General features: G+C 59.9%; 3 protein-coding genes across 3 annotated transcripts; all 3 read right to left on the bottom strand.

The window, feature by feature from the left end:
* Window positions 1–406: 406 nt before the first annotated feature.
* GNG8 (G protein subunit gamma 8) lies at window positions 407–6573 on the bottom strand. Its single transcript, XM_075915430.1, has 3 exons — window positions 6298–6573; window positions 2074–2180; window positions 407–1069 (listed from the first exon to the last, which is right to left on the bottom strand). The coding sequence occupies exons 2-3, from the start codon at window positions 2155–2157 to the stop codon at window positions 941–943; spliced, it is 213 nt and encodes a 70-aa protein (XP_075771545.1). The 5' UTR covers window positions 2158–2180; window positions 6298–6573; the 3' UTR covers window positions 407–940.
* An 11078-nt stretch (window positions 6574–17651) lies between these two features.
* Window positions 17652–50642, bottom strand: DACT3 (dishevelled binding antagonist of beta catenin 3). Its single transcript, XM_075915137.1, is given in 6 exon segments — window positions 17652–20001; window positions 20003–20266; window positions 20268–21043; window positions 21591–21746; window positions 22049–22160; window positions 50360–50642. Coding segments are annotated over 6 exon segments (2145 nt in total). The 5' UTR covers window positions 50579–50642; the 3' UTR covers window positions 17652–19383.
* A 4083-nt stretch (window positions 50643–54725) lies between these two features.
* Window positions 54726–63549, bottom strand: LOC142823835 (putative G-protein coupled receptor 132). The gene is made up of 2 exons (XM_075915435.1): window positions 63340–63549; window positions 54726–57941 (listed from the first exon to the last, which is right to left on the bottom strand). Exon 2 carries the CDS (start codon window positions 57925–57927, stop codon window positions 56959–56961), a length of 969 nt encoding a protein of 322 aa, XP_075771550.1. The 5' UTR covers window positions 57928–57941; window positions 63340–63549; the 3' UTR covers window positions 54726–56958.
* Window positions 63550–70170: the final 6621 nt, after the last annotated feature.

Here is a 70170-nt window from a genome sequence, read left to right as displayed (position 1 = left end):
ACATCGCCTGGGATTCAGGAGGGAACAGGGCCTTGGGGGCTCAGTGATTGAGTGGGGGCGATGGGTCCTGGGAGCTTGGGGGGGCATAGGGCCTGGGGGACAAGGGACTGGGTGGGGCCGTATGGGGAGATGGGACCAGGAGGCTTGGCGGAGGGATGAGGCCGGGGAGGGTGTCAGGGAGCAGATAGGAGCAGCAGGGTGTGGGGAGCTAGAACGAGGGGTCCCATGAGGGGAGGGGGGCTGTGGCCGAGTGACCAGGTGGGGGCAGTAGCAGGAGAGGGGCCCTGGGGGCTTGTGGGGGGGCAAGGGCTGGGGACGCAAAGAACAGACGGGGCAGAGGGAGAATCACTCAGCATGTTTGTGTTTACGGACGTTGGCAACAGCAGCCAAGGGGCGAATCCACAGAGCTAATCGGCACTGTAGTGAGGGGCAGAGCAGCGGGGGGGGGGGGAGGGGTATGGGTATGGGGGGGTTGGAAGAAGGGCAGGTGAAGACACCATGGTTATGCTCAGAGAGAGAGAGAGAGAGAGAGAGAGAGAGAGAGAGATTCATTCCATAGGGCAACAGATTGGTACCATGGATGGACGGGAGGGTAGCTGGATACACATACTACAAAAGGACAGATGGATGGATGGACAGACGGCTTCTATTGCTTGATTCCATGGACGGGAGTCTGGACCGGTGGATGAGGCGGACGGAAGGGCGGATAAGTCAGATCGACAGGCTGCCGGGATGGGTAGAGGAGGCAGATTCGGTGGTGGATGGATACTGTGAGTGGGAGGGAGATGGGCAGACTCCCCAGGTCAGGCAAGGTGTGCAGCTCCCCACCCTGTGCCCCATCCCCTGGTGTCCCCCCCCGCCAGCCTGGCCCCGCTCCTTGCTCATCCATGCTAAAGCTAGCAGTGCGGCTCTGGGGGTGCTGAGTTGCCGGCCCCGGGGCTCACAGCACGATGCAGAAGAGCCGCTTTTCACGAAAGGGGTTCTCCGAGGAGGGCACCGGGGTCACCAACGGGTCCTCCTTGGCGTGAGCCTCGCAGTAGGCCAGCAAATCCGCCGCTGCCTTCGACACCTGCCACAGGGAGGAAAGGGTTAAACACGCCAGCCAGAGCCCAGGGAGAGCACCCTCTGCTGTTAGTCCGTGAGCGATCTCCCAGCCAGGGCTCCCCCCACCAGTGCCCCACAGCGCCCCCTGCTGGGACAGGCCAGCGCTGGCATAGCCAGAGTCTCCCTCACCAGCCAGCTCCTGCCCCATTCTCCACAGCGCCCCCTGCTGGGACAGGCAGGGCTGACCTAGCCAGGGTCTCCCCCACCAGCCAGCTCATGCCCCATTCTCCACAGCGCCCCCTGCTGGGACAGGCCAGGGCTTGCATAGCCAGGGTCTCCCCCACCAGCCAGCTCCTGCCCCATTCTCCACAGCACCCCCTGCTGGGACAGGCCAGGGCTTGCATAGCCAGGGTTTCCTCCACCAACCAGCTCCTGCCCCATTCTCCACAGCGCCCCCTGCTGGGACAGGCCAGGGCTTGCATAGCCAGGGTCTCCCCTACCAGCCAGCTTCTGCCCCATTCTCCACAGCACCCCCTGCTGGGACAGGCCAGGGCTTGCATAGCCAGGGTCTCCCCCACCAGCCAGCTCCTGCCCCATTCTCCACAGCACCCCCTGCTGGGACAGGCCAGGGCTTGCATAGCCAGGGTTTCCTCCACCAACCAGCTCCTGCCCCATTCTCCACAGCGCCCCCTGCTGGGACAGGCCAGGGCTTGCATAGCCAGGGTCTCCCCTACCAGCCAGCTTCTGCCCCATTCTCCACAGCACCCCCTGCTGGGACAGGCCAGGGCTTGCATAGCCAGGGTCTCCCCCACCAGCCAGCTCCTGCCCCATTCTCCACAGCGCCCCCTGCTGAGACAGGCCAGGGTTGGCGTAGCCAGGGGCTCCCCCCACAATGGCTAGCGTGCCTGCCCAGAGGTCAAGGGGGTGGCACTGAGAGTGGGGCTTGCACAGCAACAGAGAGTGGCACGGGGGCGGGCCTTGCACAGCCACGTGCGGCGGAGGAGGTGGGGGAGGGGGAGAGTGTCACACCTTCATGCGGTCGATGTTCACCTCCAGCTTGAGCTGCTCCACCGTCTTGCGGGCCTCAGCGATCTTGGCCATGTTGTTGGACATGGTTCCCCAGGCAGACGCTTGCCCTGCAAGACCGGGGGGGGGGGGGGAGCAGGGAGAAGGAGAAAGATTTGATCCACCCCCAGGGCAGTCGGGACTGGTGTCTCAGGGAGCAAGCAATGGGGTTGGGGCTCTTCCCCTCCCTGTCAGTAGTAACAGAGTCATCCCTGTGGAGTGGGCACACGCGAGGAGTTGGTGGGGACACGGTTTCCTGGAGGCGCTGTACAGACCGTGCCCAAGCGGGCTGTGAGTCACCTGTCCTGCTTGGGTCTAGGGACTGTCCCTCTATGCCAGGATGGGGCCATATGGGCAGGAGGTGAGCATATGTGTGCATGCATGGATAGATGTATGGATGATTGCATGCTTGAATAGATATATGGATGCATGGATAGGTGTGTGAGTGCATGTACATGTGCGGATGCATGCATAGGTGTGCGTGCATGAACAGAGGTGTGGACGCATGATAGGTGTGTGAGTGCATGTACAGGTGGGAATGCATGAATAGGTGGGTGTGCATGAACAGATCTATGGTTGCATGGATAGGCGTGAGTGCATGTACATGTATGGATGCATGCACACCTGTGCATGAACAGAGGTGTGGAAGCACAGCTAGATGTGTGTGAGTGCATGTACATGTGTGGATGCATGCATACGTGTGCATGCATGAACAGCTCTGTGGACGCATGGATAGGTGTGTGCATTGGTGAACATGCATGGATAGCTGTGTGTGCATGGGTGAACATGAATGGATGCACGGATAGGTGTGTGCATGGGTGAACATGCATGGATATATGGATAGGTGTGTGCATGGGTGAACATGCATGGATATATGGATAGGTGTGTGCATGGTGAACATGTATGGATACACGGTTGGGGCGCATACATGAAGTGCTGTATGAATGCCTGGACAGGAGTGTGCCTATGAGCTCACCCTGCCCCCCCACGCTGGCTCCCTGCTCCATCCATGGCCCCCCCATCCCGGAGCTACCCTTTAAAGGCAGCTCCGTGGCACAGCTGGGCAGGGCAGGGGGCTGCAGATGAAGGGGGCTCGCTGTGCTGGGGACAGTGGGGAACCCGCCACCTCAGACTTGATCCAAGCAAGAGAAATTAGCCACCCTCCAGGAAGAGGGGGAGCCGTGTTGGGGGGCCTGGCTAATTAGGGCCTCTCTGTCGCTGCCCCCTCCCGCCCCAGCCCTGCTGGCAGGAGGCCGCTGATCAGCTATGCTCAAAGCAGCCGGCTAATTGCTCAGCCAGGGCCAGGGAAATGTCACCTGGGCCGGACTGGCACAGGGAAGAGGAGCCCTTAAGTGGCACGGCAGGGGGCTGTGCCTGGCTAGGTGCCCGGGCAGGCCTTTAAAGGGACGGTGCCTGCCCCCGTCTTTACCCGACCCACCTTAGCTGTGCTGGGACCCGGGGTGCCGGGGGGGCTGCAACGCTGCCGGCCTCGGCGGGCTCTGAGTTCCCATCCCGCCTGTACAACCCCAAGAAGGTGGCTCCGGCGGGGCACGTCCCGCCGATCCAGGTCGGGTAGTGGGACGGCAGAGCCCCACCTTGGGGCAGAGGCAGGTTTTAAAATATGGGGGATAGGGCGAGTGAAATTCAGCTAAGTCGGGGAGGGGCGGTGAGAGATTGGGGGTGATGATTCATGTCAAAGCTGCTTGCTCTGGGGTGCCACCATCTGCACCCCGAGCCAGTTCTTCCAGGCTGGGGGAGCTGTCTGGTCAGCTCATGTGCATGGCTCTAGGAGCCGGTCGGGGAGGGGGATGTTTGTAAAAGAGACTCTAGGAGCCGGTCGGGAGGGGGCCTGTTTGTAAAAGAGGAAGCTCACCTGCACGAGAAACAGTAGAGGTAAAGGTACACGTGTAACTGGTGCACGTTGACATGCCCCCACGTGCAAGCTTGTGTCAGGGCATGTGTTAGTGCGGGCATGATGCAGGCTTATGTCTGATGGGGGGTGCGTGCCGGGCCCAGGTACTCATGGCCTTTTTATGGTAATGCAAGAAGGTGCTCATGAGTGTGCGAGGACTTGCACACACGGGTGTGCATGCAAGGGCATGTGAGTACACGGGCTCAGGGGCTTGTGCTTGCATGGGTAAGGCCATGGGGAGGGAAGGGATGCGTGTGCTGAAGTGTGCACATGAGAGTGCAAAGATTTGCACATCTTCGTGGACATGCACGAGTGTGTGTGCGCATGCACAGTGAGTGCGTGCAGGGAAGTGTGCACAGATGGGCGCGTGCAGACACGTTCCCCTGCTGGGGAAATGTCCCAAGCACCCTAAAGTGCCACCTGCATCCTTACTGCCCCAGGCCCTCCCCTCCCCTCACAGCTGCTGCTGAGGGAGACGCAGGTCCCCGACCTCACGGGGCTGAGCCTCCGCAGCTTTGCTTTTCGGTTCCAGCTGATCCCTCCCTGCAAGCAGGGATCTGGGGTCTGACCCCTATCGGCTGCTGGAGTCACAAACGCCTGCCTACCTACCTACCTACCTACCTTCCTGATCTGCAGATCCAGCTGCCCTCAGACCCTTTCTGGTCATGGGCCTCGGCGCTCTTGCCAGAGAAGCCAAGCAGACGCATGGCACAGCTGGCTCTGCTCTGCCACCTGCAGGGCTCTGGCATGGATTGGGAGGCAGATGGGGCAGCGGCCTGGGACACCCCCCACATCACAGACTGGGGATCCCACAGCCCCCACGCTGGGGGATGGACACAGGAGCGGTGGCCGGCAGAGGTTCAAATCCCCGGACCACTCCGCCCGGTGAGCTGAGGTCCCCGAGCCAGGTGGAACACAACCTCCCTGCCACAGGACAGTCTGGGCTTGGGGCTGGTTCTGGTGCTGACCTGAATGGCTCAGAACCTGTTGAGCTTGCAAATCCACTGGGGAGTCTTGCTCCGTATGGACCCGTGCCTGCCTGGAACTCACTTTCGACAGGGATTTGGTTTATTTGGCAGCAGCATTTACAAACAAACAGTGGTCAGAACTTCTGGGGGTATCTTTCTATCTATCTGTCCCCATACACACCTGTATCTATCTATCTGTCCGCCTGTCTTAGCTCTCTCTCTGTCCCCATACACACCTGTATCTATCTATCCATCCGCCTGTCTTAGCTCTCTCTCTGTCCCCATACACACCTGTATCTATCTATCCGTCTGCCTGTCTTAGCTCTCTCTCTGTCCCCATACACACCTGTATCTATCTATCCGTCCGCCTGTCTTAGCTCTCTCTCTGTCCCCATACACACCAGTATCTATCTATCCGTCCGCCTGTCTTAGCTCTCTCTCTGTCCCCATACACACCTGTATCTATCTATCCGTCTGCCTGTCTTAGCTCTCTCTCTGTCCCCATACACACCTGTATCTATCTATCCATCCGCCTGTCTTAGCTCTCTCTCTGTCCCCATACACACCTGTATCTATCTATCCATCCGCCTGTCTTAGCTCTCTCTCTGTCCCCATACACACCTTTGGGGGATGCAGGAAAACATAGACTCATAGACTTTAAGGTCAGAAGGGACCATTCTGATCATCTAGTCTGACCCCCTGCACAACGCAGGCCACAGGATCTCACCCACCCCTCCCAGAATAATCCTCTCAAGCAGGTGTCAGCGGAGGGAAAGAAGTGGAGGGAAGTGGGGGGTCTAGAGATCAGACATGGGACCTAGGTGACAGGACTCCTGGCTCTAGTCCCAGCCTGGTTCGAGTCCTGGTCCCACCACTGCCTCACTTTGGGACCCGGGGCAGAGTCCTTCCCCCTGGGTGAAACAGGGGTACGGAGCCCAGCCTACGTGCTGGGGAGAAAGCAGGTAACTGCTTGGCAAAGGCGCCGAGACGCTGGGAGAAGGACCAGACCCCTGCAGACCAGTCTGCCGCGGGCAGGGAGACTAGCACTGCACGGCACAGTCCGTGGGGCTCCAGCGGTCCTTGCCCGAGGGGGACTGCGGCTGTCGGATGCGCGGGAGCAGCTGAGGATTCATGCCAGCTGGGTCCTGGGGACCACAGGGGCCCCTACGCTAACAGGCAGCCCTACCCCCTCGGCCACTGCCCCAGCTGCCCACAAGGGAGTTCCTGGCACCACATGCCAGATCCCCAGCCCGGGGTGGGGGGGAAGGGGAGGTTCACACTGAAAGGGGGGGGCTGACCAGCTCCTACCTGTTGCCAAAGTGCCCGGGTCTCTCGCTGGCTCTGGCTGGCGTGAGCAGCGTCCGCTCCCCTGACCGAGCAGCCTCCAGTGTGGAGTGCGGCTGAGCGTCGCCTCCCCCTACCCTCCTGGGGGGTGCCGGCTCACTGCAGCTGGCAGAGCGGGGGAAGGCAGGGCCAGGATCAGAGCCACACACGGAAGGACGGACAGACACAGGCGTGAGCACGCTCCTGGCTGGACTAGACATGCTGGCATTGAGGGACGGACACAGGGCACACGGATAGGCAGACACGTGGGTGCACACGCCTGGCCCTGCGGACGCACGGACCCAAGCGCAAAGACGCACACGCCTCCTGGCCCCTTGAGAGCCACCGTGTCGGGCAGCTGCAGGGACAGACAGACGGACCGGCACCACCGTGCACACACAGGCACACACGACACCCACACCGGACAGATGGACACACACTAGTGCAACGGGACAGCCGTGCACGGGAGCCTTCGTGCACGTGTGCACACACGACACCCACACTGGACAGATGGACACACACTAGTGCAACGGGACAGCCGTGCACGGGAGCCTTCGTGCACGTGTGCACACACGACACCCACACTGGACAGATGGACACACACTAGTGCAACGGGACAGCCGTGCACGGGAGCCTTCGTGCACGTGTGCACACACGACACCCACACCGGACAGATCGACACACACTAGTGCAACAGGACAGCCATACACGGGAGCCTTCGTGCACGTGTGCACACACGCACACCCCCAGAGCCTTCCCCACTGACGCACACAGAATGAGGATTCTGGGGGTGGCCTCTCTATCGCTGGGGAGTGGCCTGTGCCCGACTCCCCCGGGGTCTCGCCAGCCCCAGGGCCGGGGGAATGGCTGCCCGGCTGCAGCCCAGGCTGGCTGGAAGTGGGTGTCTCATGGCTCGTGTCCCCTTTGCCCTCAGCAGCCCAAAAGGCTCCAGGCCTTATGACTCCACATGGCACTAGGAAGGCTCCTGCCCATGGGTCAGAAGGGGTCCCGAGACGGGAAGGGGGCAGCTGCACTTGGACAGGATGGTGGGGGAGCAACCAGACCTTTCCAGTCTCATGCCATTACCCAGACCCCCCCGGGACCCTGCCCCCCGATTCTCTGTTGGCCCGGGCCCCCGATTCTCTGTGCCGTGCCGTGACTTTGCTTTGACTGGCCCAGGCCCGGGCAGGGCGCCCCAGTCTCCCCTCTGCTTTCTGCGCCGGGGTCCCCAAGTGCGGCACTGGCCTTGCCCACAGGAGGGCACCAAAGGACAGGGGATGGGGACGCGCCCCAGAGCCAGAGCTGCCAGACACCGGGTGGGGGGGCGGCTTGGCGGGAGGAGGGGGGACGCTAGGTGTCCTCCTGTTGCAGACCCGCTCCATGGCAGCCGTGTGCGTGGGGCCGTGGCCTGCGGGAGGGCTCCGGGCCCAATGGCTGTGACTGCAGGCACATGGCCTGGCCACGGCGTGCCCACGTGTACCACGGCAAGCGTGACCGTGGCACACGCAGCGTGGGGAGGTGGGGGCAAGAGATCCGCCCTCCCCCCGGGCTGTGCCGGGCAGTTGGGACCTCACAGAGGGCTCTGATCTGATTGGGACACATGTGCCCCCCGCCCCTGTGTAACGGGGGAGGCGGGGGCTCTCGGGGCTCTGAGTTCCAGCAGGAAGGCCCTGGGGGGGTTACAATTAGCCCCAGCAAATCCCAGCTCCGCATGTGGAAGGGTTCTAGCCTGGGAAGGGGGGTGGGGGATGGGGGAGGGGAAAAGAACAAGCATGAACACTGGAATCGGCAGGCCCCACGTTCAGGGCTTCCAGGCCAGCTGGTGGGGGGGGGGGGGGGGAATCAAGGCCATTAAAAGACCCACATGGCAGGGAGGAGGGATGGGAGGTCGGGGGGGGGGGGCAACAGGGCTAAATGGCTAGAATGAGGGCGAATGGGCACGGTGGGACCAGCGCTGTCAGGGGACCAGCTCCCACATGCACCCCCCATATCCATGGGACTGTTCGCTGATAGCATGTCCTCCGGGGGCCGGAGGGGCGGGAATTCAGTACTCAGCAAGGGCTATGCCTGCTGCGTGCCACCCCAGAGGTGGCTGCATCTCAGCACCTGGCGAGGGTTATACGTGCAGATAGTAATTCAATGCAGGGTGAGCGGTTCTGTATAAACGGCTGCCAGGCCCCACCCCAGAGGCAGCTGCACCTCCACGCTATGTAAAGCGATTCCTCACTCATCGTTTCGTTGAATAGCCATCTTCTCCTAACCCTGCCCAGCAGCCGCAGAGATAAACCCAAATCCTCCACCTCCATCAGCCCAGATCACTCGAAGCTGAGAAACTCCACCCCAGCAGTGAAAGGTCTAGGACACACACAGCATCCGCTTCCTCCCTGCAGAAGGCTGGTCCCAATATTGAACCTTGCGAGCAAGCAGCATTTTTCCGAGATTGGCTGCAAACATTTCTCCAGGGCTGAGGCCGGGCCAGCTACGTCCCCCAAGGATGGGTGTTTTTTCTTACCTGGAAGAGACGCAGCTCTGCCGATGTAAGTTCCCAGGGTGGCTCAGCCTGAGAAAGGGAAGGTGTGGGGGAGGTCAGCCATGACGGCTGCACAGAGTGATTTCAGCCTCATGGTGCCCTGCACCCTGCTGCATTCTGGGACAGCCCATCTCCCCAGCATTTGAACCCGGGACCATCAGGGCTGTATCTCTCATTGGCGTGAGAGGACCACGCCTCGTGCACTCCCGGAGCAGTTGCTAGAAGGTGGTGCAAATCCAGGCTTTCCTGGTGTGAGCAGTGCCAGGTGGCCCCCTGGTTTTTTTTTGCTCAACAACTCTGGTCCTTTTTTTTTTTGCTCAACCAATTTTTTCCCCATCATGTTTGGTATCTGCCAATCCCACTGCCGGAAGCAAGGCATGATGGGTAATTCTCAGGTGCAGCGCAGTGCACTGAAGAGTTGGACCAGCTGCCGCACACGTTGCTTCCTACCCCTGCTGCTGCTGCATCCAGGGCTGGGCTTAACTGGAGCAGAGGCCCCATCCTTGCAGGGTGGACCCAATACTGCCGCCCCGCATGACGCACTGTTGCAACCTAGCTTGGCTTAGTGTAGACGGGCCCCGCAGGGAGGCGGCTTTGCTTTCCCGGGACTTCTTTGCCAGGAGGGCTGGCGAGGCAGGAGCCGGCGGAAGGGTTAACCTAATCCCCACTTCCCCGGCGGCAGGTCGCCATGGCAACGGCACCAGCCAGTTCTGATCCCGGAAAAAGCGAGGGGTGGGAATGCCGGGGTGTGGGATCGCTTCATTAAGATCCGGGCCCGATAGTGGGAGAGGGGAGGGAGGAGAAGGAACCGGGCACGAGACAGAGGAAGGTTTCGACAGGGCCTCTCCCTGGTGTGCTTTTCGAGAACAATGCACCCAGTGCTGAGATGCAGCCACCTCTGGGGTGGGGCGCAGCAGCTCTTTAGACAAAAATCCCTTGCTGGCATAGGCTGCAGGGGTACTTTATACAGGAATAGTCGCCCAGCACTGAGATGCCGTTGTCTCTACGGTGGTGTGTGGCTGCTGTTTCCACAGAGACCTTCTGCCCAGTGATGTGGGATGCGGGGGATTTTCATACCGGGATTTTTTTTTACCCACCACTGAGATGCGGCCACCTCTGAGGAGGGCTGTTCAGACAGGGCTTTCCACCACCCCTGCCCAGGCCCCCAGATTTTCTCAGCATCGCTGATTTCTAGTCTGGTCCTAGTCACTGCACGGACGGGGGCGGGGGCTGAGTGGGTTCGGCCAGGTGGGATCTAGAGAGACACTCCTCCCGGCCCCCGGATTAGCTCACCTCAGGGTCCTACCATAACCTCCCTCTCCCTGCACCCATGGGTGAGTCTGAACCAACCTGGGACTCACGGGATGCTTCTGGGGCACTGGCAGGAGGAACCAGCAAATGCACCCCACTTGAGCTACTCAGCCCCATCCTGGGCACCAGTGCATTGTGGGAAAGCAGTGTCCACTTGCATCTCCTCTGGCCAGGTGGGGGGGTTGGGGGGGGGGCTTTCCCCGGAGCTCTTTGGGGGAAAGAGGCAGGACGAGCCAGCTCGGAGGCGGCAGGATGGCGTGAGGGACGGAACCACACGTCCTCCCTAGAGATCCTCCCTTAGATTCCAGCCAGCCCTGCCCTGGCTGCAGAAGACCAGTGGGGATGGGAAGAGAGTGGGGGTGGAATGTCAGTGGATAGTCCTACAGCCCCCCCCCCCACCCGCCACCTTCAGACACCCCAGCAGCAGCCCCCGTGATGGCCAGGCACTGGGGAGGGGAACCTCACAGCACTGGGGTTCCTGGGGAGGTGTTGACAGGGCACTGCTCTGGGGAAGTTCACAACATTGGACTCTCCCACCAGGGGCTCCTGCTAGGTGTCCCTCTTTTGTGGCACTGCCCCAGAATCCACAACCCCTTAGATTGGGTTGCTTTTACCCCGTTTCCCCAGCCTGGCTCACCCAGCCCCCAGGCCAAGCTGTTCTACCGCTCGGGTCCATCAGTGCAGTGTGCAGCTCCCATCTAATTACTCCCCGTGGCCCGGACTAATTAATTGGCCCCATGATGCTGCTAATTAATTCTCTCTCCTCCCTCTCCTTCTGCTGCCACACTGGCCAGTTTTTTCCCAGGGTGACTCATTATCCAAACGGATCGATTACTTCCTGCCCTCCACCCCATGGTGCCAGGGGAAGGAGGCAGATCATCCCCCATCCCCCGTCCCCCGCAGGGCACCAAGTGCCCGTCCCCCCTGCTGGTCCCTGCCTCCATCCCAACTTAACCCTCCACTCGCAGGTCCCTGCGTGCTCAGGCCCAGCGCAATGGGCATGCGTCAAGGAGTCCGGATGGGACCTTGGCTCCTTGCTGGGGGGGGGGTCCGTCTGTAGGGTGGCCCCTGCGGTGGGGGAGGCAGGGTGCCTGAAGGCAGGAGCACAGCACCTTAGGGCACCGCCCTGGAGGAGTGCGCAGCACAGCCGTGGTGGGCGATGCAAGCGGGTGGATGGGAAGGCGCCTGGGGGGGGGGTCAGGCCTGATTTTCAGGCCCCTCTGTGCTGGAAACAGCCCCTTGAGGCTCTCCCCCCACTCCTGATGCCCCATCCCCCCCCCCATACACAGGGGGCCTCTAGTCACGCTAGAGCTGACTCCCAAAGCATGGCAAAGGGGGCGGCTCGGGGACTAGCGGGAGCACATTGCCCCGAGGTTGTTCTCTGCCCCCCGGGTCATAGGGGGCAGATCGGGGACGTGGCCAGGGGGCACTGTGCAATGGCTATTCCCTGCCCCCCAGGTCCATGGAGGGTGCACCCCAAGGCTGTTCTGACGCAGGGGACTGGGCCGAGCTCGAGTGAGACGCACACGTGGAGTTAACTGTCGCGCGCCCTCCAAGTGCAGGGAGCAGGGCCTGGGGCCAGCAGCCTGCCCCAGAGGGGTAGGAGCAAAGCGGGGGGGGGGGGGAGTGGCTGCTGCCTCTGAGCAGGACCCAAGGCAGTTGCCCCTTTGCCGGCGGGGGGAGGGGGTGCCCAGCCGGCTCCGGCAGCAATCTGGGGTGGGGGTGTCTGGCAGAGCCGCCTGCGAGGTATTTTTAGCGGCTCCGTGGGAAGGTGCTGCCTGACTCAGGCTTCATGTTCCCTGCAGTTTAGCAACTCGCGGGGAGCTGGGCCCGGCTCCTGCTGGCAGCCGAGGGCGGGGGGGGGGGGGGGAGTCAGTGCAGGGGAATTGCTGGAACGAGAGCTGTAGGGGCTGGCCTTGGGCCTGCTAACACCTCTCAAGCCCAGCGTGGCTCGCCCTCTGCTTTGCCCCCTGCCCCGCGTTGGCAAAAGCCCCGCCTCGCTCTCTTCTGCCTGCATCCAGTGCTGCGGCACTGCTGTAAAGAAGCTCGCAGCACCACAGTCTCCAGCCGGCACTGCCCGAAGGAAGCTCACAGCACCAGTCACAGCACCTCCCCGAGGAGGCTTGCAGCACGGCACTCCCCAGCCGGCACCTCCCAGGGGAAGCTCACAACACCCTGTGCCCCAGCTGGCACTCTCCTGAGGAAGCTCGCAGCACCATGCTCCCCAGCCGGCACCTCCCAGGGGAAGCTCACAGCACCCTGTTCCCCAGCTGGCACTCTCCTGAGGAAGCTCGCAGCACCATGCTCCCCAGATGGCACCTCCCAGAGGAAGCTCGCAGCACTGCAGCCTCACCAGCTCCAAGCTCTGCTGTCCGGACACTGCCCTCCTGTCTCCCCCCAAGGACTCCCACCCCTGCGGCATGGAGAACCCTGCAATGGCCCGGCGGCCCCCGCAGACCCTCTCGCGAGGGCTGGGGCCCGGCTGGGCCATAGATCTGGTGTGGCTGTTTTACAGGGTTTCGGCACCGATCTGTGCTGCACGGGGGCTCAGGCGAGCCGGCCGCCCTCTGGCCTTGGGATTGAGGCATCTGGTGCCTATGAATGGGGCAGCCTGCTCCCCATGCACAGCCCCTCCCTGCTGGGCGAAGGGGGGGGTGATCGTGGGTCACACAGGCCCGTGGTGCCTCCCCCCTCAGCACAAAGCAAACAGCCCCAGCGGCCGGTGGGTTTGGCTCGGGGCAGGCCATGAAAGAGCCACTGTCTCCCATCTGGCAGGCGTTAGAGCCCAGCGCAGCGCAGCGCAGGCCGGCCCCTCGGCAGCCAGAGCAGCCATCCCCTCCCCACCGCCCCTCCGCCCCTCCGCCACAGCCCGGCCCCCCAACATTGCCAACCTCCGCCCCCCCACATCGCCCCCCCAGCACAGCCAACCCCCGCCCCCCAACATCGCCCCCACAGCACAGCCAACCCCGCCCCCCCACATCGCCCCCACAGCAGAGCCAACCCCCACCCCCCCACATTGCCCCCACAGCACAGCCAACCCCGCCCCCCCACATCGCCCCCACAGCACAGCCAACCCCGCCCCCCCACATCGCCCCCACATCGCCCCCACAGCACAGCCAACCCCGCCCCCCCACATCGCCCCCACAGCAGAGCCAACCCCCGCCCCCCACCACATCACCCCACAGCAGAGCCAACCCCCAGCCCGGCCACCCCCCCACATCACCCCCACAGCACAGCCAACCTCCGCCCCCCCCACATCGCCCCCACAGCACAGCCAACCCCCGCCCCCCGCCACATCACCCCACAGCAGAGCCAACCCCCAGCCCGGCCCCCCCCACATCGCCCCCACATCACCCCCACAGCACAGCCAACCCCCCCCCACATCGCCCCCACATCGACCCCACAGCACAGCCAACCCCCGCCCCCCGCCACATCACCCCCACAGCAGAGCCAACCCCCAGCCCAGCCCCCCCCACATCGCCCCCACAGCAGAGCCAACCCCCAGCCCGGCCCCCCCCCACATCGCCCCCACAGCAGAGCCAACCCCCAGTCCAGCCCCCCAACACAGCTGGGGGTCCCCGACCCCCTCTGCCAGATCTTAGCACCTCTCCCCACAGCCCATCCCCTGCAACACCCCCCCACAGCAGAGCCCAGCCCCCCACTACAACCCAACTGACCTCTCCACCGCAGCCCAGCCCCCCAACACCTCCCACAGCAGAACCCAGCCCCCCACTACAGCCCAACTAACCCCTCCACCACAGCCCAGCCCCCCAACACCTCCCACAGCAGAACCCAGCCCCCCACTACAGCCCAACTAACCCCTCCACCACAGCCCAGCCCCCCAACACCCCCCACAGCAGAACCCAGCCCCCCACTACAGCCCAACTAACCCCTCCACCACAGCCCAGCCCCCCAACACCTCCCACAGCAGAACCCAGCCCCCCACTACAGCCCAACTAACCCCTCCACCACAGCCCAGCCCCCCAACACCTCTGACACAGCCGAGCCCAGCCCCCCCCCCCCCAACAACCCCCACCACATAGCAGAGCACTCCGTCCAGGACCCCCAAACCCGTCAGAGCCCAGCCCGCCACAGCCGCCATGACACAGCAGAGCCCAGCCCCCCCGGCCTCTCCCAGAGCCCAACCCACCCCCTTCCACAGTCCAGCCCCCGCCTCAACGTCCCAACAGCCCCCACCCTCCTACACCCCCGCCCCCACAAACACCCACCCCACCCTTTGGGGGAGCCCAACCTAGTCACATCCCGCCCCACCATAGCCCATGACCCACCTCACAGCCTCCAGCCCCCCCCCTTTCAGTGCGATTTGCAGAGGGTACAAAGGAAAGGGTGTGATCCCATCCTCCCCCCATTGCCTGGCTACCCCCGGCCCCCTCCCCCCCGCTTCCCCTTGCCCATGCGAGGAGATGGGCCACCCCGAGAGGGGGTCGGCTCCTTCCACCTCAGAATGTGGGGGTGTCCCCTACCCACCAGGCAGAGCGGGAGAGGGAAGAGATCCGGCCGCTCAGGGCTGGAAGGGGGAGGGGCGCAGTGGGGCAGGTTTTGGGGTGCAGCGAACACAGCCTTGGGGTACCCAGGGAGAGGACTCAGCCCCACAAGTGTGGGGGGGACCAGGAGCAGGAGAGAAAGTGCATCGCTGTAGGGGGGCGCAGAGAGCTCCAAAGCCCAGGTTTTGGGGGGGAGGAGACAGCCGCCCAGGCCGGGGTGGGGGAGCCGAGACCATCTGCACGGCTGGGGCGGAGGGGGGCAGGGAGCCAAAGCGGCTCGGCGCGGCGGCTTCCAAGCGCGGCTGGAGGAGGAGACTGTGTTGTCCGCAGCTCGTCATAATTCAGCTGAGAAAGGGCCGGGGGGAGGGGGCCCTGGCCCGCCGCGTTCCTGGGGCCGAGGGAAAGAATTTGGAAGGCAGGAACCTTTTCCTGACGGCTTCGAGCATCTGGTTTTCATAAAGGGCTCTGGGCCGGGCCTTTCTAACAGCAGCCATGGACATGCCTGCAGACGGGAGTCAACCTCCAAAGGCACTCGTGGGGTGAGCGGTGGGATGAGGCCAGGCACGGAAGCGATTAAAGTGCCAGGGATTGATCCACTAGGTCTGCAGCCACAGTCAGGCTTAGGGCATGGGGGAGTGGAGGTGCTACAGCTGACCCAGCCTAAGGTTTGGGGGTCTGCTTCCCCCGGACAGACCAGGGCGTGTAGCACCACACATCCCATGCCGCACCAAAAGCCACGTTTGCCGCGCATTGCAATGGGAGGGGTCTTAATCTCAGTTATTGGATCTGCGCAGCGCCCAGCCGAACGGGCCCCGATCTCGGTCACTGTGTGTCTGGGCGGCGCCCGGCCCGACGGGACCTGATCTCGGTCACTGTGTGTCTGGGCGGCGCCCGGCCCGACGGGGCCCTGATCTCGGTCACTGTGTGTCTGGGCGGCGCCCGGCCCGACGGGCCCTGATCTCGGTCACTGTGTGTCTGGGCGGCGCCCGGCCCGATGGGGCCCTGATCTCGGTCACTGTGTGTCTGGGCGCCCGGCCCGACGGGGCCCTGATCTCGGTCACTGTGTGTCTGGGCGGCGCCCGGCCCGACGGGCCCTGATCTCGGTCACTGTGTGTCTGGGCGGCGCCCGGCCCGACGGGGCCCTGATCTCGGTCACTGTGTGTCTGGGCGGCGCCCGGCCCGACGGGCCCTGATCTCGGTCACTGTGTGTCTGGGCGGCGCCCGGCCCGACGGGGCCCTGATCTCGGTCACTGTGTGTCTGGGCGCCCGGCCCGACGGGCCCTGATCTCGGTCACTGTGTGTCTGGGCGGCGCCCGGCCCGACGGGCCCTGATCTCGGTCACTGTGTGTCTGGGCGGCGCCCGGCCCGACGGGGCCCTGATCTCGGTCACTGTGTGTCTGGGCGGCGCCCGGCCCGATGGGCCCTGATCTCGGTCGCTGTGTGTCTGGGCGGCGCCCGGCCCGACGGGGCCCTGATCTCGGTCACTGTGTGTCTGGGCGGCGCCCGGCCCGATGGGCCCTGATCTCGGTCGCTGTGTGTCTGGGCGGCGCCCGGCCCGACGGGGCCCTGATCTCGGTCACTGTGTGTCTGGGCGGCGCCCGGCCCGATGGGCCCTGATCTCGGTCGCTGTGTGTCTGGGCGGCGCCCGGCCCGACGGGGCCCTGATCTCGGTCGCTGTGTGTCTGGGCGGCGCCCGGCCCGACGGGGCCCTGATCTCGGTCACTGTGTGTCTGGGCGGCGCCCGGCCCGACGGGCCCCGATCTCGGTCACTGTGTGTCTGGGCGGCGCCCGGCCCGACGGGGCCCTGATCTCGGTCACTGTGTGTCTGGGCGGCACCCGGCCCGACGGGGCCCTGATCTCGGTCACTGTGTGTCTGGGCGGCCCCCGGCTCAACGGGCCCCGATCTCGGTCACTGTGTGTCTGGGCGGCCCCCGGCTCAACGGGCCCCGATCTCGGTCACTGTGTGTCTGGGCGGCGCCCGGCCCGACGGGGCCCTGATCTCGGTCACTGTGTGTCTGGGCGGCCCCCGGCTCAACGGGCCCCGATCTCGGTCACTGTGTGTCTGGGCGCCCGGCCCGACGGGCCCTGATCTCGGTCACTGTGTGTCTGGGCGGCGCCCGGCCCGACGGGCCCTGATCTCGGTCACTGTGTGTCTGGGCGGCGCCCGGCCCGACGGGGCCCGATCTCGGTCACTGTGTGTCTGGGCGGCGCCCGGCCCGACGGGGCCCTGATCTCGGTCACTGTGTGTCTGGGCGGCGCCCGGCCCGACGGGCCCTGATCTCGGTCACTGTGTGTCTGGGCGGCACCCGGCCCGACGGGGCCCTGATCTCGGTCACTGTGTGTCTGGGCAGCGCCCGGCCCGACGGGGCCCTGATCTCGGTCACTGTGTGTCTGGGCGGCGCCCGGCCCGACGGGGCCCTGATCTCGGTCACTGTGTGTCTGGGCGGCGCCCGGCCCGATGGGCCCTGATCTCGGTCACTGTGTGTCTGGGCAGCGCCCGGCCCGATGGGCCCTGATCTCGGTCACTGTGTGTCTGGGCGGCGCCCAGCCCGACGGGGCCCTGATCTCGGTCGCTGTGTGTCTGGGCGGCGCCCGGCCCGATGGGCCCTGATCTCGGTCACTGTGTGTCTGGGCAGCGCCCGGCCCGATGGGCCCTGATCTCGGTCACTGTGTGTCTGGGCGGCGCCCGGCCCGACGGGCCCTGATCTCGGTCGCTGTGTGTCTGGGCGGCGCCCGGCCCGACGGGGCCCTGATCTCGGTCACTGTGTGTCTGGGCGGCGCCCGGCCCAACGGGCCCTGATCTCGGTCACTGTGTGTCTGGGCGGCGCCCGGCCCAACGGGCCCTGATCTCGGTCACTGTGTGTCTGGGCGGCGCCCGGCCCGACGGGGCCCTGATCCCCACTGGGGCTCTGTGTTACCATCATGAACATTGCTGCTCCGCCACCCACCCCCCTTAGCTTTGTGTGCGCTTTTATCCCTGCCCCCGCCTGTTAATCAGCACTTCCACAAATAACACTGATTTTTATTTACAAAAAGGGGGGGGGGATGCAGGGAGAATTATATATAGAAATACAAGACTGGCGGGCGGCTTTGCCACACATTCCAGGGAGCTCCCTATGTACAGCGCGGACTCCAGAGGAGAATAATAAATACGTCCATTTAAAAATGGAAGTGCGGACCCCTTGAGGCGGGGAGGTGCAGCCAGGGTGTGATACAAGCGGGGTCCTGCTGGTGAGTGAATTACGCTGTAGCAGGTCCAGGTGTCTATTTCAGAACAGGCTGGGTTGGTTTAGTAGCTGGCTCTGGGCTCCCACCCCTCCCTGGCACAGAGAGGAAACGTTACCTCTGCCGGGACAGGGCCCGATGGGGACCCTCCCGTCTAGCCCTCGAGCGGGTCCATGGGGCATGACCCACAGCCGCAGGGAGAGGCAGGTCCGGGTAACCCAGATGACAGGGACTGATCCCAGCAACACCTGCAAGGTGCTGAACACTGGTGGAGCACGGTTACTGTGGTCGTGCCCAATCCCTGGCTTGTGCCAGCTCCCTAGTTCCTACGGTGTCACCCTGGGTGTGTTCAGACATGCTGGCATCCGTGCCACGACCTCCCAGCACGGGGACATCCCTCTAGCACCCCCATTTCACTAGTGCCCTGGTTTCACCGAGGCGTTTCGCACGGGGGTTCTCCCCCTCGCGCCCCAGTTCCTCGGTGCCATGATTTCACCTGGCTCAGCCGTGGGAGTGGCACGGGGGCTCTCGCCCGCGGGGTCATGCACCAGGAAGGGGACACGTAGCGAAGGGAAACCAGAGCAGAATGCAGTGCCCCTCCCCTCCGATTCCCACCCCCGTTCATTTTAGCACCAGCTCCCTGCCACTGAAACCCCCTCGGCAGCCAGCGCCCCTTGACCCGTCAAGGGTTCCCCCTGCTCATGCAGCCTGCGGGAGAACGGGGGCATCTTGCTCCTGTGCTAAACTTAAATCTGGGGGCTTGGATGCACCAGCCTCATGTCATGGGACCTCAGCTGCAGCAGAGCTGGGGAGGGGGCGAGGGAGGTTGGGCCCAAGTACGGGAGCTTGAGAGGAGGGGGAGAAAGATCTGGGGCAGAGGGGGAGGAGACAGAGTTACCAGCCCTACAGGACTGGCCTTGAGCCTCCAGGCATCAAAGAGGAATCTTTAAATCAAAGATCACAGCCTGAGGTGAAACCTGCAGGCATCCAACCAAAACTGGCAGTGCTAGGAGGACTGGAACAGCAGGAAAAGAGGCCAGCGGAGACCCAAGGGAGGGCAGGTGAGGGGGTGACGTGTCCCTCACAAAACAGGAGGGGGAGTAAAGACCGAGACAGCCCCAGGCGAGGGGAGGAGAATGGGTCAGGGGATGCCGCCAGCCTGGGGGGTGCATAGATCTGGGGAGGGCCAGGTCAGTTTGGGGGGGGTGAAACAGGGATTATGGGGGACCCCAAGACTAGGGTTGGTTGGGGGTGGGCTGAAAGGTCCTGGAGGGATTGCAGCAGGTTTGGGGAGGGTCAAGCTGGAGGGAGGAAACGGGGGGAAGGGAGAAATCAGTGTCGTCCCCCCCCCAGGTCATGGGAGGTGGGGGGCACACCTTGAGCATAGGGTAGACTGGGGTATGGGGTGGAGGGGCTTTGCGGAGCGTGGGTCAGGGCACTCCCAGGCTGCATGGAGGCTTAAAGGGGGGGCAGCGTCGCCCCCCCCCCCACCCCAGGGTCTCACACCGTCGTCATCACTTTCAGGGAGCCGGAGCGAAAGCGCATGATCTTCTTCTTGAGGGCGTGGGAGGCCTTGATCTTGACGAAGACCTTGGGCCGCCCGGCGGCCTGGCCTGGCCCGGCGCTGGCCACCAGCTGGGGCGAGAGCTGCTGGGGCCACACCAGGCCGCTGCTCTCGTCCGTGTCGCTGGAGCCGGTGCTGAGGGTGGGCGAGCCGCCCTCGCTCAGGCTGGACTCGCTCTCGCCGTAGGCCAGCCCCTCCTCCAGCCGGCACACGGGCGCCCGCCGGGCCCCGCCGCCCGAGCACTCCGAGTCGCTGCCGGCGTAGCCGTAGAGCACGTGGCGGGGGGGCGAGGCGGCGCCCCGCCCGGCCCGCCGGCTCCGCCGCGGCTCCCCGCCGCCCGCCTCCTCCTGGGAGATCTCCGCCGTCGAGCGCCACTTGCGGTAGCCGGCGGCGCCGGCGGGAGGGCGGCGGGGCCGGGGCGGCTTGAGCGGCCCCTCGTCTCGCTCCACCGTGTGGTACTTGGGGCCGGAGGCGCCCGGCTTGTTCAGCAGGCTGTTCTCTGACTGCGAGCGCGCCGCCTTCTTGCCCCGGGGGGAGCCCTTCCGGGCGCCCCCCCCGGCGCCCCCCGGCCGCCTCCCCCCCTTCCTCCGTGAAGCGGCACTTCTTGGGCAGCGCCGCCGCCCGGGGCCTCTCCCGGGGGGTCACCGGGGCTCGCTCGGGCGACAGCTCCACCGAGCGCCCCTTGGTGAGGGGCGGGGGCTTCTTTCGGGCGCCGCGGTGGGCCTGCTGGGCGCGGGGGGGCTGCTGGGCCGGGATGTACTGGGCCTTCACCATCTGGCAGGCCCCGTCCTCGGCGCACGCTGCCAGGGCGCGGCCCCCCCCTCTCCTCGTAAGCAGGTTCCTGGCCGTTCCTGGGGGGGGCCCCCTCCTCGCCCAGCCCCTCCTCATAGTGTTCCATGGAGAGGGCAGGCCGGAGGTGGGCCAGCGCCTGCAGCTTGGGGGGCTTCTTGAGGCTGGAGGGGGGAGCTCCGTAGCCCTCGGGGGGCCCCTTGGCAGCCAGCGTCCTCTCCGCGGCAGCATCCCAGGACGACCAGATGCGGGCGGCCACCCCGGCCCCCCCCTCGTAGCCGCAGGGCGACGGGGTGCTGCTGCCCCGCTCCATGGCCGGGGGGGGTCTGCGCTCCACCGGGGGGGGCAGCAGCTCCGAGGGCCTGGTGCAGAGGCTGTTCTGGCGGGCCACCCCCTTGGCGGGCGGCTCGGCGTTGAGGCTAGTCCGGGGCTTGCCGCCACGCGACAGCTGGCTGCGCCGGCGGATCAGCCGGGAGATGTAGCTCTCCACCTTGTGGCAGTGAGAGGCCTCGGGGTAACCCGGCAGCTCCTGCTCCCCGAACTCCTCCAGCCCCCCGGCCTGCTCCGCCCCGAAGGCCAGGCCCGGCGAGAAGGGGACGGCGTCGTAGAGGTGGCCCCGGAGCAGCGGGTTCTGCATGGCCACAGCGTGGAGGGGGCTGGGGTACAGGAAGGGGTCCAGGCTGTCCCGGGGCGGCGGGCGGGGGGGCGGCTCGGCGGGGTAGTCCTGAGCGCTGGCGTAGGGGGCTGAGTAGGAGCGGGGAACCATGCCCCGCGTGGCGCCGTCCTTGGCACTGCTGCCCACCTCGCCTGTGGGGCAGAGAGACACGGACTGAGGGACAGACCCGCGGGCGGAGGGACGGACAGACCTGCGGACGGAGGCTCCAGCTGGAGGGGCAGTGGCTCCGTCACAGGGACGAACACAGGCCCAGAGACAGGCCAGCTCTGTCTGGCCCCCATCCCTCCAGGGCCCGACCCACGGCCTCCTGTCCCCCCAGGGTCAACCTGCAACCCAACTGGGCCCCAGTTCCTCCAAGGCCCAAACCTGGCCCCGTCTGGTCCCAACCCACCGGCATCATCTGGCCCCCCCAGAGCCTGACCCTCCCACTTGGCCCCCACCCCCCCCAGAGCCTGACCCATGGTCCCGTCTGGCTCCCCACATCCACAGGGCCCAACCCTTGGCCCTGTCTGGCTCCCTGCACCCCCCAGGCCCGATCCTTTGCCCCATCTGGCTCCTCACCCCCCCAGGGCCCGACCCACAGCTCCGTCTGGCTGAATATCCCCGCCCCCCCGGCCTCCAATCAGCTGGGAGACCCCAGCCCCGCACCGGTCTCTCGGGAGCCAGGCAGCCACTCACCCATGGACTTGGGGCGCTCGCTGGCATAGCTGCCGCGGCACTCGGCCTGGCCGATGCGGGAGCAGGAGCCGGAGGCGGAGGGGAAGCCGGAGGAGTCCCCGAAGCCGGAGGCCGGGGAGTCTGAGGCCACCGCCGAGGAGGCACCTTCGTAGAAACCTGCAAGAGAGGGCAGCTGTAGACGGGGCGGGGGAGGGAAGAGACAGCCCAGAACTGGGGCAGGAGGCTCAGGGATGGGGGGGGGGGGGGCGATGGGACAGGCAGGTGACAGAGAACTGCTGATGGGGGGCACCATGGACCTGCAAGAAGAGATGGGAGCAGCAGCAGCCCTGAGCTTGAGGAACAGTTTTGGGGTGCCGTTTCCCTGCAGGGGTAACCGGAGGGCGCGGGTGGAGATCCAACGGCCTTTCTCCCGCCCCACTCCCCCCCAATCTGAGACATCTCAGCACTGCGGTCCGTACCGGAGCTGGGCCAGCTGTCCGTCTCGGCCGCCTCCCCGCAGGCCTTTTCGGGGTACAGCCGCAGCCCCCCCACTTGCTGCTCCAGCTCCCACATCAGCCCGGGCAGCGCATCCTGGAAAGGAAACAGAGGGGCAGGGTGTTAGCCAGGCACAGATACCCCAGGGACATGGCGGCCGGGGGAGGGGGAGGGAGTGACACCCCTCCCCCCGAAGCCACTGTATGTCACCCCTCCAAAATCAGGGGTCAAACTGCCCCCCACCGGCAGTCGACAGTCGTGGTAGGGCAGGGACCCCGGAGCACCCCTCCCCCCATGTTTAGATTCAGTTGAACTTTGACGGCCCACACGGGGAAGGGGGGGGGTAGGGTCTGCTGGGTGACCTTTGACCTCCAGACAGATGGGAGGGGAGAGACAATGAGACCCATTTGGGGCTGTCAATCAGACTCTGCTGGAGACAAGGGGGGGGGGTTCTCACCCCAGGGCAGGTGGGGAGCTGACAGCTCCAGGGCTGGAGGGAAGCGGGGGGGGGGGGGGGGCAGCAGCAGGATACCCCATCCCCCACCCCTAGATAAGGGGAGCACAGCTGCCCAGGGAGCCAGGAGATGGGGCCCCGTAGAACCGGTGCTGGCCTCTTCCCTCCCCTATAAGGCAAAGAAAGCAGGAGGCAGCTGAGCGCAGGGGTGGAGGTGGGGGGGGGCGGGAAGCCAGACCCAGTTGGGATGGGGGCAGGGGAGAGGCCAAGAGAAGGAAGCAAAGAAGAAAAGAGGGAAAAAGGAGACCAGGAAAGAGGAATAAAAGGGAAGGAGAGCGCAGAAAACTGACCAAGGAGGGAAAAAGTCACGAAAAGCCTCGTTTAACCACATCCCGTCATCCGCCCATTTGCGAATGCAGTAATTACTCGTTTAACACGTGCCCGCTTAACACGTTTTCGCAACAGCCCGATTTTTTTTTTTTTAGGGAACGTTTTTCAAACCACCCGACCGTCCCCGAAATAACATGAAAATAATCAAGTAGTGGACTATTTCGTGCAGCGTAGACGTTGGGGAAAACAGCGGCCATTCGCACGAGTGGATGAACTCACGTGGCCACAGCGCTCCTCTGCTCACTCACGTCTTTCTCGTTGTGTTTTAACGAACCGCGGCGACTTGTGTTGCTACATAGCTAATGTTGACGGTGAGGACCCAGCACCAACAAAAAATTGACTTTGCCACCACCACCGGAAACGCAACCCCTACCTTTCCCATTATGTTTAACGGGAAAATTGACCCCGCATAGAACGTATTCGCTTAGCACGAACATTTTCAGAAATGCATGTATAGAGTTAAATGAGGAATTACCGTAGCTGGGAAGCCGCAGGACACACAGCCGACGAGAGCACGGGCAGGACCCTCCCAGCGTCACCGACACAGCCCGTCACACTAGTGTAACACCCGGGGGTCGTTGCACAGCATCCCGGCCACGGGTCCATTCGGACCCGGCGCGGCCGGTCACACCGGCCCTCGCCTCCAGTCATGCCCGTGCTAGCCCGGCCCTTCGGGGGTGGGGGGCTTTCAAACCACCTCTCTTCCCCCCCCCCCCTCGCCTCCGGAGAACTCGGATAGGAGGGATGCTGGGACAGACGGGTGCACACAGGGACAGACAGACAGAACAGGGCCAAAAGAAAGGAGAGAAACCAGCCCGGGAGAGAACGAACCGGGGGGAAGAGGAGCGAATGGAAGGTCTCCCCCACCCCACAAGGCAGAGCCCCCCTTTGCCTGGCCTTCCCCGCGGGGAGGGGAGAACCCCCCAGACTCGCACTGGACACTGCCCCTCCCCTTCCCCACTATCTCAGCTCCATGCCTAGCTGCCTTCCCTCCGCCTGGGGTGAATTTCGGCTCAGGGATTGGGGGGGTCATTTATCACAGCTCCTGGGAAAAGGGGGGGGGGAATCAATTATTCCTAACACAACAATGAGGTTAATGAATACATGACCATGCAGGGGGCTGTAGACACCGGAGCGGGGGGGGGGAGGACAAGGTCTGGGAGGAAATATGCTGATCCCCCCCCGACCCACCCCCCTCTTCTATAAACATAGCCCATCCCCCCACCCTGCAGGGCATTCTCACTCAGGGACATCAGATAAATTCCCCCCATGGAAAGGGCCGTGCCCCCCCCCCCCTTTCTGAGCCCCAACTCTGTATTGTCCCCCTGGCACATACTTGCCCCCATTTCCCTGTTTCCATGCCGGTCTCCCAGAGGCCTCCATGGTCAGGCTGATGGGTGGGGTCTGGTCATTTCAAGCAGGCATGGGATGTAAATATGGTGAATTTCCTAATCCCCCCCCCCCCACTCAAAAAACAGTAAAACTCAGGGAGGGGTGGAGCCAAGAGTTTGTTTCCTTTGTGTCTTTCAGCATCGGCATAGTAGTGAAGCAAGGCTGGGGGGGGGGGGGGGGGACGGCCTAGTGGTTAGGGACCCCAACTTCAGACTGAGACGCGTTGGACTTGAGTGCCATTCCTTGCTCCACCACAGCCTCCCGGAATGGGGCGGGGGGAGCCTTTGGACACACTGTGCCTCAGTTTCCCCCTTTGTACCTTAGGTCGAGCTACCCTGCCTGGTGAAGATCCTCACACTGAAGTTTCTTACGTGCTCAGATGCTGGGGGGAGAGCAGGCCCGGAAGCCAGGTGGTGGCTGTTACGCAGACTCTCCAGAAGGGGGCAGCACCCACACAGGAGGCCAGAACTCCCTTTTAGGACCTAACGGTCCCAGGTATGGATAACGGGCCTTGGAGACTTGCCCTCGGTGTCCTTGGCCAGTGGACTCTCCACCTTGTCAAATCCTCCAGTGGCACCAGCCCTGTTCTCACCAGGTTCTTGCCCTGCTACCTCTGTGCCCATCGCCACGGTATCTGGGCACTGTACCCTGCTATGGTAGGGGATGCTGGCAAGGCACATAGGTACCCCATTAAATACACCTGTAAGGGCTATGCTGAAACCATCTGCGAGCAACACCCATGTGCTTGCTACACCTGTCCTCTACCAGAGGCAGGTCCGACGTCATTGAGAATCCTAGGACTGGAAGGGACCTCAAGAGGCCATCAAGTCCCGTCCCCTGCCCTCACGGCAGGACAAAGCCCCATTTCGACCATCCCCGACAGGTGTCTGTCCATCCTGCTCTTAAATATCTCCAGTGATGGAGACTCCACAACCCCCCAGGCAATTTATTCCAGTGTTTCGCCACCCTGACAGGGAGGAAGTTTTTCCTAATGTCCAGCCTCAACCTCCCTTGCTGCAATTTCAGCCCCTTGCTTCTTGTCCTGTCCCCAGAGGCCCAGGAGAACAATTTTTCTCCTTCCTCCTTGTGACACCCTTTTAGATACTTGACAAGCGCTATCCTGTCCCCTCTCCGTCTTCTCTTTTCTAAACTAAACAAGCCCTATTCTTTCAGTCTTTCCTCATCGCTCATGTGTTCTAGACCTTTCATCGTTTTTGCTGCTCTTCTCTGGAGCTTCTCCGATTTCTCCACATCTTTCCTGAAATGCGGTGCCCAGAACTGGACACAAGACTCCAACTGAGGCCTAATCAGTGCAGAGTAGAGAGGAAAAATGACTTCTCGTGTCTTGCTCACAACACTCCTGTTCATGCAGCCCAGAATCACGTTTGCTTGTTTTGCAACAGCGTCACACTGTTGACTCATATTTAGCTTCTTGTCCACTATGACCCTTAGATCCCTTTCGGCAGGACTCCTTCCTAGACAGTCGCTTCCCATCCTGTATGTGAGAGACGGATTGTTCCTTCCTAGGTAGAGCACTTTGTCCTTATTCAACTTCAACCTGTTTACCTCCAACCATTTCTCTAGTTTGTCCACATTTGGAATTTTGACCCTCTCCTCCAAAACACTTGCAACCCCTTCCAGCTTGGGATCATCTGCAAACTTAATAATCGTACTCTCTATGCCGACATCTAAATACTTGATGAAGATATTGAACAGAACTGATCCCAAAACCAACCCTGCAGAGCCCCACTTGTTATGCCCTTTCAGCAGGACTGTGAACCGTTAATAACTACTCTGAGAACGGTTATTCAGCCACTTCTGCACCTACCTTATAGTAGCCCCATCTATTGTATTTCCCTAGTTTATTGATAAGGTCATGCAAGACCATGTGAAATGCCTTACTAAAGTCTAGGTATACCACAGCCACCGCTTCTCCCTTATCCACAAGGCTTGATCTCCTATCAGATTGTTTTGACGTGATTTGTTCTTTACAAATCCATGCTGGCTGTTCCCTATCACCTTATTATCTTCCAGATGGATTCCTTGCTCCATTATCTTCCTTGGTGCAGACATTAAACTGACTGGTCTGTAGTTTCCTGGGTTGTTCCAGGCCTGCCCTGCGCCAGGCTGTATGGTGAAGGTTGGAAATTTGACAGTTTAACCACTAAATCATGCTACTCTCCCAGAGCCAGGAACGGAAGGCAGGAATCCTGCCTCGCAGCCCTCCTGCTGTAACCACTAGACTCCACTTTCCTCCCAGAGCCAGGAATGGAAGCAAGGAATCCTGCCTTGCAGCCCTCCTGCTGTAACCACTAGACTCCACTCTCCTCCCAGAGCCAGGAATGGAAGGAAGGAATCCTGCCTCGCAGCCCTCCTGCTGTAACCACTAGACTCCACTCTCCTCCCAGAGTCAGGAAAGGAACCCAGGAATCCTGCCTCGCAGCCCTCCTGCTGTAACCACTAGACTCCACTCTCCTCCCAGAGTCAGAAAAGGAACCCAGGAATCCTGCCTCGCAGCCCTCCTGCTGTAACCACTAGACTCCACTCTCCTCCCAGAGCCAGGGATAGAACCCAGGAATCCTGCCTCGCAGCCCTCCTGCTGTAACCACTAGACTCCACTCTCCTCCCAGAGCCAGGAACGGAAGCAAGGAATCCTGCCTCGCAGTCCTCCTGCTGTAACCACTAGACTCCACTCTCCTCCCAAAGCCAGGAACGGAAGGCAGGAATCCTGCCTCGCAGCCCTCCTGCTGTAACCACTAGACTCCACTCTCCTCCCAAAGCCAGGAACGGAAGGCAGGAATCCTGCCTCGCAGCCCTCCTGCTGTAACCACTAGACTCCACTCTCCTCCCAGAGCCAGGAACGGAAGCAAGGAATCCTGCCTCGCAGTCCTCCTGCTGTAACCACTAGACTCCACTCTCCTCCCAGAGTCAGGAAAGGAACCCAGGAATCCTCACAGCCCTCCTGCTGTAACCACTAGACTCCACTCTCCTCCCAGGGCCAGGGATAGAACCCAGGAATCCTGCCTTGCAGCCCTCCTGCTGTAACCACTAGACTCCACTCTCCTCCCAGAGCCAGGAAAGGAACCCAGGAATCCTGCCTCGCAGCCCTCCTGCTGTAACCACTAGACTCCACTCTCCTCCCAGAGCCAGGGATAGAACCCAGGAATCCTGGTTCCCAGCCCTTCCTGCTCTAACCACTAGACTCCAGTTCCCATAAGAACCAGGCAGAGACCCTAGGAATCTTGTCTCCCAGTTGTCCCCTGCCCAATCTACTAGACCGCACTCCCCTCCCACAGCTGGGAACCCGGGCATCCTGGGGGTTCAAATGGCAGCCGTAACGCTGCAGAGGCAGTCTGTTTGGTCTGACAGCATGGAAAAAAGTTTTTGCAAGGGGCCTGATCAAAACCAAAATATTGTCTTTGAGTTACTAATGTCAGCTAAGGGTCTAGACCAGACCCCCACCCCCAACACTGCCCAGTTGGTATAAACAGGTGTCACTCAATTAGAACAAACGGAGCAACACCAATTCGCATCAGCTGAGCTCCCGGACCAAGGATTTTTAAACCAGAACACGTTTTTTCAAACCAGATTCCAGCCATGGCCCAATCGTACCCAGCCCCCCCCCCCCCACCTTCCCCTGGCTTGGGCCAGGTACTGCAGAGGCAGGCTCAAGGTACAGAGAAGGGGAATAGCCTGGGCTTACCTGCCGAAGCAGGCGGATTTATATTCCTTGTACATTTTCATCCGGGCACGTGGGATGAAATTATTCATATAAATAGCTAATCCCTTCTGGAATCCGGCTAAGCTCTGTAATACATGGTGCAGGCGCTTTTCAACCATCCAAATCCACACACAAAATGGGGTTGAACAACCAAACCCGATCCAACAGCCAGCAGCCGCGATCAGCCTCTGGCAAAGGATGGAGCTGGAAGATACCCTCTGTGGGACAAAGACCAGGAGGACTGCTCTGTGGTGTGCATGGTGTGTTATCGGTGCCCCTTGCAGGAATGCCAAGTGTTAAGGTTGTCTGACAGTTTCCATTTTAAGAGCCTGTCTTGTAACTTTAGCTGTCCAGGTTGAATTTTTTCCCTGCCGGGCGTCAGGCTGAATTTTTCGGGAAAGTTTCAGCTAAAACAGGTCAGCTGGTTTTGAAAACAAAGTTGGGGGAAATACAGCACTGTGGCAAGCAAGCAAGAAAAAGCTACATCTAGAGTGCAGCGCTTTTCTGGAATACCAGAGGTATCCGGGAAAAGCAACACCGCATCCAAGGAACGTGTCCGCTTTTCCGAAAAAAGCTTAGGAAAAGCGGACACATTTTCGCCATCCTTGTAAACCTCGTTGGATGAGGAAGAGCGAAAGAGCGGGTTTTTCCAAAATCTGGCACCGTGTAGACGTGCCAAATTTCGGAAAAGCAAAGAAAGAAAGAAAGAAAGAAAGAAAGAAAGAAAGAAAGAAAGAAAGAAAGAAAGAAAGAAAGAAAGAAAGAAAGAAAGAAAGAAAGAAAGAAAGAAAGAAAGAAAGAAAGAAAGAAAGAAAGAAAGAAAGAAAGAAATGCAATTGTGTTTCTTTTTCTGACTTTCTTTGTAGTCTAGAAAGAAAGAAAGAAACTTGCAGCCGATGGGTAGAAAAGCTCTAGCATCCCCATGCTTTGGAGAAGGTACCTGAAATCTGGCAGTGAGGCTGCGCCGTCTGCTATTCCTATGAGAATCTGCCCCACATGCCAACCAAAGCACCTGAACATGCACCAGCTAGGGGCTGAGGAGAACTACTGGAAATTGCTCCCACGGATGCTAGGGGAGCGATGCGGAATGAAGAGCAAAGAGACTGTCTCTCCTGCACCCTGAGTGCTCCTCCGGCTGGCGCCAGGCAGCGCAGAAGAGGAGACAGGCTGGAATGTAGAGGGGAGAGGAATGAAGAGGCTGGATGGGGGAACAGAAGAGCTGCAGGTAGGGAGGAAGAGAGAGAGAGAGAGAGAGAGAGAGGTGGAATGGGACAGGAGGAGAACTGGTCAGAAGTCTCAACATCCCTCTGGTGTCCGCACAGAGCTGCAAAACCTTTAAACAAAGTACGTGTCTCACCCCCACCCTCTAGTGGCAGATCCACAGACAAGATAACAACCTACTACTGCTACTAGATACGGACAGTTCAAGGGCACCCTGCTAGGCTGTGCACTCTGCTAGGGTGGTGCACCACACAAGCCTTGGTGCACATAACAACATTTATTCTGCATATAGATGGGGGAAAAAAGTAGAGGGAACATTGGCGAGGATCAATATGGCTCCCTGGATGAAATCCTCTCCCCTCCCGATTTTTAAAATCATAGAAAGCTACATTTTAAAAAAAACTGCCTGAAGAGACCTGGTGTGTATTTAAATCTAACTTACTTTCCTCCTGGCTTTGTGGCTAAGATTAGTTGCCACGCGGGAGCAGGCAACCTGCCTGGGGGAAATGGAGCTGATCTCTTTAGAGGTTAGAGATTGCAAAGATCCTATTTAGGCGGTGCGTTTCCCGCCTGCATTTCATCACGCTCAGGAACCCTGAGAAAAGACAGCTGGGTTGTTTTCGCTCTGCTTCTAATCGGTTCCACTTCTTGCCTCTTGCCAGCGCGAGGCAGCAAATGTAATTCCATATGCGGCACTCCACACCTCCAGAACGCTGTACACATATTAACCCTTGCTGCGCCCTGGCCTGGCACTATCCCGGTTTCACAAAGGGGGAAACTGAGGCACGCTGACTTTCCCTACAATCAGAGAGCGAGGAATAGACCCCAGGTGTCCTGGCGGCCACACCCCCACCTGCTCTGATCCACTAGACTCCCCCCACTCCCTACTTAGAGCTGGAAATAGAATCTAAAAGTCCTAGCTCCCAACCCACCCCCCCCCCCCCAGACTAATCCACTAGACCCCACTCCCCTCCCAGATCTGGGAATAGAACCAAGGAGTCCTAATTACCGCCTCCCCGCTCCTCCGGCAATTAAACCCCATCCCCTTTAAAACTAAACACAGCTTGTTCAGTTCTCCAGAAGAGAGCTCAAATGAGAACCAGGTGTGGGACTCCGCCACATTCATCCTGCGCCGCCGCTCTGCAGAACCATCCCCTGCCGAATTAGAGACCGGGCCAGGGAGAGCGTATGGGATAGATTACAGAGCAGCGCCTCCTCCAGCAGCAGGGGCGTACAGTCAAACGAGGCGCCCCGGAGTCACAGTGAGACAAGCAGAGGAACAGTGACAACCCCAGCAGTATGCGGGGCTCCGTGCAGAAAGGGGAAGGAAGAGATCTGGGATCAGAGGGGTGGGATTAACCTCTGCAGGGAGTGGTGATGGGGGCGGGGGGCTACCCCGGTGATTCAGAGGAGCCCAGACGGAGCTATCGTTCTGATCAGCCTGCCTGGCTTGTATAACCCGGCCCAGAGCGGGGGCCCGCTGGGGACCCAGCAAACCAGGCTCCAACCCCTCCCAGCCCATATCTTGTGGTCGAGCTAGAGGGGCATAAAGCCCCCAGGGGGTGGAGGATCTACCCCTGCCCCTCGCTCGGTCGCTCCTGAGGTTAGTCCCTTTTCCCGTTCACACCTCGAGTCTTATGTCCAGTCTGGATTTCCAAGCATTGCATTTTATGGCTTGTGTAGTAGATTAACACCAGAGATCCCCCCTCCTCCGTGGATGCTTATGCACCATGACCCAGGGGCCTCTCGGGTGTTTTTTCAATGAGCTAAAAGGACTATCAAGGTCCTTCCCCCCCAGACCTGGACTTGCTCACCTATCTGGAGCGGGGACAGGCCGTGCCGGTAGCTGTGCACAGAGGTAACTCTGGGTTTGGCCGGAAAGCACGAATCCCCTTCCACGGAAAATGTCAAGGTTTCAAATTTCGCTTTTATTTCGCCCTGGCACAAACTGAGATCTTTGGGAATGACTCACAACACAAGCAAAGGCGGAAGAGAGGGCGCTCCAACCTGGAACGGCCAATGGCCCAGAGGCAGGGTGCTCCCCTGGATAGGGGACAGCAAGGTTCACGTCCTCGGGGAGTAGGACTGGTGAGGGGAAAGGGACCAAGGGAAGCATTATTTACCCTTTCACAGAATTCAAGGACAAGGGGAAATTAATAGGTGGCCAGTTTAAACCAAACAAAAGCCCTGTTCTCCCACTGGCCAATGCACCGTTAACCTGTGGAACTCATTGCCTGGGGGCGCAGAGAAGGCCAAAAGTATAACTGGATTCAAAAAAGAACTAGATACGTTCCGGGAGGACAGATCAAGTAAGGACACAACCCCATCCTCTGTGCCCCTAAACTTCGGACTGGCAGAAGCTGGGACTGGACAAACAAGGGGTGTAAGATGCAATGGTAGCCTTGTTCTGTTCATTGCCTTTGAAGCACCTGGCACGCTCCACTGTTGGAAGACAGGCTAATGGGCTAGCCAGACCCTTGATCAAACCCAGTATGGCCGTTCTCATGACTAGAAACCAGGAGTCCGGATTCCCAGCCCCACTCGCTTAACACTATCTCTGTTTTACAAAAGGGGAAACTGAGGCATGCGGCCTTGCCTAATATCAGAGCGCTGACGGCAGAGCAAAGAATGGAACTCAGGCGTCCTGACTCCCAGCCCCGCTGCTCAGACCTGCCAGAGCTAGGAACAGAATCCAAAAGTCCCGACTTCCCCACCCCCACCCCGCTCTACCCATTACGCCCCACGCCGTCCCTTTAAAACGAGCCAGGGGTGTCTCAGTTCTCCAGCAGAGTGGTAGAACCTGGTGCAGGGAATGGAGCTGGAATCTCCCATTTCCCCCCATGAGCGCCCCACCCACACGGCTGGAGCATCGGATGGGAAGAGCTGTCCCACTTGGTAATAACATTCACCTGTCACTGGCCAGAAAGACAGGCCGGGCAGCCCAGCTCGCTTGGGATCCAAGTCCCTGCTCCAATGCCAGCAAGCCAGGGCCTTGCATGGGAGCTGGTTGGCAGGTCCAGGATGGGGCTGGCAGACAGGGTGTCTACACTGCATTGCGAGCCGGAGTCCGTGCTCCGATGTGCCCCACGAACACAAAGGCCGTGAGACCCGGGTCAGCGCTTGCTGCATCGCATCAGAGCAGTTTGTGCGTGGACAGAAAGAGGAGGGGGTTGGGCTCAAACCGGACTCAGCGCTTGGACTTCGTGGGCAGTGGAAACATACCAGGCAACAGCCTCCCCCCCTTCCCCGCCACCGACTCCCCAGTCTGTTTCGGGGCCGTGGCTACAGCCCCCGCTGCAGCTGGCAAGCTCCGCTCCTAGACACGCGAGTTTGCATGGGGCTGCATTCAAACGCACGTCTGGATGTCGGAGCCCCGAGGAGACAAAGACATAAGCCAGACCCCGGGCAGAGCCGTTATCGGCCGGGTACGCGGGGAGCCGGGCGCTTAAGCAGAACTCGCACCAAGCCGAACTGGAAAAAGTGCCGTCAGATGGATCCCGTGACTTTCCAGGGCTTGGCCGAATCCAGGCGGATAAAACTCCGCGCCCATCGTGGCTCCGGACAAGCTTAACACAAAAAAGGGGTGGCAAAGTCGATTTCTGTTCAGTTAGCTAGATGCAGCAGCCACACATCCCGCAGGGCTGAGGGCCAGACGCCGGCCGTGGGGCTTGCTCAGCACATCAGCAGGGCTCAGCTGCCACATGAGTCTCTGCTCTGCCTGCCACGCCGCATGCCACGCCGCCCGGGGCCAGGTCAGAGCAGCACCTGGCCTGCCGCAGGATCGTGGGGACCACTTCCCAGCTAGCCTCTGTGTGGCAAGAAGGATGGGAGGTGCTTACAGGCCCCCTCCCTGGCATATTCTAGCCCTTCCCCAACCCCCCGTGTTAACTTAGAGCAGCCTGGAGGCTGCTCTGATTCACTCGCTTGCCTCTCGGGGACAGAGAACAGCCACAATGCAATGCCCCCCCACCACATCCCAATCCACCTTCTACAGGTCCTAGGGGACAGAGAATGGCCACATCACAGGGCCCCCCAGACACACCCCGGTCTGCCCCTATTGGCCCGAGGGGGCAGAGAATAGCGACAGAGCAGAGTGCACCAGCCATGCCCCAATCCACCTCCTAGGGCCCAGGGGGGCAGAGAATAGCTCCAGCACAGGGTGCTCCCACAACACCCACAATCTACCCCCTATAGGAGGGCTGCGATCTGGGTCCTTCCCCCAGATGATGCTGGCTGGAAAGATCCCCGTGCACAGGTGTGGCTCTCAAGGGGCTGTTTCCACCCACTGTAGAACCACGGCGGGATAAAGGGACTGAGCATGGGAAGCGAGTCTGCCCAAAGCAGCATCTATCCTCTGGTCCCCCGTGGGGAATGATGGACCACTCCATCGGGAGCAGACCTTCCTGCCAGACCCCTAGGTTAGCGGGTTGGCATATGCCCTGCAGCATGACGGCTGACAGCCTTCTATCCACACGCTTCTAAGCCTCCTTTAAAATCCTGCTATGCTCTGGGCTTGACAAATATCCAGTGGCAGGGAGTTCCACAGGATATCACAGTGGCAGGGGTGAGGGGGTGTTCCTGCCAGCTCTCAGTGTTCCACCCTTCCCTGAGCCAGCATCCAGAGCTGCCTTCAGATTCATTAGGCCTGCTGGCAGAGGCTGGTCCAGAAAAGCAGGATACAGGAAGCATTCCAGCCCCATTCTCCTCCCCCAGCAGGAGAATGGAGGCACTTGCTGGTCTTGTTACGGCTTCTCCCCCCCCCCCAAAACACACACACACCCCACCTGGCTTGAAGGTGTAACCCTCTAGCTAACACACACACACACACACACACACACACACACCTGGCTTGAAGGTGTAACCCTCTGGCTCACACACACACACACACACACACACACACACACACACACCCCACCTGGCTTGAAGGTGTAACCCTCTGGCTAACACACACACACACACACACACCCCCACCCACCCCACCTGGCTTGAAGGTGTAACCCTCTGGCTAACACACACACACACACACACACACACACACACCCCACCTGGCTTGAAGGTGTAACCCTCTGGCTAACACACACACACACACACCCACACACACCCACACCCCACCTGGCTTGAAGGTGTAACCCTCTGGCTAACACACACACACACACACACACACACACACACCCCACCTGGCTTGAAGGTGTAACCCTCTGGCTAACACACACACACACACCCACACCCCACCTGGCTTGAAGGTGTAACCCTCTGGCTAACACACACACACACACACACACACACACCTGGCTTGAAGGTGTAACCCTCTGGCTCACACACACACACACACACACACACACACACACTTCGGAGGTTGGGCCAGCTAGAGGCAGCATGGCCCAAGGTACCCCACCCTGGTTCTGTTGCTGGCTGTGCCCGGACTATACGCTGCTCTCTGCTTCTCCTCCTGCCTGGCCCATGAGCTCTTCGGCGCAGGGACTTGGCAGCAGCACAGCGCTCCCGCCCCCAAGTCCTTCTGGGATACGGCCTGGCCAATTTGGGCACTTCAAGACCCAGCTCCTGGAGTCATGGGAGAATACTGGCGGCTACCGTCCCCTTTAATACAGTAAGGGCTTGTCTAGATGAGCAGTTAGCACGTGGCAAGCTGGGGCATGTCCTTCCCTGGCACAAGCCTGCCAGGCCCTAATCATGCCATGGTTTGATCTGTGTCTGTAGGGCTGGACAGAGCTAGAGAACAGGACCCCTAAAAGCTCCAGATGGCAAACAGAGAGGAACCCCCCCTCCAACAACATAAGGCCATGTCATGATTTTGCAGGGAGCCGGCATATGAGTTTTGGGGCGGGCACCCCCCTCCAGCTGAACGGAGAGTAAGGAGGGAGCCTCACTCATCGCCATGAACTCTCAAAGAGCTGGGGAAACTGAGGCATGGCCGCTCACCCAGGAAAAGAACCTCCGGAATCCCACGCCACTGTTTGAGCCACTAGGCCACACTGCCTCCAAAGCATGAACTGCACCCTCCCAGCAATCCAGCATCACTGAGCCGCGGTGGCTGGGAACCACTGCACGAAGCAGCTAGTTCCGGCTGGTCCCCGCGGTGTTGTTCAGAGCCGATGGCTGACAGAGCAATCGCAGAGCTCTCCGTGAGCATGCCGGATCCTGAGAGCCAACAGCCGCCCCGGGAATTGCACGTTATAAGACGCGCGAGCTTTGCGCCGGTTCTCGCTCCGGCACTCCCTTCAAGAAGCTGCCGTTCCGCCTCCGACCCCTCCCCCCGCGGCCCAGAGGAGATGAGGGACCATAAAAGTCTATTGGAGGCAAGCGCGGCTCCGCAGGAAAACATTCCTCTTGGATAGTCCAGGCTGCTTTCCTGACCGGAGAAACGGGACCGCCACACAAAACCAACAGCGGCTGGAGACGCACGTTGTGTGTGTACAAAGCACAGAGGAAAGCGCTTGACCTCTAAGGCGGACGTTTCGCACCAACGTTCAGGTCTCCTGGGTTGTTTTCCCAGCTGCGTGACACAGTGGTTAGAGCCACAGGAATTGAAAGCCAGGACTCTGGCCTCTATCCCACTTCTGAGAAGAAAGTGAGAGCTAGTGGAGTCAGGGCTCCTGGATTCTTTGACACTGGCTCCTTGAAGGAAGTAGGGAGAGTTGTTGTCCCCACGCTGTGCCTCAGTTTCCCTTTTGTAAAAGTGTGTGTGAGGTGGGAGTGGGGGGGGGAGTGAGGCCACAATACTAATCCGCATCACGCCCTGCGGGTGAAAAGCACCATACAAACAGCAAGCATTACGTGATTTTAAAAAGGAGAAGAATTTAAACTTCCCATTGCTTCTCCCCCCACCCTCTCCATTTGGCTTGGGCACGGAAGGCCAGGCTTACAAAGAGATTCAGCTGCCTCAAGATGCAGAGGCACCTTTGGGATTTTACCAAAGGGCCTGACCAGAAGTGTCTAAGTCCCTTGGGCAGCCAATGGATTCAGATTCTTCTTTCGGTGAGCTCAGGGGAGGCTCAGATTTCCAGCTATAAAGTCAGACTATCCCAGACAGGAGCTAGAAGGGTAAAAATCCACCAGTGAGTGTCAGGCACAGACACACTGCTGTTGGTGAGATGCCAGGTACGGTTAGGGTTGATCTTGATGGCACTTGGTCCTGTCGTGAGGAGACTGGACGTGATGACCTCTCGAACTCTCTTACAGTTCTAGGATTCCATGATTATAGGATGTACAGGACGGGAATCTCCTCAGGGAGTTTTGTCTGTGAATTCCATAAGCATCTAACTCCCCTAGGTTACTTATTTCCCAGCCATAATTTCTGGAATGAGATTTACATCGTTAGAACAAAGCTTGTTAAAGAAGCCCAGGCGCTCCCATAGCAACACTGAATTTCTGCAAAGCTTTCGTGTCACCAACAATTTTGTTGGGGGGGGGGGGGGCAGTTAAAATGAAACTGTCAATTTTGACCAAGCAGGAAATTTCTCCCTTTCTAAGCTTTCAAAAAGACTTGTAAATGACCACTCTTCCAAGGTGGCTATTGATTCCTGAAGCCCTGGAGGGGGAAACACAACTTCCTTCCTCAGCACAAAAATCCAGGGTGGCTTAACGGGACGGAGTCTTGAATGACATTTATCGGCTTCTGGTGATCATCTGGGGGGAGGGACAGCCCCAGCCTGCTAAACCCAGGGTTGTGAGTTCAATCCTCACAGAGGCCATTTAGGAATTTGGGGCAAAAATTCATCAGGGATGGTACTTGGTCCTGCTGTGAAGGCAGGGGACTGGACTCAATGACCTTTCAAGGTCCCTTCCAGTTCTAGGAGATAGGCAATCTCCATTATATATTTATTTAACCCCCCAAGTTAAGCACGGTTTGAACTTGAGCAAGTCTGTGAGAAAAAACATCCCTTCTTGAAGGGAAATCTCAGCTTTGGAGCCACGGGAAGGAACTGGGTGGAAACAGGCTGAGGTTTCTGATCCACATTTCCACCACCGAGTTGCTTTCATTAGCTAGATATGGGGGAACACAGAGGTGCAGGAACTGATTTTTTATAGGGGGGATGCTGAGAGCCACTGAACCAAAGTATCAACCCTGCATGGTGGAAATCCCTTCAAGACAGCACCTATGGGGAAATTTTGGAGGGGGATTTTTTCCCGTATCTGGTAGGTATTGGGTTGGCTATTTTTCTTCGATCCCAACGGCTGTGCTGTGCCCTTTTCTGTAAGTGGTCATGGGCCAGAGCACATCTCTATGTTTGAAAGAGTTTGTCTCTCTGTCGGTTTGTTCCAGAACTCCTCCCAAACGGGAAGAGCGAGGACCATCACTTTCGGACACAGCTTCCTCTTATCATCACTTAAAGCAAGGGACTGCTTGTGCCAAGACAATGGGATTGTTTCTCATCAAGCCATAAAGAAAAAAAGAGAGACAGAATCACCAGGCAGGTGAAAGGGGCTGGCTGGGGGCGCTCCCCCCACTAGGACTGCTCCCCCAGGCATAGTTTATGGAAGGATGAAAGCCCCCCCCCCAAATTCCTATGGGGAAAATTGTTGGCTGTTCCCCTTTGTCAGGGAGTGCACAGTTCGCTGCATTCCTCACTCTGGCTGGGGAGCGCAGGGGGTTTACGAGCTGTGCACTTTCCTCTCGCTCTCCGGCTTTGAAAAATACAATCACTGAAATAAAGCACGTACATTTTCCTTTTATTTCAAAAAAACCCAAACCCACCCTTAACCAAGTTAAGGACCCGAGCCACGCTAGTTGCTAGTGATAAAGAAAATGTGATTACGTGCATATTTCTCTCCATAGAAGATCTTTTCTCTATTAGGGAAGACCTTTAGGGGAACTGCACGTGGGTCTTGGATCCAAACGACTTTTAAAAAAAAAAGTGACTGAGCAATTACACCCCTGAGTCTCACACGAGTTATACCATGGTTGATTTACCCGCTGCTATACTTAGCAACATCCCTGTGCATTCAGCATGTTCTCTGTGGCTTTCCGCCCCCTCAGTAGGTTTTTCTCTTTTTTTTGTCTTCTTAATTACAGGGGATATTTGCATAAAAGCAGATTCTTTTGTTCCTGCGGCACTGAACAGCTGCTAATGCCTCCACCTGAACTGAAACCACAATCGGCTGCACCGCACAGCATGGCAATCTTTCCAGCAAGCCACTGACACTCGCAAGAAAGATCCCCCAGGAAAGTCCATGGCAGCTCAAAACTTCTCACTAGCAACAGGGAGACAATCCAGAGCCTCCTGCCACAAAAGCCGCCCTGGGGTAAAAGGAGAATCTCCCGTAAGGTTGGGTTTTTGCAGTATAGGGCTTAGGACATTCAGTAGAGCCATGCCAAGTGTATCCAGAGGAGGGCAATTGGTCTCAAATATAGTCACAAGCTGTGCCCATGGCTCTCAGCAGCAGCAGCCAAAGGCAACCACCTCTGGAGCAGAGGACTGCATAGCACAGGGGTGTGGCAGATTTTTGGCCAATGGCACCTGCGCAGATATCTCTCCTTATACAAAAATAATTTGTAAGCGCACACCCAGAACTCACAAGCTCTCATCTTTCCATCTGGGCCTGTTGCTCACCCTCCAGCCTTGTGGCAACAAAGGTGACTCTCCTGTGTAACCTGGAGGAAACTGAGGCACGGCACTTGCCCATCTGTAAAATGGGGAGCTAGGAAGACCAGGTGCTCAGTTACCATGGTGATGAGTGCGCACAGTTGCCATGGCAATGGGGACCATACAAGGACCCAGCTACACAGACGTGCCATGTGTGCTCATGAAGCAGGGGGTACGAGAAGGGGGTGGAACAAGCTGGCGAGGGTCAGGCAGGAGGAAAAACCCCGAGTACCCAGCTCAGGTGGGTCACCAAGGTCAATGGACTCGTCCAAAAGCACATAAGAACCTCTGTCTGCCTGCTCCCTCGGACTCCATTTTTTTTTTCTTCCTTAATTTTTTTTTCCGTGAGATCAGGGCCCCGTCGGGCCGGGCACTGCCCAGACACACAGCGACCGAGATCAGGGCCCGTCGGGCCGGGCGCCGCCCAGACACACAGTGACCGAGATCAGGGCCCGTCGGGCCGGGCGCCGCCCAGACACACAGTGACCGAGATCAGGGCCCGTCGGGCCGGGTGCCGCCCAGACACACAGTGACCGAGATCAGGGCCCCGTCGGGCCGGGCGCCGCCCAGACACACAGTGACCGAGATCAGGGCCCGTCGGGCCGGGCGCCGCCCAGACACACAGTGACCGAGATCAGGGCCCGACGGGCCGGGCGCCCAGACACACAGTGACCGAGATCAGGGCCCGTCGGGCCGGGCGCCGCCCAGACACACAGTGACCGAGATCAGGGCCCCGTCGGGCCGGGCGCCGCCCAGACACACAGTGACCGAGATCAGGGCCCCGTCGGGCCGGGCGCCGCCCAGACACACAGTGACCGAGATCAGGGCCCGTCGGGCCGGGCGCCGCCCAGACACACAGTGACCGAGATCAGGGCCCGACGGGCCGGGCGCCCAGACACACAGTGACCGAGATCAGGGCCCGTCGGGCCGGGCGCCGCCCAGACACACAGTGACCGAGATCAGGGCCCGTCGGGCCGGGCGCCCAGACACACAGTGACCGACATCAGGGCCCCGTCGGGCCGGGGGCCGCCCAGACACACAGTGACCGAGATCAGGGCCCGTCGGGCCGGGCGCCGCCCAGACACACAGTGACCGAGATCAGGGCCCCGTCGGGCCGGGCGCCGCCCAGACACACAGTGACCGAGATCAGGGCCCCGTCGGGCCGGGCGCCGCCCAGACACACAGTGACCGAGATCAGGGCCCCGTCGGGCCGGGCGCCGCCCAGACACACAGTGACCGAGATCAGGGCCCGTCGGGCCGGGCGCCGCCCAGACACACAGTGACCGAGATCAGGGCCCGTCGGGCCGGGCGCCGCCCAGACACACAGTGACCGAGATCAGGCCCCGTCGGGCCGGGCGCCGCCCAGACACACAGTGACCGAGATCAGGGCCCGTCGGGCCGGGCGCCCAGACACACAGTGACCGAGATCGGGGCCCCGTCGGGCCGGGCGCCGCCCAGACACACAGTGACCGAGATCAGGGCCCGTCGGGCCGGGCGCCGCCCAGACACACAGTGACCGAGATCAGGGCCCCGTCGGGCCGGGCGCCGCCCAGACACACAGTGACCGAGATCAGGCCCCGTCGGGCCGGGCGCCGCCCAGACACACAGTGACCGAGATCAGGGCCCGTCGGGCCGGGCGCCGCCCAGACACACAGTGACCGAGATCAGGGCCCCGTCGGGCCGGGCGCCGCCCAGACACACAGTGACCGAGATCAGGGCCCCGTCGGGCCGGGCGCCGCCCAGACACACAGTGACCGAGATCAGGGCCCGTCGGGCCGGGCGCCCAGACACACAGTGACCGAGATCAGGGCCCCGTCGGGCCGGGCGCCCAGACACACAGTGACCGAGATCAGGGCCCCGTCGGGCCGGGCGCCGCCCAGACACACAGCGACCGAGATCAGGGCCCCGTCTGCTTCCCCGCCCCCATCCATCCCCCTGCACCGATTCACTAGCTACGGCTCCCTCCCTCCCACAGTCCAGGCCGGAGTTTCGCTCCTTTCGGCCCAGCACCCCCACCCGCCCAGCGGTTATGGCCCATAAGTAATAAAGCAGAGATAAGGCGCAGGACGGGCGGGTGGGGGAAGGGAGGCGGCGCACCAGACAGGAGCCTGCCCCCGTGCACCCCTTCAGCACCCCTCAGAAGCCAGGAATCAGGGGAGGGGGCCTGCAGAGCCAGCCAGCCCTGCCAGAGGGCCCACAGCCTGCCCCAAGTACCCCCCCCAGGCCCTGACCATGCAGCTGTCATTGCCACCCACCCCTGCATCATGCAGACTACGCCGAGCCCTCCCCCGCTGATTTAAAGTCCAGTGGGGGGGGGGGGCGTCTGCTCAGCTCCCCACTGTGTAACCAAAGCCCCCCCCCCCCCTTCGCTACTCCCCAGCTTCACCTCAATTCTGCAGCCCCCCTCCCCCATATCCCCCCCAGCTCCATGCCGGGCCCAGCACCCTCTAGGCAGGAGCGTTGCCCCCGCCCAAGGATCCAGCCCCACCGTCCCTGGCTCGGCGCATTTTTGCCGTTGCAGGACTGAGGAGCCAAGGGGAGAAACCAGGCCCCCAGGCAAAGCCCGTGGGGCGGGGGCCGCGTGGCGGGGCTTTGCTTTGTCTGAGCCGCTCTCCCAAGGAAACCCTAAACCGGGGCCAGTCCGGACGCCAAGCCGCCCGCAGCCGTCATGCTGCAGGCATGAGCCCCACCGCCGGCTCCTCCTCGGCCCATTCCAGACAACTCGCATGATCCCCCCGCCGGCCAGGCTCCCGCAGGCCACAGCTGCATCTGAAGGCCAGCCAGAGCGCATGCCGGGCAGCATGTCGCAGAGACACGGCCAGCTGAGGGCCGCCAGGCCAGGGCTCAAGACTCCGCCGATGCCGGCACTCCTCTGAGGAAGCTCACCACATCCAGGGGGAGGGGGGCGCCTCACTTCCCGCCAGCCAGGGCACCTCCCGGAGGAAGCTCACCACACCATGTCAGAAGCCCCTCCGTCCCCCCACACACAGAGGGGTACAGGAGCCAGATTGCCCGACCCCCAAGACTTTTCTAATTTTCCTTTCCTGAATTGGGAAGAAAAGCCCAAACCCTGAATATTTTCCCCAACCAGCAATCTCAGAAGAGGAAGTCGAAGACGACGACCTGACCCAGCGGAAAGGTGTTGGGCTGTTTAGAACCTTTTTGAGTCTCGCGTGTCCTGTTTCCGTTTCTCTTTTTTCACCTACCTATTAAACTTCACATTTCTGTTTCGGCCCCCCCACAAGCCTGGCCCTTGATCGTTTTGGAAAATGCAGCGATAGGGAGGCGGCGACCATTCCTAACCAGCGTTCCCCGTACGCTGGGCACTTGTGCGTCTGCTCAGGCGAAGACTCAAAAGCCGCCCAGCTGATTAGTGGTGCACCCACGGCTAGGTTTGGTGATGGTGCACCTTCGCACAGGCCTTGGGGCGCGTGAAAAATTATTCCCCACGTGGATGGAGAAGATTAAAGGGAACATGGCTCCTAACCTCTCCCCCCACCCAACCCCACAAACATCAGGGAGTTTGTCAAACCCCAAAAAACTTTCCCATAAACAGTTTGGGTTTCAGCGGATCGGCATTTCTCAGGGGCGGGGGAGGGGAATATTTGGTGGAGAAAAACTCCCAACGGTGTCTCGGGGGAGGAAGGAGCGTCCCCATTTCACGAAGGGTCCCCAGCTTGAAGGCCAAAGAAAAGGGGTGAGAAATAGGAGGATTGCATGCGTGGCCCTGTCCAACCCAAGGGGGCGGAGTCATGGCATGGGGGCGGAGCCAAGAAAGTGCCCTATGTGAGGCTGAGCCCTCCTGCCCTGCCCTGGGGTCTAGCTGGGAGGCCGCTCACCCTGCCACTGACGCATGGTGTAGATGGGAGGGGGGGGGGGGGCGTCAGGACACAGAGCTCTGAAGTCCAGGCAGCCTGTTCTCCGGCTGACTCCTTCTCTCCCTCCTCCCCCCGCTGGAGCCCAGACAGTCGGGACCGTCGGCCCGTTATCACGCCGCTGGGGCAGCCTTATCAGCACCCAAGCACGCAGCTCACATCCGCGCCGGGACGAATCCAACTTTGCCTGCAGCCTCGTCCCTGGGGGCCACGCAGCTCCAGCAGCCTCCCCCTCCAACACTCAATCCAAGGAGCAGCCTTCAGTCCGGCTCCCTCCCCCCACTCCCCCTTCGGAGGAGCTCATCACTATGCAAAGCAGATGCTTCTCATTGGCTGTGAGCTGCTCGCCCCATTAATCCCCTGCTGGAAGACGCTGCCGGGCTTTTTGACAGCGGTTCTGCAAACGTGAAGTCGATGTAATTAATTCGGGGGGGGGGGGCGCAAAATCTTTGTATTAAATCAGTAAATAGCCGGCAGTGTTGGCGCTGAAATGGGGGTGGGGACGCGGAGATGTACCCAGCATTACTGACGCAGTAATGCCACAACAAGGCTGTTCGGGGTCCAAATGGTAGTAGGTCAGATGCCAACAGCTCTCACGGCCGTCCAGGCCAAGCTGTGAAATCCATGGTATGTTAAATATGGGTTAAACGAATAGTCCACGAGCCTCATGAAGTCTTACCGCTTACTCGATTAGTCTATAGCCCCCAGGGGTGGGGACGGCAGCCAGTGCGCTCCAGCCCCACACCAGAGTGCCCCGTCACTCGACAGCGCCTGCAGCGCCAGCCCCACGGCACTGGCCAGAGCGCCCTTCCCCCCACGGCCGCAGGGCCCTGCATGACCCAGCACGTGCACCAAAAGCGCTGGCTGGACCGGGCTGGGTGGTGCATGTGCCGTGCGCCCCGGGGGTGGGCCCCGAACTGCGCACCAGCAGCCATGGCCGGCCCACACATGTGCCGTGCACCCGGTGGCAGCGCCGTGTGCCCGGACCCAGGGTGCCTTTTGGCTCGGGCCGGCGCTGACCATAGGGATAATCACTCCAGACTGGACAGGTTAGGCATTTTAGCACTCAAAGAATTAAAGTTAGGCATGAGAGAAATGCAAAGGATGAAATGCACAGACCATCCACACCCTAAAAATCACCCACTTTGCAAGCAGCACAAGGAGTCACAACCCCCATGTATGTGTTGGGTCCAGAGATGAGGGAAGGACAACGTGTGTTTGTGAGAATGACAGACACACACGCACACAGCATGTGAGAATGACAGAGATTTGCATTGCCGAGCTCCCTCCATCCCCTTCTCTCTGTGTGGAGATGGGGTGCAGGATTGGGGGGGAGGAGGGACACCCTGACATCAGCGCCCCCCCCTTCTCCCTCCCACAGCCTGCACAGCAAGCAGGAGGCTTCCAAGGGGCAGCTCCAAGGCAAGAGGACAGGAACAGCACGACAGCGGGTGCAGGGGCAACTGAAGTGTCGGCACTTGAGAGCTTCCTGGCCAAACCATCAGGATCACCCATCAGAGGCTCCAAGATCGACCGGTAGATCCCGATCGACTGGTTGGTGACCACTGGTGTAGCCTATAGCTTTAACCTAGAAGCTTTTGCTTATCGCTTAATCCACTTCACTAGTACATCCCTGGTATGGAAAACACAGAGCACCTTGCAAGAGGGTTGGAAGGATCAGCTGGTGCTTAGAGAACAGGCAAGGGATAAGCAGGACTCCTGGGTTCCACCCCCAGCTCTGAGAGGGAAGTGGGGTCTAGTGCTTACAGCAGAGAGCATTGGTGCCTCAAGCCCTGGTTTCTAGTGCTGACTCTGACACTGACTTGCTGGGTGATCTCAGGGCATGTTACTTGACCTCTCCATGCTGTGCCTCTGTAGCTCCCTTTATGTAAAATCCACCCTGGTCACTGCTTGGAGGAAGCTCACCAAGCCACTCACGTCCTAGCTGCCCCTCTATAGCCATGCGAAGAGACACTAGAACTGGGGGGGGGGGGAGTGAAGATGTGTGTCCCATCCCATCAGACGCCTCCCAGACCGGAACCCTGACCCCAGCACCGATCAACATCCCATGCTTCAAAATCAACCTTGCTCCTGGCAGAATCACTGCAGGGGCAGGTGAGAAATCCTCTTCCTGACCCTGCTCCAGCTCTGGCCCTGGAGCATGACCATGATTGCTCTAGTGCCCCCTGCATGGGCAGCGTCTGTCCGCCGAGATGCACCCAAGGGAGTACTCCAACGAGATGAGCTCTAGCAGATGCTTTCCAAGAGATAAAGCTGGTCCCACGTGGGCCCAGCAGACCCGCTTTGCCCAGGGCTTGTGAACAGCTCAGTACACAAAGTGACATGAGACCCACGCACCTGACCTCAGAAAGCATCCCCTGACCCCACTGCAGGAAGAGTTTGGTTGGGTACCACAGGTCAGCTCAGAGGTGGGACAGATCCTAGCAACACTCAGACCACATGCAGCACCGACAGGTGGCACCAAACCGGGAACCTCTGGAGCTTAGTGCAAGAGCCTCTACCGCTTGAGCTAAAAGCCTGCTGGCTCTCAGCAAAGGCTGTAGAGCAGACTCATTCCCTCTCTCTTGATAGAAATGTAGCCGTGTTAGCCTGGTGTAGCTGAAACAAAAAACAGGACTGTGTAGCACTTTAAAGACTAACAAGATGGTTTATTAGGTGATGAGCTTTCGTGGGCCAGACCCACTTCCTCAGATCAAATAGTGGAAGAAAATTGTCACAACCATATATACCAAAGGATACAATTTAAAAAAATGAACACATATGAAAAGGACAAATCAAATTTCAGAACAGAAGGGAGATGGGGGGGGCAAAGGGGGGAGGTAAATGTCTGTGAGCTAATGATATTAGAGGTGATAATTGGGGAAGCTATCTTTGTAATGGGTAAGATAATTAGAGTCTTTATTCAAACTTAAGTGTAAAGTGTCGAATTTAAGCATGAATAACAGTTCAGAGGATTCTCTTTCAAGTGAAGTCTTAAAAGGCCTTTGAAGCAGGATGCAGGTAATCAAGTTGTTGAGACAATGTCCTTTGTGGTTGAAATGGCAAGAAACTGTTTTTTCTTTGTGATCCTGTCTAATATCTGTTTTGTGGGCATTGATCCTTTGGCGAAGTGTCTGAGACGTTTGTCCAATGTACATAGCAGACAGACACTTTCGGCACATGATAGCGTAAATTATATTTCTGGATGTGCAGGAATATGTGTTCTTGATCTTATAATTCACTTGATTAGGTCCAAGAATGGTATCAGCAGAGTGAATATGTGGACAAAGCTGGCAACGGGGTTTGTTGCAAGGGAAGGTACCAGGGTTGGTATTAGTGTGGTATGTCCTGTGGTTGTTGGTAAGAATCATCTTGAGGTTAGGTGGTTGTCTATAGGAGACTATGGGTCTGTCTCCCAGAGCCTAGGATACTAAACTCTGGCCCACGAAAGCTCATCACCTAATAAACCAACTTGTTAGTCTTTAAAGTGCTACATAGTCCTGTTTTTTCTCTCTCTCTTGGTTTCAATGGTGCTCCACACTCAGCAGGTGTGTGGGTTACATGTACACCAGGGAATAGAGCCTGCCCCATTCCTCGCCCCCAAATACAGTCTCCTCAGGCCAGCAAGAGAGAGAGATTCATCCCTACCCAGCGCCCACAGCTATAGACTGAGCTCTGAGAGACGGGGCACTGCTGTGAGGAAGCTCACCACAACCCTAGCCCCTCCCTGGCGAGGACACAGCTGCAAGGAAGTTCACCAAAGTCCTACCTGACACCGGCACAGTGACACTGGCCATCCAACAATGACTGAAGAATGGGGGGGGAGGGTGTTAAGAGTGCCCCCTTCCCCCTGACTCATCGACTCCCACCCCAGTGGCTTGCCCCTCTGTGAGCGGACTGGGAACAAGAGCAGGGAGGACAGGGCCGGTGCCCCAGTGTTGCTGGTGGGCAGACAGACACCTCCCCAAGAGGGCTTTCCGTGGTGCACCGAGAAGGTGGCGGCGAATTGGATAGACAGGAAGGACGCCACACGTGGCTTTTCAAACCCTTTCTTCTGCCACACAAGGCAGAGATGTGGGGCCCGTCTGTCCCTCCAACAGGGCTGTGTCTACACTGGGCCACTTATTCCGGAAAAGCAGCCGCTTTTCCAGAATAACTTGCCAGCTGTCTACACTGGCCCCTTGAATTTCCGGAAAAGCACTGACGATCGACAGTAAGAAATCAGCCGCTTTTCCGGAAATACTATGCTGCTCCCATTCGGGCAAAAGTCCTTTTTCCGGAAAACTGTTCTGGAAAAAGGCCAGTATAGACAGCACAGCAGTGTTTTCCTCAAAAAAGCCCCGATCGCGAAAATTACGATCGGGGCTTTTTTGCGGAAAAGCGCATCTACACTGGCACGGACGCTGTTCCGGAAAAGCATCCTGCCAATATAGACGCACCTTTTCCGGAAATACTTATAATGGAAAACTGTTCCGTTTTAAGCATTTCCGGAAAATCATGCCAGTGTAGATGTAGCCCAGGCATCCAGAAAGGAGTCTTTTAATCAAGGATGCTCCCTCTCTCTCGCCCCTCCGGCACATCCCACTCGCTTGCCAGCTTAACTCACTTTCCCTTGCAGGGAGACAGTTTGACCTCGGCAGAAACACCAGCCAGATGCCCGCTTAATAAGAGGCAACAATGAACTTAGCAGAGCAAAGCTGATTTACCCTCTCTGGGGATTGGGCCCTATATGTTAAGGCCTTTGGAGCAGGGACTTTTCATAGCACTCAGCACAGCGGGGCCCCGATCAATGTTCCCTCCAATTTTTTTCATCGATGTGCGGAATAATTTTATGTGCGCTGAGACGTGCAGATGTGCACCAGCGTAGAAACACAAACCATAGGTCTGGGCACTCTGCTGATCAGTGGGGCAGCACTGACATTTCTCCTGAGCGACACCCGCCCCCCCCATCGCAGAGCTTACAGAGAACACTGGCCCCAATCCCCACTTGGGGCCCTAGCTATGAGCGAAACTAACTACCAGCCAGATCTCATCAGCATGACTCAGAAAAACACCTCACTTGCAATCTCCAGCCTCCCACCTTGTGCCAGCATCCACCCCCCCCCTCGCAAAGGCTGCCGGATCTTCCCATTCACCCGCACAGGGAGAAGACACTGGGCGCGTCGTCTAATATGTCAATTGCAAGACAGCCCTTCCTTCATCCACAGCGCTGCCACATTAGCACTGAGGCTGAGCACAGACTGAGTTCTGTTACTAAAGATGCCAAAACAGAAACCATTGAAATAGAGAGTCTCACCATCCCCTTCCTTCCTGCACCAGATCAAACCAATGGGCCAGTCTGGAGCCATAGTCTCTCTTGGACAGCACAGAGGAAATAGACCTAACGATGCACTAGGCTTGCATGCTGGTGGGGAAAGGATTCCTTCCTGACCACTAGCCTGTGATCAGCTCTGAAGCATGAGGGTGAATAGCCTCAAATATCTTATCTCCCTGCCAGCGCTGGGGGTTTTGTGTGAGAAACAATCTTCACTTTTTTCCAATGCCCACCCAAACACTGGGCATCCTGCGGCAGTGAATTCCACAAGTTAATTTTGTGCTGCACAAGGCAGTCTAGTGCTGGAAGGACGGATACTACCACACACCCTGCCCTGAAGTGGTTTTCATCCTAGACAGTGTTTACAGTTGGGTTCAACGGCTCTTAGCACCCCACTGTACCAATTGCCCCAGCATCACTGACGGAGAGAAATCATTTTCTGTTTATCACCTTGCAACTTCAAATGCCTCCTTTTCCCCCTCGAGTCCATCTCCTTTCCAGAGATGTCAGGCATATTCTCCTCCCCAACACTAAAATGTCAGTTGCTGTTACACTTAGCGGAAGATGTACCAAATCGTGGCTCATGGTCACACACTCATTCTCTGCTTCGTTGCTTGCTGGGTTCATGTCCCCAAAGCAGTTTAAACTGCAAGCCCATCCAGATCCAGGCCTGGGCTGGGAACAGATCCCTTGAGGCCTGACTCCCAGCCCCTCTGTTCTAACTACTGATCCCACTACCCTCCCAAAACTGCGGACTGGCCCCCTGCTCTAACCACCGCCATACAGGAAACAGCCGAAGACAGAGAGTCCAGCCACAGGGCACGGGACCTAGGACATGGTGGTGCCATCACCTTGAGACAGGCAACAGGCCAGGCCCAGGGGCTCCCAGAGGCCGGGGGGCTGAGATGTTTCTATGCAAGTCAAACATACAAAGAAAGGGGGGTGGCGGGAGAAGCCACCTGCTCAATTGCCCCAGGAAATAGGGACTCTCTTAAGCCCCAGAACACACAAACTGTGCAGCCTGGGGCTCCTACACCCCATAACAGCCCCACAGACCCCCCCCCCCCCACACACACACTGCACAGCTAGGGGCTCACACACTCCATAACAGCCCCACAGACCCCCTCTCCCCACACACACACACACACACACACACACACACACACACACTACACTACACAGCTGGGCACTCCCACACCCCATAACAGCCCCATAGATCCCACACTGCACAGCTGGGCACTCCCACACCCCATAACAGCCCCATAGATCCCACACTGCACAGCTGGGCGCTCCCACACCCCATAACAGCCCCATAGATCCCACACTGCACAGCTGGGCGCTCCCACACCCCATAACAGCCCCATAGACCCCACACCGCACAGCTGGGGGCTCACACACCCCATAACAGCCCCATAGACCCCACACCGCACAGCTGGGGGCTCACACACCCCATAACAGCCCCATAGACCCCCACACCGCACAGCTGGGGGCTCACACACCCCATAACAGCCCCATAGACCCCACACCGCACAGCTGGGGGCTCACACACCCCATAACAGCCCCATAGACCCCCACACCGCACAGCTGGGGGCTCACACACCCCATAACAGCCCCATAGACCCCCACACCGCACAGCTGGGGGCTCACACACCCCATAACAGCCCCATAGACCCCCACACCGCACAGCTGGGGGCTCACACACCCCATAACAGCCCCATAGACCCCCACACCGCACAGCTGGGGGCTCACACACCCCATAACAGCCCCATAGACCCCACACTGCACAGCTGGGGGCTCACACACACCATAACAGCCCCATAGACCCCACACCGCACAGCTGGGGGCTCACACACCCCATAACAGCCCCATAGACCCCACACCGCACAGCTGGGGGCTCTCCCACACCCCCATGGCAGCACCATATGCCCCCATCCTCCACATACACCCACACCACACAGGGGGGCTGCTCTCACCCCCCCATTACAGCCCCATCCTCCCCTACGCCGCACAGCTGGGGGGCTCCCCCAGACCCATATAACAGTCCCATCCTCTCCCACACCACGCCGGGGGCTGTCCCCGCGCACCCACAGCAGCCCCACACTCCCCCAAGCTGCACCCCTACAACACCCCCCAAACAGCCCCCACTACGCCACGCAGCGCGCGGTGCCCCCCACACCGCACAGCTGGGGGGCTGCCCCGCACCCCGATCTCCCCCGCCAAACTCCACCGCCCCTGTCGGCCTCAGCCGCTCCGCCATGGGGAGCCCCCGGCAAACAGCCCGGCCCTGCCCCCGCCAGCCCCCTGCTCTCCGGCCGGGACTCACCAGCTGCTCCTCGGGGTCCGGCTCCCCGGCGCTGCCCGGCTCGGTCTCCCCCGCCGCCAGCTCGGCGGGCTCGGTGCCGAGGCGCAGCGCCTGCCGCACCCGGCGCGCCTGCCGCTCCCGCAGCAGGTGGAGCTCGCAGAGCCCGGCCAGGCTGCCCTCCAGCCAGCCCCGGAGCCGGCCCCGCTCCGGGCTCACGGGGAAGGAGAACGCCCGGATCATCGCCCCGGCTCGGCTCCCGCTGCTGCCCCTGCAGCCCCGGACAGCGCTCCGCCTGCGGCGGCTCCGCGCTGTCACCGCCTCATCTGCATAACCCCCCCAGCGCAGCTATTGGCTCCTGGCCCGGCCTCATCTGCATAGACACCCCCCCAGCACGGCCATTGGCTCGCCGGCCCGGCCTCATCTGCATAGACCCCTCTCCAGGCACAGGCATTGGCTCGCCTTCTCTGCCTACTTTGCATAGCCACCCCCTGCCGCCGACCAATTGGTTCTCCCGCTCTGCTTTCTCTACATAGCCACACCCCCACATCAAGCTATTGGTGCTCCTGCCCTATCTTATCTGCATAGCCTGCTTAATAGTAACCTATTGGCTCTCCTGACCTTACTTATCTGCATAGCCACGCCCTCAAATGAACCATTGGTTGTCAGAGCCTGCTTTATTTGCATAGTCACGGATTCATCGGTTCTTTCCCTTCATCTAACTGCATAGCCACGCCCCCAAGCCACCCCATTGGCTCTTGTGCTCTCTATAGAGCCGTATCCTCAGATGGTGCCATTGGCTCCCCTGTCCTGTCCTATTTGTATAGTCACGCCCCTAAATTTAACTATTGGCTTCACCCCTCAATTTAATTGCGGGACCACCTCCCGTCCCAGCCATTGGTTTATTTGCACATGCTTATCTGCATACTCACATCTATGGATACTGACATTTGCTGATAGACTGAATGAAATCTGCATAGCCACACCTCCCTCACCCAGCCATTGGTTAATCCACTCCATCCCTGGGGGGAGTCAGCGATAGCCCCGCCCTCAAAAGGGGCGTGGCTATCATTCACTCCCCCTACCATGAGATGTTCAAACAGCTGATTGGGCTGAGCCCTTGGGTTACCTGCTATGTACAGACCCAGGACAGGGGCTTGGTGGGGAGCTGTTGGTTCTGGTAAAGCCCCCAATGGCTCCTCAACCCCCCCCCCAGTGAACCCACTGCACCCCTCCCCCAATGGCTCCCCATGCACTGCTCCTAACTTCCAGTGCAGCCCTGCAGCCCCACCCTCTTCCCCAAAATCCATCCAGTGAACCCAATGCATCCAGACTAGTCCCTCCCCCATTGTGCCCCACTAATCTCCCATGCAGTGCAGCCTATCCCATCGCCTTCCAATGGTCCTGCGTCTCCCCCACCAGACCCAATGGACCTCCCATTAGTTCCACACCCCCATGGGCCCCCATTTCCTCCCCCAACAAACCTCCAGTGCACCTCCATTAATTGCTCCCCAGTGCACCTCAGCTAAAAGCAATGCACATCCCCTCCCCCAACGGTCCTTCAGCCTCTCCTGCAGATGAACCCGGTGCCCCATCTGCACCCTTGCCCCGATGCATCCTATTCCCTTCCCCAAAGTGCACCCTCCGCTAACCTGCTCTCCCAATACCCCTCCTCCCCAGCCATCCAGACATTCACTCCCCTAGTGTACGCAGGGCACCCCGCTTTCCCCTCCCGGAGTGTGTGCCTGGTGCAACCCCCCAACCCTGCCACCAATGCACCCCTGAAAGCCTCCACCTCAGTGCTTCTCCTTAGTACACCACCCACAAACCTCTACTGCAGGGTCCCCTCCCCAGTGCTCTCTGTCCCCCCTCCCATGAAATCCCCATCCACTCCCCCAATGCACCCCCATTGGCTTCCCTCATGCACCTTCCTAATCAATCCATGCCCTGGTGCTCTCTGACCACTCCTATGCACCCCTCCCTCCAGCCCCACCTCCCCACTCATCCCTCCCAGTCCTCTCTGCCCCTCCTTGCACCTTCCCCAATGTACCTGGCACATTCCTCCTTCCCCCTCACCAGTGCCACACCCCTCGTCCAGCCCCTCCCCCACATCATTCAGCCCTTCCCAACGTACACCCCCACTTAGCCCCTCCCTAATGCCCCCTGCACCCCATTTATGGCTCCTGCCCCAAGGCAGCCCACAGTCCTTCCACTCCATGGGCTCCACAAAACTCATTCTGCTGCCCCACTCCTACAGCTCTGCCACGCTCCCACTGCACCCCCCATTCTCCCCTCCTCCCAAAACTTCCCATCCTCTGCTGCTCTAGATACTCCCTAGTATCGGCCGCACCCCTGCTGGTCTCCCCATACATCTGCAAATCCCACAGGGCCCACCATTCCCCCTCGTGCCAGCTCCCCCCATTTTCCCATCGGGCAGCACAACGAGCCATTGACGAGCGTGAAATCCGGCACGCGGGTCCCAGACCGTACAGAGCAGGGGTCTGCTTTGCTGGAGGGACCAGGCGGGATTTAGCTCAGCCCATCCGGCGGCGGATGTGGAAAGGGCTCGGTGCAAGAGCCGTGCGAGCCACGGACTAGAACTCAGGCCAGAAAGGATCGCATTGATCGTAGTCACAGTGTCATGGGGAGTCACCGATCATTTCATCCAGCTGCCTGCACAGCGCAGGCTGCAGAGAAGGGCCCTGAATGAATGACTCCCTGTTTGCACCGGAGCAGATCTTAACGACACCTCCTGCCTCGCCTTGAAAATTGCCAGCTCCTTCCCCTGCTAGACGGCCGGGCCCAGGAGTCAGTGTGTGGCCCCAAGGGACAGGGCTCACGTCACCGTCTCATTGGAGAAGCACGAGGCATGTGAAAACGGCCGTGCACATAACAGGAGGGCAGCGGGGACGTAGGGAAAAGGGTCCCGGCTCCAGGGAGAGAAGAATTGCTGGAGGGGTTTGGGGCCAGGCACGCTGCCCTTTCCCCAAGCCACGGCAGCCTGTGCAGACGGGAAGCGGCGGGAGAGATTTAACCAGCTCTAACAGGATTAGGGCCTGAGGCGGGGGATTAATAGGATCAGTGTCCAGAGGTTGAAGCTGAGATCAAAACGCTGCCTCTGTCCCTCTGGTTAACTTCTAAGGGGATTTAGTGCTGGGGAAAGGTGCCGGCATCACAGACCCAAGCCCCCAAACTGTGGCCTGCCCCATCAGTGACTCTGGCCTGCTCCCCCAGTGTAGTCACCCCAACACTAGCAAAGAAGAAAGGAGTTGGACTCATGCATCTTAGACCATACTCCCCTCTGGTGGCCAGAAAGAAAAAGATTCTAGGAGGAAAAAAGGCTTTACACCATCATCTGCACGAGGGGCTTGCACAAGTCCAGCTAGCACCAGGGCTAACAGCCCAACTTAGATAAAGTCCTAGGACGTTGTGGCCTACTTGGATCTGTCACAAACTGCTTGCCAGCTCCTTGCCACGAGAGAGCGATGCCGTGTTCCGGTTAGGGCGTGTTAGATGTTAGCGACCTGGGGTGGGCACGTCTCAGACCTGTCGCTAAGTCAGGAAATTGTCACTGAGATACTTTTCTCAGCAAGAAAAGTCGATTCGTCAAACACCAAACCTGTTTGCAGGGCCAGGGTCGTCGCTGAGGGATTACTTGACTTGAAAACATGGTGACAAAAAAAAGTTTAGACATTGTCAGACTGTCCCACCTTGCCATCTTCTAAACCAGGGGTCTCCAAACTACGGCCCGGGGGCCGGATGCGGCCCGCGAGGCCCTCTCATCCGGCCCGTGGAGACCTTTTTGGATTCAAAGGCAGAAGAAGTGAGATTGTTTCAAAACCCATTTGAAGCAGATGTGGCCAGTTGCCCAGATGAACTGCAGCTGGAAGTCATTGAGTTGCAAGCAAATGACCTCCTTAGGGACAAGTTCAAAATAGGACTGGTGGGTTTTTACCAGTTTTTGCCCAAGGAAGACTTTCCTAATGTCAAAACTTTTGCATCAAGGTACCTTTCAATCTTTGGAACAACATACCTGTGTGAACAAACATTTTCAAGAATGAAATACGTGAAGAACAATTTGAGAACAAACTTGTCCGATGATAATCTCAGGTCACTGTTGATGTTAGGGACAACAAATCTAAAGCCAGAAATGTCTGCTATTTTGGCATCCAGGAAACAATTTCACCATTCACACTAATACAGGTGTTCATGTGTAGTGTATGAATGTGTTATTAAATAATAACTGAATAAAATAATATTAAATAAATAATTAAAAACAACATCCATGTTTTGATTGTTTTTTATTTGGAACTCAAGTGTGTAGTCGGCCCCCGAACTGCTGTTTGATAGTTAATGCGGCCCTCGGGCTGAAAAGTTTGGAGACCCCTGTTCTAAACGGCGCCTTCCAGTGTCCTGGCGCGAAAGGCCTTTTCCGGTAGAAATGGAAGCTAATTAGAGTTTCAGCTGAAACGAAGAAAGTTCAAAACCGAAACGTTTCCAGCATCCCGAATCAAAACAAACGTTGGTGCTTTGGGTCGCAAACGTTGTCGAGATTTGGACTTTTTCTTGCCATTCGAGACGGGGAAATTTCCCAAAGTCGTGACTGTTTTCCTGGGACAGGATAACCATGTCCCAGTGCTTGGCACTTGGCACTAAACCATCAGGGGAGAGGGCAGCGTAGCTGGGAGCACATTCACGCTGGAGCTGGAAGAAGAGCAGACATACCCACGCTAGCTCTGTTTGGGTTAACGGGAGTGGGTGCGGAGTATGGAACTAGCATCCTATCCAGCATGGTACTTGGGGCAGATAACCTAGAAAGCCACAACTACAGCGTGTCCTTTTAGCTTGATCCATACATCTACTCAAGCCAGAAATCGCACCTCCGACTGAACCTGTCAGGGCATGGAATCATGTTTTCATTCCTGGCATGTGCAGCCAAAGGGTGTTCCCGTCAGTTACAACCCAGGAGACCCTGACAACCACCTGAAATCAATATCATAGGCAGGCAAACCTTGTGGCTCCTGGCACTTCCATCACCTGGTGGCCTGGGGGGTCCAGATCTTTGCTGAGTCTGGATCTAGAAGTTTTCTTGTGAATCTGACATGCGTGTGCGTGTGTGTGGGGGGGTGGGGGGAATCTACTAGTGGCTCCCATAATCCCAGATCTTCTTCATTAGCTGGTCCCGCACCCCTGCACAGCCCAGCACCATCTCAGCGCCACCCCCCAGCACCCGTTGTAAAGACGCCCGGATTTTCAGCCGCCCGAGGGGGACCCAGGTCGTCAGCCTGTTCCAGGAAACGGGTGGGAAAAGTTGGCGACAAACGGCCAGATCTGGGGTGGAGCGTTGCGTGCGGCTGGGAAGGCTCCAGGGCCCTTGGGAATGTCAGGGGTCGGCATGGCAACGGGCTGAAAGGGTCTAGAAATGGGAGGACACGTCTGAGGTCGCCAGTTGGCCGGTGGGACTGCCAGCCTAGCTTAGAGCGGTCGGTCCGCCCCCACCAGCCCCTGGGCACCACCTGGCCTCCGTCCCTGGACCTGACGGGCCTCCTGAGCAGACCAGGCCAGAGAAACAGCCCCTAATGACACTGCTGGGCCATGCATGCCGGTCCCAGGTCTACCCCGGCGGCTTGGCTAAACAAGCCCCATTCTGTAGACTTGGGCAGCATTTCCTCAGCAGCTTCCCTCAAACCCTGCCGCAACTCCAACGTTAGCAGGTGTGTGACCGAAAGGGCCGCTGCGAGCAGAGCCAAGAGTCCCGATGCTGCCATGAATTTGCCATCAAGGAGACCACAGGGGAGAAGCAGCACCCATGACGGATGCTGCGTTTCCTGTCTTCGCCGCTCTTTCCCCTCCCCTTCCGTGCGTGTTTGTCTGAAAGGAGGCAGCGTGGGCTCCGCCGGCAGCTTCAGACCATGGGAAATCCCTTGTATTTCCCACCGCAAAAAAAGAAGGTCAATCCATTTCTTACATTATTTATCAGACTTTCCAGCAGGGGCTGGCAGCGATAACAACCTTCTATAGCTAACGGCAATAAAGACCCCTTGTTAAAAGAACACCACCACCCCCGTGCGGACTTGGACTGTTTCCCTCTTTTTTTTTCAGGGTCCATGTAAGAAAAGGGTTCCCCGATTTTCGTTAGTGAAAGTCACCCACTAGACTTGATGTCCAGCTCCAAGTCCTGCTTTTGTGTTGTGTCAGTGAACAGGGGCTGTTAACAACTTGTGGGGGAAGACGCTCTCTTGTTAGCCACTCAATTTGCATGCCCCTCAATTGTCCCCGGCTTCAACTCCTCCTGAACCCCCAACATTTCCCCTGTCTTCATCGCCTCCCGCTGCTGTCCCTAAATAATCCTTCCCCCCCTTGGAGCATCTCCTGGCCCGTCGCCCATTCTCTGCAGAGCCCAGCAGATGGGGGTAACGCCTCCCAAATCCCCGTGACAGACGCTGACCACTCTGCCGGCCGTGGGCATCCTGCCACGATGGAGCCAGTTGCTTCTCTTGGTGCCTCCGGGCATCCCCCTGCTGTCTTTCTCCCCTGGTCAGCGCTGGCGTTCCCAGCCCCGTCTGGCGCCATCGGACGTCCCCCGGGCCGATCTCCCTCGGTCGGTGCCATCCCAGTCCCCATCACAAGGCCACAGAGAGGGTTCTGCTGGGCTCTGGGGCACCGATCAGGCAGCCGAACGCCTTCCTCAGGTCGCCCTTAATGCTGTCGCTCACCAGGGCATAGAGGATGGGATCCAGGGCGCTGTTGAGGCTGGAGAGAGCCAGGGAGAGGGAGAAGGGCAGGTGGAGCCGCTGCTCGAAGGAGCAAAGGGCGCAGCCTCCCAGCACCCTGGAGGCCACCGTCCGCACCAGCAGCAGCACGTGGTAGGGGGCAAAGCAGAGCAGGAAGATGGCAATGACACCCAGCGAGAGCCGCTTCACCTTGGCCTTCTGCCAGCCCAGCAGCGTGCTGCTGGCCCGCACCCCCTGGAAGATCTTGAGGTAGGAGACCCCCAAGACTAGCAAGGGCAGGGCGAAGCCGGCCGCCACCCGGAAGTAGTTGAACGTGGCCACGCCGGGCTGCACCGGGTAGCTGTCGTAGCAGGAGGCGTTCTTCAGCTCCTGGTTCCGCAGCGAGATGCCCCCGTGGCAGGCGAAGATCAGCAGGGCCACCAGGGCGCTGGCGGTGGCGGCCACGCGGCGGCTGCGTAGCCCCAGCGAGCGGAGCGGGTAGACCACGGCCAGGTAGCGCTCCAGGGAGATGAGGCAGAGCAGCAGGATGCTGATGTACATGTTGGAGTAGAAGACGAAGCCGGCCACGTGGCAGGCCAGGCCGCTCAGGGTCCACTGGTGGCCGTGCCAGACGTAGAGCATCCACAGCGGCAGGGTGAGCAGGTAGAGCAGGTCGGAGGCGGCCAGGCCCAGCAGGTAAACGGCCAGCACGTTGCCCAGACGCACCTGCTGTACGATGGGCCACAGGGTCAGCGCGTTGGTGGCCAGGCCCAGCAGGAAGACGACGCCATAGAGCGAGACCACAAGTCCCTGGCCGGTCTGGAAATCCACCCCGCAGCGCGAGGCGTTGGCCAGGCAGAGGGCGCTGGAGTTCAGCATGGCGCTGGCGGGGGCTGCAAAGACACGGCAGGGTGAGTGGCCGGGGGGTGTCTCCCCCCACCCCACCCTGGCCTGGATCGATGGGAGCGACAGAGCACACAGGTCTCCTATGTACGGAGCAGGGCGCGTCCCCTCCAGCGGGGAGCAGCATGCACATGCACACACGTATGCACCTCCTACGCACGGAGCAAGGCTGCACACATGCACCTCTTATACATGGAGCAGGGCTTGTCCCCTCCAGCAGGGGGCAGCGCACACACACACACACACACACACACACACACAGAGCACAACTTGTCCCCTCCAGCAGGCGCCAGCGCACACACGCGCACACACACACACACAGGGAGCAGGGCTCATCCCCTCAGTAGGGGGCAGCACACACACACACACACAGACACACACACACACACACACCTCCTACACATGGAGCAGGGCTCATCCCCTCCAGTGGGGGGAAGCGCACACACATACATATACACACACACGCACACACACCTCTTACACACAGAGCAGGGCTCATCCCCTCCAGCAGGGGGGCAGCGCACGCACACACACATACACACACGCAGATACACACACACATGGAGCAGGGCTTTTCCCCTCCAGCAGAGGGCAGCACACACACACACACACACACACACACACACACACACACACACACACACAGAGCAGGGCTCATCCCCTCCAGCAGGGGGGCAGCGCGCACACACACACACACACACACACGCAGATACACACACACACACGGAGCAGGGCTTTTCCCCTCCAGCAGAGGGCAGCACACACTCAGATACACACACAGGGAGCAAGACTTGGGAGCACACAGAGAGATACACACAGCAGAGGGCAGCATACACACACACACAGAATCATAGACTCTCAGCACACTAACTGGAAGGGACCTCAAGAAGTTATTGAGTCCAGTCCCCTGCCCTCATGGCAGGACCAAGCACCAGCCAGACTAAACCATCCCTGACAGGCGTCTGTCCAACCTGCTCTTAAATATCTCTAGGGATGGGGATTCCACAACCCCCCTGGGCAATTTATTCCAGTGTTTCACCACCCTGACAGTTAGGAACTTTTTCCTAATGTCCAACCTCAACCTCCCTTGCTGCAGTTTAAGCCCCTTGCTTCCTGTCCTGTTCTCAGAGGCCCAGGAGAACAATTTTTCTCCCAACTCCTTGTGACACCCTTTTAGATATTTGAAAACCTCTATCATGTCCCCTCTCAGTCTTCTCTTTTCCAAACTAAACAAGCCCAGTTCTTTCAGTCGTCCCTCATGTTCTCTAGACCTTTCATCATTCTTGCTGCTCTTCTCTGGACCCTCTCCAATTTCTCCACATCTTTCTTGAAATGTGGTGCCAAGAACTGGACACAAGACTCCAACTGAGGCCTGATCAGCGCAGAGTAGAGCGGAAGAACGACTCCTCGTGTCTTGCTCGCAACACTCCAGTTAATGCAGCCCAGAATCACGTTTGCTTTTTTTGCAACAGTGTGACACTATTGACTCATATTTAGCTTGTTGTCCTCTATGACCCCTAGATCCAATTCTGCAGGACTCCTTTCTAGACGGTCACTTCCCATTCTAGAGACTGGTTGTTCCTTCCTAACTAGAGCACTTTGCATTCGTCCTTATTCATCCTATTTACCTCCGACCATTTCTCCAGTTTGTCCAGATCACTTTGAATTCTGACCCTCTCCTCCAAGGCACTTACAGCCCCTCCCAGCTCGGCATCATCTGCAAACTTAATAATCGTACTCTCTATGCCAATATCTAAATCGTTAATGAAGATATTGAACAGAACTGGTCCTAAAACTGACCCCCGCAGAACCCCACTTGTTATGCCCTGCCAGCAGGATTGTGAACTGTTAATAACTACTCTCTGAGAACAGTTATCCAGCCAGTTACTCACTTACCTTATAGTAGCCCCATCTAAGTTGTATTTACCTAGTTTATTGATAAGAATATCATGCGGGACCATATCAAACACCTTCCTAAAGTCTAGGTATACCACATCCACCATTTCTCCCTTATCCACAAGGCTTGTTATCCTATCACAGAAAGCTATCAGACTGGTTTGACATGATCTGTTCTTTACAAATCCATGCTGGCTGTTACCTATCACCTTATTATCTTCCAGATGTTTGCGGATAAATTCCTTAATTACTTGCTCCATTATCTTCCCTGGCCCAGAAGTTAAACTGGCTGGGCTGTAGTTTCCTGAATTGTTCTTATTTCCCTTTTTAGAGTTGGGCACTAGATTTGCCCTTTTCTAGTCTTCTGGAATCTCTCCTGACTTCCATGACTTTTCAAAGATGATAACCAAAGGCTCAGATACCTCCACTATCAGCTCCTTGAGTAGTCTAGGAGGCATTTCCGCAGGCCCTGGTGACTTGCAGACATCTAACCTTTCTAAGTGACTTTTTAACTTGTTCTTTTTTTGTTTTAACTTCTAAACCTACCCCCTTCCCGCTAGCATTCACTATGTTAGGCATTCCGTCACCATCCATCTTCTTGGTGAAAACCGAAACAAAAAAGTCGTTAAGCACCTCTGCCGTTTCCACGTTTCCTGTTATCGTTTCTTGCTCTTCACTGAGCAATAGGCCTACCCTGTCCTTGATCTTTCTCTTGCTTCTAATATATTTGAAGGAGCAACACACACACATACTAGGAGCATGGCTTGTCCTTGCACACACACACCAGGGCTTGTCCCTGGCAGGAGGAGACATTAGGGACACACACACACACATCAGGGTTTGTCCCTGGCAGGAGGACACACACACACACACACACACACACACACCAGGGCTTGTCCCTGGCAGGTGGAGACATTAGGGTTACACACACACACACACACACACACACACACACACACACACCAGGGCTTGTCCCTGGCAGGAGGAGACATTAGGGACACACACACACACACACACACACACACACACACACACACCAGCGCTTGTCCCTGGCAGGTGGAGACATTAGGGACACACACACACACACACCAGGGTTTGTCCCTGGCAGGAGGAGACATTAGGGACACACACACACACACACACACACACACACACACACACACACCAGCGCTTGTCCCTGGCAGGAGGAGACATTAGGGACACACACACACACACACACACACCAGGGTTTGTCCCTGGCAGGAGGAGACATTAGGGACACACACACACACACACACACACACACACACACACACACACACACACACACCCCAGGGCTTGTCCCTGGCAGGTGGAGACATTAGGGTTACACACACACACACACACACACACACACACACACACCCCAGGGCTTGTCCCTGGCAGGTGGAGACATTAGGGTTACACACACACACACACACACACACACACACCAGGGCTTGTCCCTGGCAGGTGGAGACATTAGGGGGACACACACACACACACACACACACACACACACACAGAGCAGCAGCATACACACACGGATGGGAAAGCGGGGTCAGAACTGATGTGGGTCTGGGGGCAAGGGGGATTGGGAGGCAGCGCCTGAAGTTGGTGTGGGGCTGTGTGCTCCCGAGCTGTGCACACGGGGCTCCATTGCAGTGTAACATGAGTGCCAGCCGGGGGTAGTGCTTGTGCGTGCGCACGCACGTGCACGGAGACCGTGTGATTGTGGTACGTGTGAGGGAGCCAACGTCACTCTCATTGTCACACGTGGGGGGAGGGGTGTTTTCTGTTTGCCCAGCACTGGCTCGGTGGGGCCCCAGGCCATGGCTACAGACCCAGAGCGCTACAATCAGGCTCCTAAGAGCCAACCAAATGTACAGCGCCAAGCACCGGGCCGGGCCTGTCCGGTGGTGCCGCTGTGACACAAATACACACCCAGCTTTTTCCAAGGCTCCCCCAGGGTATCGCCCACCGGCAACAATGAGGCCGGCATGGCCACGTCCGCCCGCCCGCCCCAGCACGTCGCCAAGAGGTCACTGACCCCCGCCACCCACACCACACCCAGCTCCCAAAGCCAGGGCCCTGGCCCTTTAAGGGCGGGTGAGGCAGGCTGCGGTGCGACCGTTTCCCTTCCCAGCACGGGCCCGGCTTCCTGCCTGGCCCACCGAGGCGGAACACGTGTGCCAGGCGGTGAGCAGAGCACGCGGCAGCCGGGCGTGCCGATGTGGAGAGCCTGTGGGGGTTCCCCCCGGCTGGGCCTGCCAGCTTCTAGGGGGCACTGAGGTGGCACATGTAGGCAGGAGGTTTTATGGGGGGCAGGAAGGCGTCTCTGTGAAGCAGGCGTGGGCCAATAGACTGGGAGCCGGGCCCTCAGCTCTGGGAGGGGAGTGGGGTCTAATGGTTAGAGCTAGGACTCCTGGGTTCTAGTCCCAGCTGTGGGAAGGCAGTGGTGTCTAAGAGTTAGAGCAGAGGGGGAAGCGGGAATCAGGACTCCTGGGTTCTGTTCCTGGCTCCGGGCAGGGAAAATGCTTGGGGGGAGGCGGGGGAATTATGAATCAGGGTGTCTGCGTTCTATTCCTGGCCTTGCTGCTGCCCTTAGCCAAGTCACTTCCGGGCTCTGTGCCTCAGTTTCACCATCTGTGGGAGCGGGGATCTGTGGCTGAGTGGAGCCTCGGTGTGTGGCAGGGTGCTTGGTGGTGTGTGCTGCCGCCGCACAGGGACCACTGTGGGTGTCTGTCACAGGGATGGCATCTAACATGGCCGGGGGGGGGGGGGGGAAGGATTCTCTGTGGACACAGACTCATAGACAAAGGTCAGAAGGGACCATTATGATCATCTAGTCTGACCCCCTGCACAGTGCAGGCCACAGGATCTCACCCACCCCCTCCTAGAATAATCCTCTCACCTATATCTCAGATATTGAAATCCTCAAATGGTTTAAAGACCCCAAGATGCAGAGAATCCTCCAGCTGTGATCTGTGCCCCATGCTACAGAGGAAGGCGAAAAACCTCCAGGGCCTCTGCCAATCTACCCTGGAGGAAAATTCCTTCCCAACCCCGTACGTGTGCAGGGCATGTGGGCATGTGGAAAGGGGCAGGGGATGGAACCCTGGTGGGGGGCACGGGGTGTGGGAGAAGTTGGGGGGGGCAAACATCTGGCTTGGCCCTTATGTCCCTGGGAGCTGAGGCGCTGCCTCTGCAGCCCCAAGACAGCAGGAGGGGGGTACTTAGTGCTCTCCTCACCCTGCCCCTAGTTACCCCTCCTAGTTACCCCCTACCAGGGATAGTGCCTGTGCCATTCAGACCCCCCTTCCCCAGAATCCCGCCCCCCGTGGGGCCCATAGGGAGTGGATCTCCCGGGGGGGGTTCACTTTTCATGGCCCCCCTCTCCCTGCCCCCCCATATACACAGTTTGGGGGTGGGGGTCCCAGCCCTTCCATTCCCAGGAACCGGTCTCAAGAGCGGGGTGGGGGTGGGGGGACATACCGAACCGGAGAGGATCTCTGGAGAGCTGAGTGGAAGCCCCCAGCTGGTGGGGGGGGGCGCTGGCACCGGAGCTGTTCAGGGGCACAGGTGCATCCTCTGATCTTGGCTCCTTCACCGCCTCGAAGGCTCCCCCCCCCTCCGCGAAGCCCCGGGCATGTGAATGGCTGGCAGCTCCGCCCGCCTCGCTGCTATTTGCCAGCGGCCCCCCTGCCCGCCCCCGCCCCCCCACGCCGGGCAGCGCGGTCTGGGATTTCACACACGCCAGCACGGGGCTTTCCAAGGGCTGGCGGGTGGGTGCCCTGCCCTGACGCAGCCTCCCGAGGCAGGGGGCGGAGTGAGGTCCCCAAGGTGGCACTCGGGGCCAGCGGGCTCAGACGCTGCCCACCCCCGTGGGTCTAGGCAAGAGGGAAACGTCACTGCGGCTCCCAGAAGCAGTGTGGGGCCGGAACCGCAGTCACCAAGGGCACCGTGCCTCCGTTCACGCACCCTGAGCACGGGCAGTGTGTACACACAGTGCAGTGCCGAGGGGGGGCAGCACACAGCCGCCGTGCACACTCCCCCAGTGCCACGCACGGCCCCTGTGCACACTCCCCCAGCGCCACGCACGGCCCCGTGCACACTCCCCCAGTGCCATGCACGGCCCCGTGCACACTCCCCCAGCGCCACGTACAGCCCCTGGGCACACTCCCCCAGCGCCACGCACGGCCCCGTGCACACTCCCCCAGCGCCACGTACAGCCCCTGGGCACACTCCCCCAGTGCCACGCACGGCCCCGTGCACACTCCCCCAGCGCCATGCACGGCCCCTGTGCACACTCCCCCAGTGCCATGCACGGCCCCCGTGCACAGTCCCCCAGTGCCACGCACGGCCCCTGGGCACACTCCCCCAGCGCCATGCACGGCCCCCGTGCACACTCCCCCAGTGCCACGCACGGCCCCCGTGCACACTCCCCCAGCGCCACGCATGGCCCCCGTGCACACTCCCCCAGTGCCATGCACGGCCCCTGGGCACACTCCCCCAGCGCCATGCACGGCCCCCGTGCACACTCCCCCAGTGCCACGCACGGCCCCCGTGCACACTCCCCCAGCGCCACGCACGGCCCCTGTGCACACTCCCCCAGTGCCACGCATGGCCCCCGTGCACACTCCCCCAGTGCCATGCACGGCCCCTGTGCACACTCCCCCAGTGCCACGCAGGGCCCCCGTGCACACTCCCCCAGTGCCACGCACGGCCCCGTGCACACTCCCCCAGCGCCATGCACGGCCGCCGTGCACACTCCCCCAGTGCCATGCACGGCCCCGTGCACACTCCCCCAGCGCCACACACGGCCCCGTGCACACTCCCCCAGCGCCACGCATGGCCCCCGTGCACACTCCCCCAGCGCCATGCACGGCACCTGTGCACACTCCCCCAGCGCCACGCACGGCCCCTGTGCACACTCCCCCAGTGCCACGCACGGCCCTGTGCACACTCCCCCAGTGCTACGCATGGCCCCGTGCACACTCCCCCAGTGCCACGCATGGCCCCTGTGCACACTCCCCCAGCGCCACGCACGGCCCCTGTGCACACTCCCCCAGTGCCACGCACGGCCCCTGTGCACACTCCCCCAGTGCCACCCACAGCCCCCATCCACACTCCCCAAGCACTACACATGGCCACCGTGAACATTTCCCCAGCGCCACGCACGGCCCCTGTGCACACTGCCACAGGGCCACACACTGCCCCTGTGCACATTCCCCCAGCGCCATGCACGGCCCCCGTGCACACTCCCACAGCTCCACACATGGCCACCATGCACACTCCCCCAGCGCCATGCACGGCCCCCGTGCACACTCCCCCAGCTCCACTCACGGCCCTCATCCACACTCCCCCAGCACCACACACGGCCACCGTGAACATTCCCCCAGGGCCATGCACAGCCCCTGTGCACATTCCCCCAGTGCCATGCACAGCCCCTGTCCACACTCCCCCAGCACCCCGCATGGCCACCGTGAACATTCCCCCAGCGCCAAGCAGGCCGCCGTGCACACGCCCCCAGCACCATGCATGGCCACCGTGCACACTCCTCCAATGCCACGCACAGCCACCTTGCACTATGCACAGCCACCTCGCACCATGCACAGTCACCACAAACACCCGTTCAGTGCCACGCACAGCCATCGCACGTGGCCCCTGCACACGCTCCCCAGCGCCACACACAGCTGGCCCGTGGCTTGCCCGGCGCCGCACACACACGGGTGGCACGGCCGGCTCCCCTTCCCTTCTGGGTGCCAATACAGGCCAGGCCCAGCACAACGAAATGGGGTCCCAGCTTCAGGATGGACGGGGGCGATGGGTTGGGCTGCACCAATGGGGAGATGCGTGGGTGGGCGCAAGGGTGGTGGGCAGATGGATGGACACCGGGTGATGGGGGAGGGATGGTGGATGGACGGGGGGGGGGGAGGATGCAGAGATGGGTGGGGGGATGGACGGCGGGTGGGGAGCTGGCAGGTGGACGTGCAGCGAGCTCACCATTCAAATCTACACCGCAGCCTCCCCCTCTAGGGACTGGGGAGTCCATTCTAGTGCACACGGTGTGGAGGGAGGGGCAGGGGCAAGCCATGGAGCACTGTGGGGGGGGGGCGGTGAGCCCAGGCCTACGCTGCCAAACATGTGAAGGCGGCCGTGAGTGGCTCGGGGCTGGGGAAGGACCCAGGCTGGATCCCGGGGGCCTGGGAGTGGCCTCAGAGAGGACCCCCCCCTCCCCAGCCGTGGGCACTGGCTGGAGCAAATGGAGGGGGGGGGGATGCAGGGACACGCCAGGGGCTGTTGTAAGCCCGAGGGTGGGGGAGGGAGGCTTTGGAGTGCCCGGGGCAAGGAAACAGCACCCAAAGAGCTGCATAGCGTCACCGCTCCCCCCGCTCCGCCCCAGAAGTGGCTGCATGTCGGCGACGGCTGCGGAGTCGCCAGGGCTCGCCCGGCCGGGGTGTGGGGCTCCAGCCTGCCAGAGGCGCTGGTTAAATCCACGATCGGGATAGTCACCCGGCCCCGCTCCTGCCCAGAACTAGCCGCCCCGGGAAGCCCAGACAGGCCAGCTAGTGGTGGGGAGTGGCCGCCAGGTTAGGAAACCCTGCCAGGCTTTGCACCCCACATCCCAGCTACGGGTCCCATGCCCCTGCCACTCGAGGGGTCTGAGGCCAGCCCGGGCGCCGACTGCGGCCCCAGCGCTTGGGGGCAGTGAGGGGGGCGGACGGTGCAAGGGGGGGCAGGAGAGCATGAAGCGTGGCTGGAGGCGGCGGCTCGGGAAGCCCCGTTCCCCAGAAACCCCCCAAACGAACCCGTCACAAGTCAGCCAGAAGTGAGTCAGGCCGGGTGCTGAGACAGAAACCAGCAAAGCGTGTGCACCCCCACAACCGGCTCTGCCCCACCGGCACGTCTGCGGGGCTTGGCGCGCTGCGCCCCCATCCCGATCGCTGGCAGGGCCCCCGGACCACACAGGTCTTTTGTCAGGGTGCGCTGGTTCCCGTGTGGCCCAAGAGCTGTGGTCAGACACCAACCCCCCCCCATCTGATACTTGCTGGCCGTGGTTTCCTGTTTACGTCTGGGGATTTTCAGCAGCAGAGAACTGAAAAACGGCTCCAGACGTGGGGGACAACCCGGGGTCCCCCCGGCGCAGCCTCCCAGCCCCAGAGGCGCGGCCCCGAGGCGGGGGCGGAGGGGCCCGACTGCTCCAGCGTGGTTCCCAGCGGGACGCTGCGTCATTCGGCCCCCAGCGCTGCAAGGAACCAGCGTTTCTCAGAAACCAACGGCTCCGAGCCTAAAGCGATGGTCATCTAGACCCGGGTTTTCACCCTGTGCCCATGTGCCACCCCCCCCCCCCCCAGCTCATCCTACTCAGGGGCAGGGATGAAAAAGATTTGCCAACCAACTCTGTAGTGGGCAGGTGCAGGGGGTCATCCCCCACAGTCTATGGAGGGGGAAACTGAGGCACAGCAGCGATTTGCTCCAGGGGGACACACTGAGGAGCTGGGGGATAGGACCCCTCCATTCCACAAGAGCCCATCCCCCTCACGGTGCTCAGAGGAGAACCCCGGAGCCCCAGCCCCCCGTCTGCTCCCAGATCCAGGGATAGGGGAAGTGTTGGGTCAGGTACTGCACGCTGCCCGGTGGGCGGGGGCAGGACGGCGGTTTAAGATGGAGCCTGTATGAGCCCAACCAGCACCAAGGGCCTGGAAACGGGGGCCAGATTGTCATAACCCAACCGGGCGCCCGGGCTAGGACAGGTTTGCTCACGGCGCAGCGTAGCTCGGATTTGCGGGGGTGCCGATGGGACCCGGGGCCGTGCTGCGATTGGCCGCGGAGGGAGCGCCCGGCTCTCCCAGCCACTTGTGCGCAATCAGCGCACGCCTCACGTCCCGGCTTTATGTGCACGGCAGGGAACACGCCACGTGGCTGGAGACGGGTAGAATCCGGCCACCTGCGCGTGGACAACAGTAACCAGCCATCGCCCGGGCCAGACCCCACAAGCAGGGCTGGATTATCCAATAAGCAGACTAAGCACGTGCTTAGGGCACCAGCAAAGCAGGGGCACCAAAAAAAAATGAGGGGTTTTTTTTGAAAAAATTTGATATTTCAAAAAAAGCATCGAAGTTGTCATGGTGGGAAAAGTCAGAACTCCGCAGAACGCTCTTTTTCTCAGCTGAAAAGAATATAAAACCCTCAGGGAACAACAATGTGTCAGGACAGACCGGATTCACTTTTCCTATTGTGTACGGAAGCAGATCCAGTCAGCTTCGATGAATGTATCCCGAATTTTGCAATCAGAAAATCTAGAAAGAAGCTATTTTAATTTCAGAAGACATGTCGGTTTTGTGTCATTTCAAAAAATACAATTTTATTTTACAGTATAGTATTGTGGGTTTTTTCATTACATTTGGGGGGCGCCATACTTTTTTCAGTGTTTAGGGCCCCTAAAAGTCTTAATCCGGCCCTGCCCACAGGCCGCTGGCCGCAAGCCGGTCCCTGACGTAAAGGGCGGTCGCTGTTTCCGTACACGCCGCCCCCTGCACCAGGGGAGCTTGCATTTGGGCTGGGGAACCCAGAGCGGTGGAACCCGCAAAGTTAGCTTCCCTCTAGGCACAGCCGGGCCAAGCCACCGGGTGATTCTCTGGGCCCGTTGGGGATTAAACTGGGGCCTTCCTGAGCTAGGGTGTCACGGCAGCTGTCGGGCAGGGCAGGCACAGACACAGACCCTCTGTGGATGGGCCCAGCGGGGCTTGTCCAGCCCGTAGCGTCTGGCTAGGGTTGCGCCAGGGCCATTTGGTGAACCAACTCGGTGCGCTTTCACGCTGCTGTTTGTCTGCCCTGTGCACCGAGCAGAGAGAGGAATGGGCAGCGCGGGGTGTGTGGGGGGGGCTATTCACTGCCCACCACCGGCAGGATCTAGCCCCTCACTGTGCCTCGGTTTCCCTGGCCAGAAAATGGGAACAATGTCGCCCTCCCTTGAACAGCGCTACGGAGCACACGGCGCGATCCAGCTAGGAAACACCGACCCCCGGAGGGTGCAATCCCAGCCGGGCTAACCAACGCAGCCACCAGCCCCTCCCAGTCACCTTAGGGGGAGCGAGGGCACGGTTCATGCAAAGGCCGGGCCCCAGCCCCACTCGCTGGGGGAGCCCCAAAGACAGGACGGGACACACATTGAGACAGGCTTCCCCCCCCCCCGCCTGTGTCAGGGGGGCGAGATTATTCCTTAATGCCACCGGCCCCCCTGTAGGAGTATGCATGGGCAGTGGGTGAAGGCGGGGCTGGGGGAGGCAAGCCTCCGACGACGCCCCCCACCCCCGCCCCTTCTGCCCAAGCCCCGCCTCCCCCAGCTTCAGTAGGAGGCCCCGCCTCCCCACCCCCAGTGGGCGTTCCGTGGGCGGGGCCAGGCTGGTGGCTGGGAAAGGCAACGCCTCCCCTGGCCTTACACACTTCACAGGCCGGCCAGGCAGGGCCTGTTTATTCTTTATTTACACACACACACGAGTGTCCCCATAAGAGCATCCACCCGAGGATCCGCCCCAGCTCCATCGGCCTCCTCGGTGTCTCGCCCGTCCCCTCGCCCCGCCGGGAACACGGACCAGGACGCACACGACCACGCTGGCCGCACGCGGAGCCCGGCGTCCGGATGCTGCAGGGCTTGGCCCAGGGGTCTTCGGTCTGGCCAAGACGGCGGGGGCACTCCTTTATGGGGAGAGGTGCGGGGATTGGGGGGTCTATCCCACGGAAGATAGGGGTGCAAGGTCTGAGCTCTTAGTGCACCTGAAAATGGAGACCTGCTTGTGCCCCCAGTGATGGACATGGGAAAGGGGGTGACAGGAGGGACCCCGAATCTTCACCCATAGCGCAGGCCCCTAACCACAGCCCCAGGACCCCCCACCCTTGGGACTCCCCCCTTTGTAACCATGGGAACCTGCTACATCCTGCATCCATGCCCCTCATCACATCTCTGGGACCTTTCAGACACCCCCAAGCTCCCAACACGCACCCCCTCCCCCGACGGCCCAGCCCCAGATCACAGTGCCAGGTCCGCCCGATCCTTGGCAACATGCGCCCACCAGCCAGGCCCCTGCCTCTCATCCCGTCGGCTTGTTCCATACTGGCAGGGGCTGGGCACCACAGGACCCCAGTGCCGTGCAGCCAGGCGACCGCAGCAGCTGGGCCAGGCCGGCCGCTGGGGGAAGGGAGGATTTAGGATCGGTTTTCCCTCCCGTGGTCCTGACTGTCCCAGAGCCGCTGGTCGGGGGAAGGGGCCGGCCCCGGGCTCCTACAGCGTCTCTCCCGTGCCACGTCCAGGGGCCCCAGCTC

This window comes from Pelodiscus sinensis, unplaced genomic scaffold, assembly GCF_049634645.1.
Source record: "Pelodiscus sinensis isolate JC-2024 unplaced genomic scaffold, ASM4963464v1 ctg34, whole genome shotgun sequence".
Taxonomy (NCBI): Eukaryota; Metazoa; Chordata; order Testudines; family Trionychidae; genus Pelodiscus; species Pelodiscus sinensis.
The sequence above is the reverse complement of the archived record's forward strand: the minus strand, read 5'-3'. Positions and strand labels throughout refer to the sequence as shown.

What these genes read in the sequence shown, in the direction of transcription:
- LOC142823835 (XM_075915435.1), bottom strand. Translation starts at nt 57,927, where the DNA reads ATGCTGAACTCCAGCGCCCTCTGCCTGGCCAACGCCTCGCGCTGCGGG.
- GNG8 (XM_075915430.1), bottom strand. Translation starts at nt 2,157, where the DNA reads ATGTCCAACAACATGGCCAAGATCGCTGAGGCCCGCAAGACGGTGGAG. An exon ending in TGAACATCGACCGCATGAAG is followed by an intron (nt 1,070 to 2,073) that starts GTGTGACACTCT and finishes TCCCTGTGGCAG; the next exon opens with GTGTCGAAGGCAGCGGCGGA.